This window comes from Humulus lupulus, chromosome 9 (assembly GCF_963169125.1).
Source record: "Humulus lupulus chromosome 9, drHumLupu1.1, whole genome shotgun sequence".
NCBI classification, from domain to species: Eukaryota; Viridiplantae; Streptophyta; class Magnoliopsida; order Rosales; family Cannabaceae; genus Humulus; species Humulus lupulus.
This window is the reverse complement of record NC_084801.1, coordinates 184,339,503-184,410,805: the sequence shown is the minus strand read 5'-3', so window position 1 is coordinate 184,410,805 and position 71,303 is coordinate 184,339,503. Positions and strand designations below refer to the sequence as shown.

Genomic DNA, 71,303 nt, shown 5'->3' with positions numbered 1-71,303 from the left:
AGATTTTTGTGTTTTTGGTTCAATCGTTTTTGTTTCAGGTAGAGAAACTCAAGGTTGAAGAAGAAGATGAAGAAATCTAGCTAAGTGTCGTAGATCGAAGAGGAAGAAAAAGTTTGGTTCAGACAGAAACTGAAAGGATTTCAGTCAGGTATTTGAAGGGAGTTCAAAGAGTGTGATATGTTGAAGCATGCAAGTTTATAGTTGTTCTTTTTCATTGTTTACTTGTTATTGATTCATTAAACAATATGTATAATGAAACTTTGAAAGATTGTATGTGTGTACTTCTCAATTTCTTGAAGTATTTCATATTTGTAATATCTTTCTTAGATTAAGAAATTGATGTTTCTTTGATTGTCCTTTTTATCATTTGAAATTGATTTTCTCAAATTGACAATAAATACTTTAGATTTGTCATTAAAGTAGCAAAACCATTTTCAATATATATATTAGAAAAAATTATTATTGAACTGTTGATGACACTCGGGAAAAGTCTCATTATATTAAGATATCTTAACGAGTGAATCAAAAGACTCAATAGACATTAATAAGAGTTCATGACTACTAAGGATTTAAACTGAACTACTTATGATGATCATTTTGATATGAATTATATCTATTTATAGCAAACGATAAGTTTATATAGAAATTAATCCACATCGGTCTTGTCATATATAATCTAATTATATAAAGTATTTTCACTAAAATGTCCATCTACATCAGTAATCTAGATCTAGAGATCACATGTATCTCAAAAATACTTAGCAAACCATACTAGCAATCATTCATTAAAGATCTCTTACTTTAATGTGTTGCTAACTATTTTATTAATTATCTATGAACTTAATCATCTCATACTCATATGAGATCGTACTCTCATTAATGATGAATACGGAATTTTCTAATAATTATTCATTCAATAATTCAAACATTCAAGATAAATGTATTTGTATTTAATTTTCAGAATAAATTGTTTTTACATGTATTTTAAGGGCATGAATCCAAAGAGAATTTTTACCAAGTCTTACCCCAAACCTCTTACATGCATTGTTGGTTGAACCTCTTATAATTCCCAGTATCCTTACATTCATGCGACTTACTTTAAAACTTTATTGCTTAATTTGATTTGAGAATAATCTTAAACCCTTTAAACAATTAGAATAATTACGTTTCATATTCTCTTAATCTGCGCTCTAACTCTACCCCACAAACTCAAACCTCATAGTCCAAAGCCCGAGTACTTGCAACTTTATGTGTTGTCGCCAAAATCCCCCAACAACAAAATCTACTTTCTTTTTTCTCACCAACTTCAGATCATTGGACGATGTTTTCAATCTTGAAAATTCTCACGAAACCAAAAACTCAACCAAAGGAGAAACTTTAATATACTATTTGTATTGGAGTAACTGAATCTCTTCTAACGGTTTGACTATATCACGCTTATGAAATTCCACAACCAACGACTAAAGCCATAACAATTATTTTTTTTATATAAAAAAAAAATGAAAAATAAACCAAAATGAAAAACATATAATAACAATTATAATCATCGACTTGGCCTAGCTAGAGCGAAAAAAGCATCAGGTTTTAATGACATCAACAGCTCTACGACGACAACCCCATTTGGACAAGGGATCTTGAGACTAGGTTCGATTAAGCCTGCTTAAACAACCCAAAAGAACAGTATTAAAATCATATATTTATAGATTTCATATATATATATATAAATAAAATGGGCTAAATACTTATTTGGTTTCCTTAATTTTATCAAAGACTTGGTACCCTATGTGTTTAATAATGCTCGTATGGAATCCAATAATTTGATTAATAAAGTTTATCAATATGACTAAATTGTCTTTAATTATACAGTTTAAAATTCAAATTTAATTAGTTGATGACATATAACTGAGGACAATTTAGTCATATTGATATAATTTTATTAATTAAATTTGAGTCTGGAATACCAAATATATACAAATTTCAAATTACAAAATATGAGATGAGCATCATTGATAACATAAGGTACCAAGTATGAATTTCGATGAAACAAAGTACCAAATGATTATTTACCCCATCAAAATGTCACAATTACAGAACACAATAGAACTAACTTACCTGGAGAAAGCTTTTTTCCACCATATAATTCCTTTGCTAGAGGATTTGCAGCCCACTGATTAACAGCGACGCGACTCATTGGTTGGAACCCAATTAGCTTCCCATCTAATGACAATACCACCTAAGTTTTATGCAAGAAAATACAATAACACACTTTAGCTTAGCGAATCTCTAAATCTTCAAAATATAGTTTGTCAATTTTGTGGAAGAAGATCCAAAAGAGTATAATAAATGTGATTCAAACATAAAAATTAATTACCTGATAACTGGCTATATCCTGTGCTGATGTCTTAATGTTTGTATCAATGTTTTCTATAAAGGAAGAAGTAGTTGACACGTCTTCGCTATTAGAATCATTTTCAATCGCCTTCCTCAAGAACTCCGGTAATTCGCCAGCCCAGACACCCACGTTTCTTTCTGTGATTATATCACCAGGCCAGGATAAAGCATCTTTAATCTTTTTGACGACTGATATGCAGAATGATTCCATCTATTCACATATAAACTTGAATGTTAGACTTTCTTGTGGAAGAAACAGTTATGCTTTGTTTGATCTTGAATTTTTAAAAAATTGTAAAAGAAAAGAGTAGGCTTTTTTTGAATATGTTCTCTTTTTGAATATTTAAGTTTTATTTTTAAAAAAAATAAACCTTTCTCAATCTTTTGTTTGAATCCAAACAAGAGAATAAAATCCTTTAAAAATTTTCTTTTTTTCCTCCTAAAATCCAAGATCCAAATAGAGGGTTAAGATTAGGATAAAATTGGAGTGGAAACAGAGAATAAGTAGAAGGAAATACATAACAAAAAGAGAATATATATGTGTAACTATATTGCAATATCTTGAATATAATATTATGGAAGAATTGAGGACTATCAACTAATGAAAAATTGGTATAATAAAGGTGACATAGTTAAGTATAACTATATTGAACGTGTATAACTTCATAAGTCATCCATACCTCGGCATCATCCAGAGATTGATGTAGTAGTACACTTTCAACTTTAGATGACTGAAGAAGAGACCTTCGTTCCCAGGAATATTTTCCAAACTTCAGATGGGGAAAACAAAGTTGACCAAAGGCACTAGTTGCAATTATAAAAATTCCACTTGCAATGGTGACCGATAGCATTTTTAACAGAAAAGAATTTCTCTGAAATAAAGAGAACATTTAATCCATCAACTATAGACTTAAATGAAAAACAGCATCCAAATTGAATAGAAGTATAAATAAAAGTGGAGAGGCACAGATACAAAGTAATACTAAGAAAACATAAGAAAGATAAGACAAAAGGACAGCATGGACCTCATAACAACATGCAGCACATTATGACCTGATTGAGTCCAGTAATTTCAGAATGACCCTTAACGTAAATTTTCCATGGATGTGCAACCACAGTAGCACCGAAGTTATTACATTATCCATAAGCTATTAAGGTTTCACGTATCATATCCAACAAAGGAAAAAGAATTGGCATCTCAATACCTTTTTAGTAGGCAAATTAGTGTAATTTCCAACCACACCACATGAGAGTTCTTTACTAGGCAAGGAGTAAAGATCTTCATAGTACATGTCTACTATGTCTGACAATCCAACCTGCAAAATGTGTAGACTAGGGTGTTATGATAAAAACAAAATCCATACAATAACTTAATGCTACATTATTTTTCATATTAAATGTAAATTTATGCGCCTCAAGAGTTCTAGAATTAAACTTGGACCTTATTAAGGGGTAAGAAAAATCTAATGATCAAATGAAGTTTGAAAACCAGACACATAACATCAAAAGTAAAATTAGAATCCACTCAAAGAAAGGAGTGAAGTACCATTTGGGAGTGTGTGAGAAGGACTTCCCACCTATTCTCCGAAGATTTTCTCCAGCCTTCAAATTTTACTTCTTTAAGTCGGTCAGCGTCAATTTGTATCTTGTAAGCAGGAATATACTCACTTATCCAAGCAATGAATTGAGGACCACCTATCTTTTCCAACTTAGAGTGCACTGATGGCTTCCACCAACTGTACTTCGATTTATTTCTAACAGGCTTAAATTGTCCCTTAGTTGAATTATAATTTTGCAGAAGACTCTTGGCATTTTCAACTACCTCATCTTCAAACAATTTAGTTATTGTAACCGAAGAATCTTTTGACACAACTTGTCTAGGCTTTTGAAGCCAGTGGAATAAATTACTCGAACTTCCTCCTAGATAACTATCAAGGAAATTTCTTTCAGTGCTCTGAAGAGCAGATATGCAAACAGCTTCTGCAAGCACAGAGATAACCCCTTCATCTGATGACCTAAGAGCGAAAGATGCAGCGACCTGCTAATACGAAATGCATAAGAGAACCGAACCTATCAGTATCATGTGGCACCTGCAGGAAAGAGCATTAATATAACTATTACGTTTTACAAGAACTGATGCATACATGATACATCAAGAGAAGTACACAGCAAGAAAAGATGAAAATCAACAAACCTCTCTTGGGTTTTCAAGATCATCCATATTTCTTTCAGTTCCAGGCCTGAAAATAACCAGTTCAAAGCTCCAAAGCTGTTGTAGCACTACTTGTCTAAAAGTCATGGCAAGTATATTCTTAGATGTAGCACCAGAAAAGATATCGTCATTGAAGGAGCGTCTCAGCCTACTGGCTTTTTCTATAACTTTACTCGCAGGTAGAAACTACATAAACAAATAAACTTATTAGCACATCCAAAACCGAAAGAAGGACTTCATGTTATAATGTATTAATGTCTATGGAAATATCAAACATCATCGACAATCCAGACCAGAAAAGACCTGAATTCAATGCGAAAAAAGGAGAATCTTATTCTACTGAATATGGTAAAATCAGCATAGATAAAAGAAGTGACACGAAAAAGACCAAGCTGCCAGAAAACATGATATTCTATCAAAGAAGTAAGCAATTTTTCACTATAATTCAAATTTTATTCAACTTAATCAACAATGCAACTCTCAAACAAGCTTTTCCAAACACATATACACCGTTCAATTGCACAAAACCTAAGTTTCTACAATTCCATCCATCTGTATAATGAATTTGCATTATATGAAGAAAGCTCCGCAGACATTAAAATGAGCTCACCAGCCTGGTCGAGACCGTGCTATGCTGGTCCAAAGCTCCCGGATAAAGGGTCTCCACAACCATGGCGGGCATGCCGTTATCAATATGCTCGGCGGCAGCCTGGCCTCCGTCGGCAGCGGCCGCCGTCAGAGCCTGCTCAAAGTCAACAGCTCCAACCAGAGTAAGTCGAGCCAAGTCGTTCTCGTAAGTCCTGACGCAAGGAAGAGTATTATCGTCGGAATCCACCACTGCCCGGAGGACCTCCTGCTCTGTGCCGGGGATGGCATTTGGAGAAGCATGAGCAAGGACAGGAACGGAATTTCGGACGTTCCGGAGGGGTAAAGTTGGAAATAATGAATGGGGTTTAGGGTAAAGAAGAACGCAACGAGGTCGGACGGGAAGGAGAGGGGTATGGAGGGTGATGGAGTAAAGAAATGCCATCGCCGGAGAGCTCTCTGATTTCTGAAACTCAGGTTAAGGAAGGTATTTGTTCCTCTCTTCTTTAATTTTTTGTTCTTATGGGCTGGGCTTGTGTTGGGCCTTTTAAGAGGAACACACAAATTAGAATAGTGGAAATTACAAAACATATATGGAATTTTTTTTAAAATATGGTTTTTATACCATAATGTACAAAAATATGGGAATGATATTTTTTTTATTTTGTATAGGAAAATTTATTAAAGAAAAAATTAAAGTATGGGAAACATAATTAGTAGCTAACTAAAATATAGAAGCTAAATTTAAACCAAAACATATCAGTCAACACATGGGTACTATTGTAAAATTACTTTTCACTCTTCTCTCTCTCAAACCTCAGCCACACAAACTCATTATCTCTCCAAAACCCAGCTGCACCATCCCCTCCAGCTCCGGCCAGCGCAATCCCCCTAGCTCTAGTAACCCCAATCGAACCTAACCGTTCGAGAGCCCAGCTTCGCCCAAGCCCCATCATCCGAACCCAGCTCCAACCGTCCGAGAGCCAAGCTCTGCCCGAACCCCAGCATCCGAACCCAGCTCCAAACTTTCGAGAGCCCAGCTCCGCCCGAGCCCCACCAGTCCGAGACCCCAACTTCGTTCGAAAGTCTCATCCGAGTGCGGGCCCAGGCACGACACCACCATCTCCTCGACAATCCACCTCCAGCTCTGCTCGTGGTGTTGATGTGCACCCAGATCCAAGACGACGGGGCTCGCGTGTAGGGGATAGGGGTTCTGGTGGTGGTCAGAGGTGAGGGAGAAATGTGGTTCGTGGTCGGAGGTGATGTAGGGAGGTGGCCTAGACACGAACTCAAGCGATGGAAAGGTAGGCGGCAGCTAGGGTTCTTGGTGAGGGAATGGAAGAATATGCGAATGAAGGGAAAGGGGTGGATCATATATATTTTTTCTTTCTTCAGATCTGTGGTAACTGGTTACCTTCCCGTTCTTTGTGTGTATATTTATGGGGTAACTAGTTACCTTCACGTTTTGATGTGTGTGTATTTATGGGTTCTTTATGGCAACTGGTTACCTATGTTACTAAAATCATAGTTACTTCTTCTTCCATTTTTAATGAAATATCATCACTCCTTTTCCTTTAAATTTGATGTTTCTTTTCATATTTAATATGAGTAACTCGTCACCCCTCTTATAGTAATTTGTTACCCCCCTCATGGTAGAAAATTACTTCTCTCAGGATAATTGGTTACCCCTCTTGGTACATGTTATTTAACCTAGTTCTATTATTTTTTTTTTACATAACTGTCAAAAAATCAATCAAGTAACTGGTTATCTTACTCAGGATTTGAAAAACGAAACATATAATCTAAAAAAATAAAAAATGTTTATAATAAATAAAAATATATTTTAAACACAATTCATATTGAAAAAAAAAATTGCAAAAAAACCAAAGAAAAATTTAATATAAAAAAGCAAATAAGCTAAAAAATAATAATAAAATTACAAACATACCATTCCAAATTAATAAAACTTGATTAAGAGTAAAACTATGACATAAACTAACTTTTATACAAAAATATGGGAAAAAAAACCCATAAAAGTAAAAATTCTTAAAAAAAAGTTGTAGATTAAATATTTTTTTAAAAAGCCATATTTTTTCACATTCTATTAAAAAGCACATATAAAATGTAATTTCCTCTAAAATATATGGTATTTTTTCTAAAAGTTTGATAAATATGGGATTTTCAACTTTGTGTATTTTTAATGGCTTTTTTGTTCTTTTTTTTTATATTTTATGAATTTTCTTCCATAATTCTTTTTTATGGTAACCGATTACTACCACATTAAATTTTAAAATGACTAATTCAACCCTAGTAACTAGTTACGGGTTACCAATTACTACGACTGCAAAAAAAAATGTTATGGAAAACTAAGAAAAAAAGATCTACAACTTGTATTTCTGGAAAAATTCCAAAAAAATGGTTGGAAAATATCAAAATTGAGTGTGAAGTTTGAAATTTGTAATACCAAGCTTTAACATTGTGTGTAAAACATCCAAAATTCATTATGTTTCACCCATAATGTATTGGAACTCTTAAAAACACAAAATAAACTAATTAAACATACAAATAAATAATAAAGTGCATAATGATAGAAGAATAATGAATTTAAAATAGACAAATTCGGCACTTATCATGTCATCACCCAACTGGAGGCGATTTTCACTCTTTGAAACCGCCCCAATTGTGTGTCCATTAAGATTCCCAAAACTATGCCAAAACCCATATATTGTTTTCCATAAAAATACCCAGTATTTCCCATTTTAATTATCGAAAATCGACCTATAAATACTTGTCTACCCATGTAAACGTAAGAAAATGGATTAAAAGCCATATTTCATTAGTTGCAAGTCAAGGAAAAATGAGAACACTGAAGAACAAAAAAAAGGTTTATTGAAAAACTTACGCAAATGATCGGACAACTTAGTTGTTCTTTTGACCGCTGAAACGATCAAAAAAAGTTGAGAGACGACTTATACAACAATCAGATAATGAGAGATGGCTATGGTTTTGGGAGCTTTTTGAAGGACAGAACTCTGTAACGGAAAATATGAGATTGAAAAGTGAAAGGGAAGACCTTTTGAGGGTATTTATGAGGAAAGTTGGGGAATAAATTTGGACTGTTGGATCTAGGAATTTCATATCGAAGGGTCATGGTTCAATAGAGAAATGGCGGCAAAAAGCTGAGGGGTGTCTTCTGTCAACTGTCCTCAAGAAAGGAACGACCACCAAACAAATCATGACGTATGGTAGAATACTTGAGTGGGTAGGTGGGAACGTTTTCCAAGACTGAATTTGAAAAATCTCCATTGTGTTCGCCTCTGCGTTTAGCAGGTCACCTCACATGAGCAAATGCTTGGGGGAAAATGATGTACCCTAAAATTTGAGCTAAATATGAATTAGGTCCAAGACTCGGTTGCACGTCCCATCAAAGTTTACCTAGACTAGACGCACAGAGTTTGTCTTCCTTAGCGCTTTTGTCTTCCTCAGCCAACACTTTCTTCTTCCTCGGCCTGCTTGCGCCATTTATTTTCCCCACTGCCACCTATCTCATTGTCCTCCCTAGTGTCGTTGCCTTCTAGCTCGATTTTCTAATTGCAAGTTTATTGATAAAATGATATTGTGCTTAGTTTTCTCATATTTAGATATCTTGTTACAATGTTAATTTTTTTAGTGGAAACGATAATTAAATTAAATTAAATAAATTAGGATTTTTTGAAATTTAAAGTAATTTAATTTTTAAAACTGAATTTAAAAATGTTATTTTGTTTTTTAAATATTTAAATGACTTTTTAAATAAAAAATAAAAATGATTGATGTGGATTAATCAGAGGCTATCATGAATGAACTTATCGAGTACTTAATGACTAAGTACCTACGACTATTAAAAAATTGTGGCAGAAGGTAATCTATTCATAAGAAAAAGTATTTAAGTATTATAAAATAATAAATTTATAACATAATTATTTAATGTGAATGAGAATAATTTGTGTGATAATGATTCTTATCTACACGTTTACTAAAATGAGAAATGAGAGAACTTCGAGGGACAAATGAGAAAATAATAAAAATACTACTCTACTTACTCACTTAAGGAAATGAATCCCATTAAGGATAATGACTTTTATTTCCTTTTATTTTATTTAAAAAAATTAAAAATCAAAACACAATTTTATCTTTTAAAAATATATCAAACCAAAATACTACTTTATATTTTTTAATCAATAAGAACAATTTATTCAATTTAAACATCCGAATTACATTTTCTCTCATTATATAAATAAAATAAAATAACTCTTATTCCTTTTTTAATAAATAATTATTCCTATTTTCTATATCTTATTTTCATCTAATTCCCCATTATTTTTCTTTTTCAATTCCCATTACAACCCAACAAACACAACACTAGTTATTTTCAAGCTAATTACTTACATAAATATGATTGAGTAATGATATCTGCACTCGGTAACTTAATACTATTAATAAGTTTCAATTTTGATAAACGTAATTGACCATATTAACAAAAAACTTCCAAAAATTCACATCTCGAAACTTAATCACGTGGTTAGATAATATAATGTTTATATTTAGAGAATTGCTAAGGGGAATTACTGGTGCCCAACACCACAAGTAGGTGGTATACCGTTATTGGTGCAATCCAATATCGGGTCCCAGTTATTTGAATTTAATAAGAGTTATGGGGTATCGCTAACTAATCATGAGGCGACATCTCATGTAGTGTTGGGCACCTTAAGATGCCAAATAGCAACACTCTTATATTTAAGTTGATATTTACTTGATAGAAAAATTTCTCAATAGTTACTGCCAATGCATAAATACTAACAATTATAATTTCTCAATAGTTACTGCCAATGCATAAATACTAACAATTATAATGATGTGACAACATAAAAACTTCTTCACGTGACTAGCAACATATTAGCTAACTTTAAGTTTGAGACATCTTCTTAAGTAAGTGGCTTAGCTTCTAGAAGTAGTAATCAAAATATTAAAGTGGTTTCTATTCTAACTTTCTATATAGAATTATATTTTGGGTTGTCGAGGTTAATTCTGCGAAGACTTGACTCTATCTCATCTTATTCCATTTTCCTCGACTGAACCAGGGTTCTTTTCTCTCTCGAAGCTAGGGTTTCGATATTCCAGCTCGCCGAAGTCATCGTCAAGGTTGGCTAGTTCTCAATCGATTTCCGTACAGTTATCTTTGTCTTTCTATTTCTTTTGTTTCTTCCCTCAAAATTTCCGGGAGAGGGTTTGTTCTACTTTATCCCTTGTTTGATTGCCGAGAAAGGAAGGGAAATTAGTATGTTGCTTAAGCTTCGTATCCTCTATATCGGTGGAGGAAAAGGGGATGATTGATCAATTTACGTTTACTTATTATATGCCATGAAATTGAGGAAAATGATTAGGAATCAAAATCTAAGTTTCTCGTACGTTCTTCTGAGCTATTAGGAGGCATGATTTTCACGGAAGTTTTTGGATTTTGTTTGGATAATTTAGGTTTTTTTTTTTTTTATCAAGTATAAAGTCGGCTTATTTTCTTTGATATAGATGAGAGTCTGTTTTCTCCTAATTTGAATTTCAAGATTTTGATCTGGTTGTAAATTGTGATTTTTTTATTGATTTATACCTATCTTTCAATTGAAAATAAAAAAGCAAGAAAGCTGGCACAATCAAATATGCAGTGTATAAATTACAACCCAATTTTTTTCTCGTTAAGTATTCCATTATTGTGCTTGAGTTCATGTTGTGGCTAACTTAATGTGTTGCTTTATTCAGTGAGTTGAACGATGGGTAAGAGGAAGTCCAGAGCAAAGCCGCCTCCTAAAAAGCGGAATGACAGGCTTGATACTGTTTTCAGTTGCCCCTTCTGCAATCATGGCACCAGCGTTGAATGCCGCATGTAAGGATTGATCTTGATAGGCTCTACTTGTAAACCATGTACATAGGAATAGGATCTTATGGCCAGTGACACATTGAGTAGTTTTTTTTTTTAGTTGAATAAGCTTTGAGTAGTTGTAGTTGACTACTTGTGATTATTTGATGTTCTATCCATCTTTATTCGTCTCTTTAACAAACACAAACGTATGTTTTTCTTGTCTTGAGGTGGTGAACATGCACTGGGTAAAATGTTGTTAATGACTGCATAAAACTTTTATGTTAGAAGTCATGTGTACAGATATTCTTTGAGGGAGTTTTTTTTCCTGATTCTTGGCATTTATCTGGCTGCAGTGACATGAAGAATTTGATTGGGGAAGCTGTCTGCGGGATTTGCCAAGAGAGCTTCAGTACTACTGTCACAGGTTTGCTATTCCCTATCTACTGGCTGGTTCAGGGTGTTTAGTTGCGTATGTAAAAATTTAAGTTATATATATATATACACACACGTATAAACATATAAGTTGAACACCCCCCACCACACACACACACTGTCCCATCCATTGTTGAGGTCATTCCTCATCTCAAATTGATCAACATTGAGCTGTCAAGAGGGCCTGCTCATAATGTAAACATGCTTGTTTTTATCATGGCATGCCACTATGCGATGTGCTAGAACATTAAGCATGACTCGCTAGCACTGTAGTCATGGCATGTGAAGGCATTGTACACTCGCAATTTAGGCGCTCGAATGATGTGTATAATTTTTGCTTATTGATTATCTATTAGTGCTATATTGATCCAATATAATTTTATCTAAAAGAAAATTTATATGATTTCAAGATCTTATTGATGACTGTATGTTTCTTTACGAGAAGCCTGTTAGTCGGTCGGAACAAGTTTTTATTATTTGTTATATCAACTAGAAAGTTTCAGGGCCATTGATGGTACACTAAAAAGTTCAGAGACTATTGGTAACCCAGTTTCAAGGACCATTTTTGATAGTGGGAAGAGATTTCAGGATCTCTCATGACCTTAACCCATATTTAGAACCTACCGGTTAAATGAGCCAATTTTGGCACTAATGGATTTACCCGCCTAGGCTCGACATGGCATGGTATGCAAGTACAAGGCACAACTCATACGTGCATGGGCAAACTGAGACTCTATTGGGCCATTGATTTGGGACTTCATGCTACAACTTCTTGAATCTTTTTTAGCCTCTTCTAGAATTAATATTATATATAATGTATGTCTTCTAAAAATAGCTGCGCCACATAGACTTGATTCTGAACTGTTGCTGAGGTTTCATCTTTAGTTCATTCTGCAATTAGTTTTTGCTACACTGATTATCGCTTTCTTCTGAATCAATCTTATTTTTCTGCCATTTCAGCTTTAACCGAGGCAATAGACATGTAAGTGAAATTCTCTCTCATTTTGCTACTTTCTCTCTCTCTCTCTTCACACATTTACATTATGTTATTTTGCTCCTGCAGATACAGTGAATGGATTGACGAGTGTGAACGGGTTAACAACGTTGAAGAGGATGGGGACGGCGCTTAGGAGGAAAATATTGTGGTGGAAATGGAAGTTGCGGTATTGAATAGCTAGCAATTATTCAAGCCTGTAATTATATTAGCTGTTTGTGGAAGCAATGGTGTCCTTATGTCTAGATAAAATCATCTTAAGTAGCAGTGTATAATTTCATGTAAGTGAAGGTCCATCCATGGTAGTAACTCCACACCTACCTGGAACCATGACCCAATGGGTTTTTAACTTTTTTTTACGTATTTGGAAGAACTATAGCACCTTGTGTTTTGCAATATTCCAAGCTTTATATCTCTTCTAAATAATAAGTAGGTAGATAAGAGAAATTATTGTTTTTAACTTTTTTTCGTCAACTTTAATGGAATATTTTATTACTTAACGAAATATAAATTAGTTTTAGTTTAAAATGCATAATAAAATAAAATGAATTAATGCACAAGGATAATATGTTTATGCTATTCTTTTACTTAGATAAAACTAAGTAAATTTGTAATTTGTATCTAGTAGTATATAAAAGCTTGTGCACTGTTTTACTCTCTAAATTTTCCATATTTTTTTACGGATAAGAATATATATCAACAATCTTTGGACTTTACGAATTTACACTAAATCCACTAAATTTTCATTAAATTTTTCTTTGGAAGCATCAACATCAGCAAGATATGATCTTGAAAAATTCGATTGGTCAGGGGATTTAAGGAGAAAATGATGGTTGTTCTAATCTACCAAAAGCTTGATGTTGCTTTGGAGAGGAAACATAGGTGGGGAAACAATGAAGATTGAAGAGTTAGAGGTTACAATGAAGCAAACTCAATCGGCTACCTTCCTTTTAATCTATGAAGATAATATGTTAATTATGAGAATTGACATGAATAAGATTAACAAGTTGAAGAAGGTTATAAGTGTAGAATTCTGTAAAATAAAAATGAAGTAGCAGATTGTTTTTGGGCAAAGTTAGTACTTGGAATCAGTTATTACAAAGTTTAATGTGACAGACACAAAAGATGTGAATGTGCCTTTAGGAGGTGATTTCAACTTCACCACAGTAAAAAAGTGAAGCTGAGAAGAAAAATATGTCAAAGATTCCTTATGCTAAAAGCCATTGGGAGTGCCATGTATGCTATGGTTAGGCTGATTCAATTCATGTCAAATATAGGGAAGGAACATTGGAAGGGACTCAAATGGCGGCCATCTCCAACCACAACACCATATTTGCCGTTGCACCGTCACCAAATATGATAAAATTTCAGCATCTTATTTTTTCCTATTCCAACCACAACACAAAAAGTTACACCAAAAAATATATTCTTCATTATTATATTATTATTCTATTTCATAATTGAATACTTTTTATTATTATATTATTTTACTAAAACCATCACAATTATTAAATAATATATATATAAGATTATTAAAAAAAAAAACATTTGCCTTAGCTACAGTACCCCAGTATATATGCTGGGGTACTGTAGCAATTCAGCATATATGCAATGATCTTTGCCGTGAGTTGGAGGAGTAAAAAACAGCAAATATGATCTTTGTTGTGGTATATGGCGTTGGTTGGAGATGGCCTAAGGCCATCTCCAACCCATAACGCCATATATGGTGTTGCACCAACACCAAAACTAAAGAATTTTAGTACCATATTTTTTTTCATTCCAACCACAACACCAAAAAATATATTCTTTATTATTAGATACTAATGTAAAAAGCAAAATAGTACTGCCTTTTGTTTTTGCCATTGCTACAGTACCCCACCATATTTAGTAGGGTACTGTAGCTTGACAGTATAATAGTGTGATAAATGGACTTGGGTTGGGTTGGGTTGGGTTTGATTTTATGCCTTTTTAACACTATATTTGTTGTTTTGCAGTCCGATTGGAGCTGCCCTAAGGTACGTAAAGGCTACTCTAATATATGGTCTGATTTTTCACAAAGCTAGGAAACAAAGTCACTCTTAAAGAATTTGTTGGTGCTAATTATGCATCCAACAAAGATACCAGAAAATCACTCACCTTCTAAATGATTGTTGCATCACATGGAAATCACAATTGCAACCTTGCTCTTTCAACCACAGAGGCATTTAAAGAAGTTGTTAGGCTGAAGAGTGTGCTCAGTGAAATCAGAGTTTTTGTAATATCCAACATTTTCAAAATACATTTATTTATTATAAATCAGAGTTTTAATACATAAAATGTACAAGTTTACAAATTTAAGAAATAGTAATGGAAAAATAGTGTTTAAAATATGATTTTATGTTTTTAATGAGATTAAAGAGAGAGAAACTTGAGTAGTCAAGTATTGGACCCAAATGTCATATAGTTTTAATTGGGGATTTTTATAAAATTAAGAAAGTTTTGCTAAAGGGCTTATTTGAAAAGAATTTTAGTATTTTGGGTCCAAGTGTAATTTAAATAAATAAATAAATTAAAAAAAAAAAAAGGGCTTCAGCCTTTTAACCGAGTCTTTCTCTCTCTCTCCTCAGAAAATCTTTCTCTCTCTCTCTCTCTCTCTCTCGCGTGCGTGCGTCTGCCCGACCACCAAACGTCCACCGGCGGTCACCAATTATAGCCACGCGCCGGACCGTTGGATTCAGAGGCCTCCGAACTATCGATCACGCGAGAATCTAGAGCTCACTCGCCGATTAAACACCTCAACTAGTCAATTTAAGTTCAGTCACCCCGCGACTTCAAAGTTGCGATTCGGCCACCTCAGACATCCGTTTGCCGATCCGTCACCACCATCGTGTTCCTCATGTTGTAGGCTTCAAAACCCAATAACTTGTTCCTACATCTACCATAATTGGGTGGTGGGCCCACCACGAGCCACCGCGATCCACCGTAGACCGACGGTCGAAACTTAGTGTTCGAGGTTTTGAAGTACGTTTTGAGTCTCAGAAAATCATCGTTTGACTTGTTGTGGAACCCGATCATTGTGGTATAATTTCTTTGACCTATATATTATGATTTAATTGTGATTGATTAGAGTAATTGTTATTATGTGTATTTATAGTATATAACTATATATTATTGATATATGGAATATTTTTCTGTAATTATACTGGCTGTCTGAGATTATATATATTTCTGATACAGGTTTTGATTTTTGGGTTTGTCCATTTTATAGCCGTTGTGCTGCCAATTTTCTAGAAAATATTAGATATTAAATAAATTATAAAAATACATATTTAATTGATTTTATATTAATATGGAAATTATTATGATTAATTAATTTTAATTATTATTGTTATTATTTTGTTAAGTAAATCAGGAATATAGTTTCATATATATATATATATATGAAAAGTGTGATTTATAGTAAATCTATTATTTAACAATTATTCTTATATATTAATATTTTGTTAATATTTTAATATTAAAATAATATCAAATATTAGTTTCTTATAGATATTGATATTTGTAAGACCAGTGAAAAGTATATTTATTATATCACTGGAAGTGATATTATGACTAATTAATAATAATATAAATATTTATATTTATATTATTATCATTATATTGATTATTATAATTTTATGTTAAAAATATGATTTCTTTTATAAAATGACTATTTGAATATATATACATTCATATATGTATTGTTATTGATGTATTTTGTTATTATTATTGAAATAAGTTTATTTATAGATGATAATTATTATTGTTGTTGTTGTTGTTATTATTATTATTATTATTATCATGAGAGTACATTATTAAATGAGCAATGTTTTATATGAAGAGTTATTTGTATTACGTTGATAATAATTATTATTATCATTCATATAGTTTATGGTATTGTTAATATACACTATCAATAGTGTATATTTACGATTTTGATAGAATTTATTAAATGATGTGCCTTGAATAGGATTTGATTGATTGACTCTTGCTGAGCAATTTTAAAATAAGCTAAGGACCAAAGGTAAGTAAATCTCACCTTTTGTGCTTAAGTGTAAGATGCATGACTACATTGATTGTGTACATCTGATGAGTTAAGTATTGTATGATGATGATGCATATGATAAGTATGTGAAGAATGGTTATATAAATATCATGATAGTGTTGTGTGATATGAAATTGATGAATTTCGTGATATGTGAAAGATGTCTTACTTGATTATGATTGATATGAATTATGTGCAAGTATGTGTTCTTATGTTGATGAATATGTGGATTACTTTTATGTTCATGATTTTGTTATATGTTATGATATATGAAGCGTTTAAGTTTTTAGGCTGGAAACCTTAGACCTGAGCCATAGCTCTACGTTAAGGTATAACAACGCCACCAACCCAAAGCTTCATGTATTATGACTAAAGATGTTTTGAGTTATATGAGATGTGATACAATGCCTTGATTGAATACCATCAAACATGAATCATGAACATGAACATTGGCATTTCAGCATCAGCATGTATGCATGGCATTTACAGTTATGTGATACATTATTATGTGATATAAGACCATGCATAAGAATATGAGAAAAGTTATGAAATGCCTTGAAAAGTCTTATGTAAAGCTAAACATTTTAATGACACAAGGCTTAAGCAAAGTGATAATAAGATGTTAAAAAGGGTGCCACTGTTTCGATGAAGCAATTAAGTAAGTACAATGAAGAAGACGGAGGTCTATAAGACTTATAGTGGCTGCCCACTAGTGTGGGCTAGGTCAGAGTTGACCATTCAGATATGTTTGCCATGTTTCCGTCTTTCTCCTCCATATGTGTAATAAGTATGGCAGCTATGGCAACGATGAAATGAGTGTTATGATGAGCCTAGCTGCGATGATGGCTAGCCGGAGGAGAACCCATGGGATTCTATATGATATGTGTAACAAGCCCTGCAGGCATTGGCCGAATCAAACAGTGTGCACAAGTGATATTGGGCCCATAAAAATGTGAAACTAAAAGAAAGAGCATAAAAATAAAGTTTGAAAGTGCATGAGCAATAAATGAAATGCATAAGTATATAAGTCAGCATATTAGTATGTGTGCACTACAAACTCACGACATTCATGTGTATGTGTATGCATGAGATTTGCTTACTGAGCGTTAGCTCATTATGTTATTTTCCAACATTTTTCCAGGTGTGGCTTTAGCTGTTGAGCAACTTGTGGAGCACGGACTCAGTAGCAATGCAATAATGGTTTAGAGTTTTCATATGGCTGCCTTAAATTTAAAGTATTCATACGTGTAATAATTTCTACTAATAAGTTTATATAAAAGTTTTAAATTTTTCTGTATTTCTTCGTATCATTTTATTTAATTCTTTTGGTCAAGTGCCTAACATACTCGTAAACTCTAGAATAACGAGTATGTGGCGAACGTACCCTACCTTAGGGACGTTACAGTTTTGAAGAACAAAGTTGTTGTCTTTTCGGATAGTCAATCATCCATACACTTGTGCAAAAACCCTGTGTATCAGGAAAGTTCCAAGCATATAGATGTGAGACTTTTTTGAATTAGAAACAATAGACGATGGAGTAATCGAGCTTGAAAAGGTGCCGAGTGAGGAAAATCCTATTGATGTAGGTACTAAAGTTTTAACACATTAAGTTTCAACAATGCTTGGAACTCATGAATGTTGGAGTTGGATGATTTAGGTGAGTGCCCTCCATGTTGTGTTCCTAGTTAGTTTTTTGAGAATTAAAGTGGAATATGTGGATCATAAAATTAACTCAGTCCTAAAAGTTTACATTGATTAGCTTCAATTCCTTTGCTCATTTCCTTTATGTGAGAGTTTTTAGAGAGCATTTTTGGGAAATACGGAGAATTTGTAAGGGTTGTGAGATTGAGAGATTAACTCTTGACATAGTTTTCTTGACTAGTTTTGGAGATAGTTTTGTTGCTAAGATTGTAGAGTTTCTTGGAGATACTTTTGTACATATTTTTTTAAACTTGCTACTAGTGTGTAACACATTGATTTGAGATAGTGCAACCTCATGAAGGAAGACTAGATGTAGATCAAATTTCTTTGGCCGAATCAGTATAAAAAAAATCTCTCGTGTTATTCGTTCTTTTCTCAATTTAAATATTGTTCTTGCTTCTTGTTAGTTTGCTTAGATTGGTTTCTTGTATATTTCGAGTTTGTAGTATTTGTTTACAACACCACTATACTAAAATATTATTGAACTTATATTTGAATTTTTTTTAATCATTGGCACTCAATTTATTTAAAAAAATTCTATATATAATTTTAAGTAAAATATTTTTATTATTATTATGGTGGTACCTTATATTCTTGACAATGATCATTAAGTATCCTATAATTTAAAAATTAATATAAAATGATGCAATATATTCTCGATAATAGTCATTGGATATCCCGTAATTTAAAAATTAGCATAAAATGATACATTTTATTCATGAAAATATACGCATGTGGTACCTTATCAATTTTGTGTACCATTTTATTTCAATTTTACAAATTGAGGAGATAACCATTTAGAGTGAGATGACCTTGAGATCTAAATCCTTGAAGTTTTTAATGGAAACGTTTCAATAAAAAAAAGTACATTCAATGAAAGTATGTAAGCTGTGGCTTATTTCTTCAAGCCACTTATTTTGATCCAGTAAAAAGGAAAATACAACACAAATTCTTAACCTGCTAAATAGAGTTGCTATCAAATATATATATAGATATAGATATATACCCAATAGTCACAGTTAATAATGCATATATTGTCATCCATGTACTGTAAACTGCTCATATCAAATCACTATTACAATATTTGGAGCCCCCAAATAGTCGGGAATAAATTTGTAAAAGCAATGCATTATACCTATCCTGTTATGGAATGGTGACACTTCTGGGTTGGGGTGACCACCATTTTTATGGTATTTATACCTGTGTCCCAAAAGTTAGGATATGCTTCTCATTTCCAATAACTTCCATGCGAACACTAGCTATTCACAGATATCTTTAGAGAGCAAAAAAATGAGCTTGACTTGGGTTATATTATATCAAAAAAGAAGAAAAAAACTGAAAGACTGGACTTGTTAAGAGTGATAACACGACCCCACCATTGCCTAACAACATGAAGCTCATTCCATACTCGTGCAACTTTCTTTGATTACGTCAGATAATACTCTGTCATGTTATCAACAAGATAATCATATGGTGCACCAAGCCCATAACCAAATGTCCCATTAGTTGACGGCACTCTGTTAGTCGTCGAGTAAACATTTCCAACACCAACCTTTGCAGTGAGTTTTGATCTTCCCTTGACAGATCGCTTGCTCTCGGGGGAGGGGAACTCAGCAGAAAGTCTTCCCATCTGCTTCTGCAAATCAGCAACCGAATCATTTGTTAATTTCGCTTTGGCGTTTTTTTTCCCATCAGCCAGTTTCAGTTCCAACCTATACAGTGCGCATGCGTCGCATTTGTTGATCTCGTATTCGTAAAGGTGCCACTCAATATGATTCAAGGGTTGTGGATCCATGTAGTAAGATCTCTTCAGCCCTCCAAATTCATTCATTACTTGCTTCCTCGACTCATGCCAACCACGTCCACTGTAATCCGGTAGAGATCTTTGCTTTCTGTTACCACTTTCAAACGCTCTACGAGGCTTGTCAAAGAAGAGCCATTCCCTAATTGTTTCACCTTCCAAAACCGAAAGATCAAAGAGTTCTGCAATATATGACACAATATACATGTCAAATAGATACCGAAAAACCAAATTTTATAGCATATCTACTTCAAAAATTAAAGAATTCAACTTCAACAACGTGAATGAAATCAAAATGAACCTACCAGGTGCATTCCATGGAGATTTTGCAGTTGCAGCCCCTTCACACTCTGGTATACCTACATCTTTTCCCTGTGCCTTTGCACTAAGAGCAGCGAAAAGCAGTCCATCCTTCAGCCCGATTCCTCCAGGTCGAAGAACGGGAGCCATGCCAGGTGGTCCTTCATTCAATGCCAGAGCAGCATGAAAGCTGCTGCAATAGTCCTGACACCAATCCAGCCCCTGAGCAGGCCTTGGACAATCCCAAAGAGCACATTTTGGGCCCAAGAAAGCAGAAGGTGGAGGACATATACTTGGTAGATAGCTAGAGATATGTGGCAATGCATCTTCCCCAGAAACACAGGTTCCGGTAAAATCAGTGTAGAAGTTGTGGCCAAATTCTTGATGCAACTCAAACTGATGATAATCTAAATGAGTAGCTCCTTCCAAATTGTTAACTGAAACATTGCAAACTCTTGAGGTGGAGTTTTTGCAATCAACCAAGGGGAAGCTATGTTCCTGTTGCACCTGATTCATTCCAAACCCCTGAAACATTAGTTACAGCCGCCAATAAGTGCCAATTTTAATTGCATCACTGATGATGCAACATGAAATTGCTGATACTGTAGATTGTGAACACATATAAAGCATAAAGGCATTCTTGTCCAGGATAAATAAAAGTTCCATTATAAAAACAAACAAACAAACCAAATTGAAAAATGATTCATAATATAAAGTTCCACAAGACCATTGGTACCCCTGCAAGGGGCCCCCAGTCACAAAAGGAAGATAATATCTGCATCCTCTAGTTTTTATGATGAAATCATTAAAATTTAAATCTAATATGTAGGCCATAACCCATGGTGGCAATGATTCTTTACCCTACCAAACCCAAAGTAGAAAGGATCTTTTGGGTACAAATGAGGCCAAGAAGGCTCAATTGATATTTGATTCTCGAAGATCATCAATGTAACTATTATGTTTCCATATTTCTGTAGGAATCAAATAGGCCAAAGAGCAGGGGAGTATCAACAACAAACTGTAACCTCTTCATAGAATCATATTATAATATACATTTGAATGGGATATCATGATAAAATGAAATAACATAACCAGTAACCAAAATGATGCTCCTCCTATAAACTCCAAAAACATTTAGAACCAACAAAATAAAAAGAATAAATCCACCTCATGAAAGACCACAGTCTCTCCAACTTGAAAGGTCTGATCAGTAGGCTCAGGTTTTGGGGCAGCTAATGGACTAGTGGCATCATCTTCCTCCTCACACAGCTGCAACAGCCGACAGATGTCCGAGGAGAACGAACCAGGATTACCACCCTGCAATCATCCATTCATAAATATCAAAAATCACAACCAAATACTCCACATCATAGCAAAACTCTCTTATACATATCTTAAGCACAAGTTATTAGCACATATCACATACATTGATGTACAAACTTATTTACACATGGAGTTCAAGATATGCACTCAAAATGGCAAAAAACATTTTTATATGATGCTAACTTGCTGCAAAGAAGAAGCTGGGGAGGGCTCGTTGAGCTCAGCTTTCCATTCACGGAGCATCTGATTGACCTGTTCTTCAAGGACCGCCATATCAATTGTACGGCTCTCCTTCCTCGCAAATTGCAGGTCCATGAACACAGCCTGCAAGTCATCGACCCGGTTTTTCGCTTTGTCCTTAAAAAGCTTGTGCGTTACAGACTTGCATTTGCTCTTCGAACCCTTATCCATCATAAACCTCACCCTATTATTTCAGCTCAAAACCCTACACAATTAGCAAAACCAAACCAAACCCATCTCAGATTATCGAATATACAAATACCCATTTAACTGTTTTCAAAACACAACTTAAATTTCACCCCCAAAACTCAACCAAACTTAACAATCAAGCAAAACCCAGAACTAAGTCAGAGCATCACTAAAATCACAGAAAAACTTTCAAGCCAACATAGTTATAAAAAAAAAAAAAAATTTAAAATCACAGAAATGAAAAACATCCCTGAAAATAAGAGCTCAAAACCTCAAATGACGATCTTAAACTTAAACGGCAACGTAAACAAGAAAACAAATTTATACAAAAGAAAGTGAGAAATGAGTGATTACCCAAGCCGAAATCGGGATCGAGAAATCCAAGTGTGGAAGCGATAAGAGTTGTGAAGAGAGATTTGGGCACTAAATTGAACGAAAAAGAGCAAGAAAGAAAGTAAAATATATATTCGATCGAAAAGGAGAGATGCTTACCCTCAAAAGGTATTTGTTTGATGCTCCAATTTTTCCAATTCCTAAAAAAGTGTTTTTTTTTTTTGAGGGAAATTAAGAGTGTGAATGCCACGTGGACGCGCCAAATAGATGAAGGGGAAGACCAAAAAAAAAAAAAAAAAAACAAAGCATGGTGTGGGAATTAATTTGGGTGGATTTTGTCTTTGAGAATATACTCATATTTACTATATTAGCCCTCACATTTTGAAGCCACACTACTCATGAAATTATTGTTTACTCATTTTGTTAAAGGGTACTTTGATAAATATTGCAATTCTAAACTAGTGCATGCCATGATTAATTTCAAGGGTTTTAGATAAGATTTTACAAATTCACTTGTAATGAGAGTGGGAGCATAAGCATAAGGTCTTTTTGGGTTTTTGTTGTGGCCCCGGCCGCATGTCTGGCTTTCGACATGAAAATTTATGAGGCAACCTCTTCCTCAACGATCGATTGTATTTCAATGGTGGTCTTGGCGGTTTCGACTTAGGTGTGACAAATTTAGAGATTTAAGGTACTATTATTCTTTTTTTTTTCGACAGTGATGTTAATGGTGGTGGTATTTTTGATGGGGCTTAGGGTGGGCTTCTAAACGACCCTTATAGTAGATTTCTTTTACTAGAATATTTGGAGGTTCAGATAACAATTTTTGTGATAGTGCGACGAAGACCTTGGTGGCACTCGGTTTCATTCAATGGCTACAATGGACATTTATGAGGCAACCTCCTCTTCGACGGTCAGGGCCGACCTAATTTTTTTTGGGGCCTTAAGCAAAATTTTAAAATGAGGTATTTGATGAAGAAGAAAAAAAATTATATTTTTAATATTAATATATCATCCAAATTTAAATAAAATTTTTACACCCACCTAATAAAATCAAATATTCTAAATAAAAATAATACAAATTTATTATTCAAAGTTGTAGATGAATTATCTAATAAGCAAATTTTCTTCTCAAACTTTTTTACAACGAACATTCTCTAAAAGCCATAGAACCTAACAATAATGTCAATTAGAACAAAATGATTAAAAAATAATGCATGTGAGAGAATTTCACTTTTAGAGAATAAGAGATATAAAATAGTGTATTATGAAAAAAAAAATAACTTTAGAATATATATATATATATATATTGTTATTACATTGAAAATTAAAAATAAAATAAATTAAAGTCAAAAGAAGTTAATCAATACCTATTTTTTCTCACTAAACCTTATAACTCATGACTCACCACTTTAAAGTTTAAAAAATATTTTTTTTAAAAAAAACTTTAAGAGTTAACTGTGTATAATAAATATCTTAAATTTTGAAATATATTTAATATATGTATATGATGGTATAAAAAAAATGGGTCTCCTATATTTTAGGCCTTAGGCAGCTGCCTCACTGGCCTTAAAGTGAGATCGGCTCTGTCGACGGTGATTGTATTTCAATGGTGGTCTTCGCAGTTTCGGCTTGGGTGTGACAAATTTAGAGAATTAAGGTCCTATTATTCTTTTCGTTTCGACAGTGGTGGTCTTCTTGATAGGGCTCAGGGTGGGCTTCTCATCGACCCTTACAGTATACTTTTTTACTAGAATATTTGGAGGATCAGATAACAATTTTTGCGATAGTGCGACGAAAGCCTTGGTGGCACTCGATTTCATTCAATGCCTACAATGGCGGTGTGAGTATCCCACCTTATTTTGGATGCCATTCCTACTTTTGAGTTTTGATTTGTTTTTGTTGTTTCAAGTTTATTAGTAATATTATTGTTTTGGATTGAATTTGCATTTGATAGTTTTCTATGTCAGAATTTGGTAGTAAATACTTCAAGTGTGTTTCTTTTGGAAATTTATTTGTGTTTCTCTTTGAATGAAAGTTTAGTGTTTATTCAAAAATAAATTAAAATGAGTTTAAATTTTAAATGGCATCAATTTTAATCAAATAAAAATAATGTTATATATAAAATATACAAATAAGATAGTCGAATGCATACCATTTTTTAAGAAGTTTTATATCATAATAAATTTAGATCAATGACAGAAACTAAAGTAATCATTGATATATACTTTAAAATTTTAACAAGTTTATGGCGAAGTAAAAATTTATGTCTATTGAATATGTTTTTATAAAAAAAATATTCTAGCATATAATTAAATTTTGATGTCATAATTATAAATAGATGAAAAACGTATCTAGTATCACTCTATTATCACGATTTACATTTTAGATGGCTTTCTATGATCTTGAAAAATCAAATTATTATAATTTGCTAAATTAACAAAGTGATTAGTTTTTTATTTTATTTTATTTTATTGAAAATTCGAAAACAAATTTTGGTGGTCTATAAGGAGGTCGATTTATGTGAGTTGATAGTCAACTACATTTTGTCATATTCATCGTCTTTTTTCCAAAAGGTAATCATAAATTTGATGATGAGATAGTGGAATTTTGAGTAATACTTCTTTTGATTCTTTCTTTACCTTAGAAAAATTACAAAATCAAATTGTAACGGCAGTTCTTACCGGACTGCAAAATAATAAATATAGTGTTAAAAATATACAAAATCAAATCTAACTTAATTTTATTTATCCCATCATTATGCTGTCAAGCTTTAGTACCCCACCAAATATAGTAGGGTACTGTAGCAACGACAAAAACAAAAAGTAGTACTATTTGCTTTTTATATTAGTATTTAATAAATATATATGTATATTATTTTATATATAAGATAAAATAATATAATAATAAAGAATATACTTTTTGGTGTAATTTTTAGTATTGTGGTTGGAATGGAAAAAAAAATATGGTGCTAAGATTCCTTAGTTTTAGTGTTAGTGCAACATATATGGTGTTATGGGTTGGAGATGACCTAAAAGGTGAAAACAACAGTGAACAAGATGATTGATGACTGAATATGTGAGAAGTAAATAAATTGGTATGGAAAAGTAAAAGTGGTATTTTTCTATACAAGTGAAAATTGTTGTGTAACAATTCTCATTTTGTGGAGAAATGGATAGATAGATGAGCAAGGCAAGAAAGGTATAAAGAACACTTCCCACTAACATCTACCATATTCCCCAACTTTGATGCCACTTTAAGTTGGAAGAGAATTAAAAGTGGTGGTAGTGTATGGGGTTGAAGATTAGGAGCATCTTATGACTTCAATTTTAGCTATGAAAGTGTGGTTTTAATTTGATTCTGACCAACATATCTCTTATGTTTATTATTGAAAAGTACTTAACATGCACATACTAGTGGACAATCACCACCATGGGTGTTTAGGGTTTTTTTTTTTTTTTTTAATTTCTCTTAAGCCTAATGTTTAGTTGCACTATTAAAACTGCTAGGCATCCACTTTCTATTAGCATATTGTCAAGTAAGAGTTGTTATCATTAGGGCTTATGTGTTCATTATTTTATTTTAATTGTTAAAAAAATATGCACTAAAAATATAATAGTGCCAATCAAAGTGAGAAAATAGTGTTGGATGGAGTGATTAGGCATGTATTGTATTGTTATCTTACAAAGTTTGTTGTTTTTTTTTTTATTTTGGGTTTATATCTTTTTGAACTCTGTATTTTGTTTTATTATTTATTTTTTATCATTATTAGGGTTTATATATTTTTGGACCATGTGTTTTGACAAATTACTTTTTGGACTTTGTATTTTGTAAAATGATTCAAATATACCCTTAAACCTGATTTTGATCAAAACTTTTTGAGCTAAAATCACAAATAATCCACCAAACTAACACTTTAGAACAAAAACACAATCATTCTGCTTAAAAACTGTATTGTTCTATTCAAATTTTTATTCTTCAAAATCGGTTTTATGGGTCTATTTGAATTATTTTACAAAATAAATAATCCAAATAATAATTTGTCAAAATACAGGTCCAAAAAGGTATAAACCCTTATTATTATTTGAAAAATTGTGGCGAAAATCATTAAGATGTTGTACTTAAGTTACTAAATAATTTTTTTTGCAGCGAAAATCACTTTCGTTAAATCTAACACACTACTTATTGACTTTCACCATACTAAATTGGTGTAAAATGTAACTTTTGTCACCAAAAAAACTAATTAATGACTCAAGTGCAACATTTCATACGATTTACTGACTTTGCCGCTAAAATACTTACTTAATGACTTAAGTGCAATATTTTTAGACAACTTAATTTCGCTGCAAATTTTTAGATTATTTTTATGGGTCTTTTGTCTTGCAAAATTTTAAAAACTTCCAAATTTTAAAGAATTAATGGTCAAGCAAGCTCAATACCATGCCAAAAGAAATGTCATGGCCTCAATTGGGTCCTTTCACTAAAGGGAGAGGGTAAGAGGGATTAAAAATGATACTTTACATACTTTCATATTATCTCTTATAATAACAAAGTGTTTTCTTTGAGTTCTCTGCCATTTGTTGAGTAATAGTACCACATATCACAGATGGAGACTTCACATAACATCCTTTAATTGAGTCAAAAGTCTTCCATTTTTTAAGTATATCTTACTTAGCTCGAAAGGAATGGAAGTGGAGCATCATAGCATGGTACAACAAAATTCTCTTGTTATTAAATAATAGATTATTATTTAATGAAATTATCATCCAATCAAGTAGAGAGAATCACTCCCATTTTGATTTGCCAAATCCACTCAGCAACACCACTCGACAATAATTAGAAACATAAACAACCCCACGTGGTCAGAATAGCAAGGAAACAACTTGGTTGAAAAAAATTGGGACTTTTATGCATTTAGATTAAAATCCATATCAATATGATCATTGGAAATAATCCAATTTCAAAGTCCACCAACCAAGTCTCCAAAAAGAAGCTTTTGTCACATGTAACTAACTAACACCATAGAAGAAGCCCTTGAGAAAGAGTGAAATGTGTGTGGGGGCAGAAGAGTGTTGTTTTGTTCCCAAAAAAAAGGTGTTGAATATTGAAAGTAGATTATGACTGGCTAAGGGCGACCACTACTACTTACAACACTTTTGCTAATTTTGCCTGCTTTATTTTTTATTTTCCACCTGTCCAAACAGAGCCTTAATCTTGACAATATACATTTAAATGTGAAAAGAAGCAGTAACACAGGGGACTCTGTGGTCAAAAGAATGGTGGGAAAAAATTCCCTCGCTTGGAGGAAGTTTTAAAATTGAGAAAGAACTGTGTAAAATTATCTCTAATTTGCTTCATACATGTTGTCAGTAGATCAGGCTGGTTTTGTTGAATTTCCAGCTTCTGCAGTAGCATGCTTGAAATGGAAAACACCACCGAGTCCTCGTCCTTTCGAAAGTTGTTCGAGTTCTTCAAGTTTGCGCCTAAGACTTTCCACTTCTCTTAACAAATCATCATCTCTTTGCTTCATTGCCTAAACAAAATGTACAGGCGATGCATGTCAGGCACAGCACAGAATTTTGTATTGCTCTATATGAACATGAAGCATATGCATGCTCTTACACAAAGCTTGGCTTGTGGTGCATAGTCTTATTGATCAGTGTTTTATTTGCTTTTCACGGCCTAATAATAAGTCATAATTTGCTTTTCCCACAAATTATGTAGAATAAATGAATAACATATCTTCACTTTACCAAACATGTTCAGCACAAAAAAAAAAAAGTTTTGTTTGCCCTGATCATATCTTACTGTCTTTAACAGTGAGTCAATGACTAGAACATGTCATTTTAAAAGGAGGAAAAATAGTCTTACTTCATATCTAAAACTTCCAATCTTACACCTATGCTTCTTAAAGGTAAATATACAAAATATGAAAAGTAATAAATAGCAGGGGCTCTAAGAATGAATCTGTCTTAAACACATTGTTATTTGATCATCAAATAATATTCATTCAAAACTCAGTTACCGCATTTTAGCTCTTCTTAAAGGAATACATAGGTTTAACAAGCAACACAAACTCTTATTGTTTGGCCAAATTGTAGGAAACAGCTTGAGAACAAATTAGGGAGGAAAAATAGATGCATTTCTCTGTAAATGTATTGGTACTGCTAGTTGGAAATGTATTGGCCGAATCGTCAACCTATCACTTTGTGGGATTATATGGAAGAAAAATTAGACGTTCAGCCTCATGTGACGATCCTAAAAATTTGATTGCTAGTCTCACACTTAGCATACACATTTCCGGTAAAATTTCATGCCCAAGTTGGTAACCTTCTCTTCGTCCTAAAGATTGGATATGCTCTATGTGGTTTGCCTTCTCTAGTGATTGTTGAACTAGTGTTTAGGTGATGGAATTATACATCCACAAAGATGTTTCGAAACATCATGTGTTCCCATTATTTCTTCCACAAAGAAAGCGGAACGGTTTCTATACCATACCTCTTCATTACAAAAATTCCAACTAGCCGGAGATGAGTTTTTTGAACCCAGAGAAACAGTGCATAACCCATATTATCAAATCATGATTTTAAGTTATTATTTTAATCAATAATGATATTCTATAATTATTCTTAGGTTTTATCTTATTCGTCTATTTGTAACTAGGCTTAATCATTCTCATTGTTTGTCATATTGTTTCTGAAATTATAAATCATTGAGATTTATCTCTTTGTTTTTCCTCTCTAATTCTTCATCCTTTCTGATTTTTATCTACCAATTCCTCTATTTCTATCTATATGCTTCATCTATAGGATTATCTTCTTTTTTTCTCTTCATTCTACATCACAAAGCCAATGTCTAATATAAATAAGTATAAACAGCCATATTAATATTACCTCCAATTCTTGCTTCCGTATTTCCTCCTTCCTGGCTTCTGATCTAGCACTTCTTTGCACTTCAAAGATCAGAGCAATTCCTGCCACCTACCAAGTGGAAATTTGCACATGTAAATAACAAAATAAATAAACAAACTCTAGATACTTGTACACATTTATACACAAGTATTCTGATGTGAAAACCTGTTCAGTAAGTAAAATATCAGAGTCCTGAAAGTGGAACCTATCTACATTTCAGCTTAGGAGAGTTCTATGAGTGGAATTATCTACATTTCAGCTAAGAGTCTATAACTATCCATGAGAGTTCTTCAAATAAAGTAGCTAGGAGATGAATCCTACCGTAAAAACAAAGACTTCCCCAATAAGGTCTACAGCAGCCTGTACAGCCTTCTCCTCATTCAGTGGACGAATTTCAACATCAGTTGCATGACCATAGATGCGTCTTTGCATTTGTGTGGTGATTTGATGGTTTTTCTGTTTCAAAATTCGCATTAGAAATGCCATGTTAGTGTATTTGATGACAAGAATAAACACTTACAAATAATTGGCAAACAAGTCAATGGAACAAGAAAGACAAGCATAATATAATGATTATGAACTATTAGACAGATATACATGTGTTCATTATATTGATTGAAAAACGATAACCACAAATTTAACATTAAGCTAATGCAGTCCTGTTGTAGTCTAAATTCACCATCTTATATGCTCAAAATGAAATGACATGATGTGTTTCATTTGAATGAAAAATCTTTACACTATATAGCATTGATGGGATATACATAATCACTAAAACCAATTCCAATCTATAAATGGGATTTGGGAATCGAACAAACCGATGAACCAAGCAAAACCCAGAAGAGAAAATGGGATCAGAAAAGTAAATACCGAATTACCTGAGCCATATTGATGATTAACTGACGAAAACTTGGGTGCAGACCAGCTTGCTGCTTGATCCTGCTAGCGATGGGTTTACTCACAGTCTTCAAGATCAAAGTCCCGAGCTTCACAAGCGGGAATACCATACCTGTTGTTAAAAAAATGGATCTTGGAATGGGATTTTGTGATTTTGGTTAAGAAATTTTGGAGGAACAGAAGTAAAAATTTCTTCAAAAGGTCAAAATTGTACTTGCTATGGTTGGCTTTGACTATATTATATATAAATATAATATATGTATATGTAAGTGAGAGGGAGAATGGGTCTCTTTACTTGACGAAGAAGGCAGTAACGCAGCGAAGGTCTCTGACCGTGTTTGGATTTGGGTTTTGAGATAAAATAACAAGAAGAAAGCGTGGGGAAGGCGCAAGGTTGCCCAGAGACTCCTGGACCTCGCTGCCTTGTGTTGACTCTTTTCATTTTGGAAAATTCTAAGGAGAAGAGAACACCGTTTCTCCCATTTTACTTTTCAATCTGAACCGTCCATCATGTACAAGCATGCATGCCTACGATAAGAACAATAGGCTTACTCACACTAAAGTGGGAGTCAAAAACCTATTTTTCCCTCTCCTTAGTTTATTTCTTTCTATCTATTATTTATTTAAAAATATAAATTGTTTGATTTTTAGGGTATTTGCGGCAAAAATATTCAAGTTATACAAAATAAGGATATTTGCGGCAATAATGCCTATGTAGTTCATTTTATTGCACTTAAATGCTTATGTAAAATTTTTTGCGGCAATAATGCCTACTGTTACGATTTTAGAACAGCCGTTGGTCCCTAGGCCGTTAGGGGTATATTTGATACACGTGTCACGACCCGATTGGGTTAAATTATTAAAATTTAAAACAAAAACAATTAATGGTTATGGTTTTTAATTAAAAACAAAAAAAGAAAACTAACTGTGATTAATTAATATAACCAAAAAAACGTTTGTCTAAAACCAAGTTCTAAAACTAATCTAAAACAAAAAAAACTCAAAACTCCATACCCAGAAAAACAATGAAGATGAAGCTTTCCCCCCGACCACACCCAGACAATCCACCCCCGACAGTATAGCACGTGAACCCAGTAGAAGAAAACTTGTAATTCCTTCGAATTGGGGGTTAGGGCATCTTTTGCATCGGGTTAATGGAGAACGGAAAAAATTGCCATTGTCGACCACCAAGGCCAGTGGTAGAAAGAACAGCTTGGACAAACAAAAATTCTGAGCGAAGATTCAGAACATGCAACAAGTATCGGGTAAGATCTCCATTTGTTTTTGTAATCTGATTCATTGAATAAATGGTTATGGGTGTTCACTAGAAATTTTGTATGTTTTGGTCAACTCAGATTCATGGTGGGTGTAATTTCTTTGAATGGATAGACCCTCCAATGTGCCATCGAGCAAAGGTGGTCATCCCTGGACGACTAAGAAAAATTGGTGACCTTGAAACTGAAATCACATCCCTAAGTACGACAACTGACATTGGAAGTCATCGGCAATGCAGTGGTTCTTCAAATGGATTTGAGACACAATCTCACAACCTTCAAAATGTTGGAAGAGAAAGTTGTGCTGAAAGCAGGGGTAGAGTAAATGATGGAGGTCGAATGCAGTGTTACTACTTTTTGAATACTATGTATTTTGCTGTAATTCTATTGGTTGTGGTTATTTGGGCTACAAAATCAAAGTAGAAGTTGTTGGTATTGTTAGTTTATTTTTGGGTAATCTTCATGTGCAGTATTGACAGTGACAAAGCTATTGCACCCTAGGCATTGATTTGTAATGAATTTTGTTGTAAAATGAAACCCCAAATCAATGTAATCTATCTTGGTCTATTTTGAATTCAGTGTTCTAGTTTATGTATTTTGTGAAATAAATATGATCAACAACTAGTTACATTCATTACCATAAGAGATAGGTACAAAAATATAGGCCTAAAAAGCCAAATGTATATGATCTGCACATGACCAATATCATGGCCAGCATGACCCTGTCATGACTCAAAAAATAGACACCAAAATACATGACTCTAAAATGGTCAACATAACAGACACCAAAATACAAGATTCGACCACTAGTTCAAAATAAAATCAAAAGATGAAACTCCTTCCAGTCAGACAGTATCGGGTTGAGCATTGGTTGCACCACTAGTTCCTCCTTTAACATGTTGTTTCAGTCTTCTTTCCTTCCTTAAAAGTGTGGATTCAGTTGGGTTCTGCAGTGGTGGACGACCTCGCTTTTTGACCACACGATTCTAAAATAGGTTGAACAAACAAATATTTAGCTCCAAATTCACAAAACAATGATAAAGCAACTAATCAATGATAAAAATTATCTGGACTGAGAAGAAAGCATAAAGTTTATACCTCAACCACCTTAGCAGATTTGCATGTGTTCTCTCCTGTGGCCTGTTTTCAGACAATTGCTGCATGTTTTAACTTGTCCAGTTCTTCGAGCTTTCTTTAAAGCTGGTGGAGGTTCATCTGTCTCCCTTCTCCTAGCTTTCTTAGGTCTTCCAAGCAGTTTCGTCTCAGGTGGTGGATCAATTGGGTTGAGTCATGTCTGAGGCCACATATCTGGACTAGGCATAGGATGCACACTCTGTTCATATGCTTTTTGCAATGATTCTTTTTTATAGAATCCGTGGACACAATCAAAGACATTACCTCCCATGAACTAGATAGTAGCTAGTGCATGGCCACAAGGAAGCCCAGATAGTTGAAACCTCCTACATGTACAAGTTCTGAATTCCAAATCGACAACCAAGGCACTACCATTGCTGTATTGAACCTGAAACTGAAACTTGTCAGGCCTAGTAACCAGACAATGCTTTGCAACCTCTTTTTGCTTCTCAATTATCTTCAAAATTATCTTCCCCACAGGTTGAGTCATCTTCTCCAACTCAGCTTTTTGTTATAAAACCGAGACATCATCTGACTTCAATTCGTGTAATTCCTCCTCAGAACATATACCATCTGAGTCTCCATCATCAAGATTTTGAGTACAAAAATCTGAAACTAATCGCCACCACTTCCTAGTGTCAGACTGTGTACCCATCTCTATCTCAGCTTCAATATCTTGCTCAAACTCTTCCTCCTCCAATATGAAATCTTCATCACTTTGCTTTCCTTTCCCTTTTCTGTCACGCTGAACTTTGTCTTGGCTCTTCTCAGCTGTATTTTCCCTCACATCAGCTTGAACTTTGTCTTGGCTATCCTCAGATGTATTTTCCCTCACATCAGCTTGCTTTCCTTTCCTATTTCTGTCACCTTGAACTGGGTCTTGGTTCTCCTCAACTGTATCCTCCCTCACATCACCAATATCATCCTCTGAATCTGAAAGCACAACCACCTCTGGTATTTGGTCTTCCATATCACTTTCATCATCCATGTAGTCAAACTCTTCTTCATATTCCTCTTTATCAGGTTCATCAAAGGCAGCATCATGAAATTCCTCAGAATATTGATCAGCATCAAACTCTTCTTGTTCCCCATCAATGGTTGCATCAACAGGGATACCAACAACATCTATAAGGACATCACAATCATCTGGTAATTCCTCTATAATACATCTTTTCAGAGGAGGTAAAATGTTAGCAGGGACATGTTTAACAACTTCTGAATCTTCCTTCCAATCTAAAGGTAGAACTGTTTCAGGAAAAACAAGAAATATGTTAATCTTTGTAGCCCGATTCCTCTCAATATCCTCTACAATTCTTAGGATCTCCTTATCCCCTACCACCATGAAGCCCATATTAAGCACATTTCCTATTGGTTTGTACATAAAACCCACTGGAAGTTTATGTCCTAAGTTCAAGGTCATTCCATCCAATTCTATCCTAGTGTAGTAATCAATATCCACCCAATCAACATAATCAACTTTACCTCCCTCATATCTTCTATTGCCGAATGGAGTAAACCAGCTTCCCCCATGGTGTATTGCAATAGTGAAGATGTTAGTATGACCACCTGTCAATAGAAATAAAAAATGCAATGTCAACACTTCACACACACACAAACCGAAACACAATATAGTTCACACACTTGAAGAGCAACATAGTGTACCACACGATTGAACCATGGACCACAACAACAAAGATTCCTTTCAATAAACAAAGTATATATTTCAATGGACCCCACTCTGTCAATTGTATGCACATGCTTCCCAACAACATTTTTACCAAAATTTAATAATACCACCTACCATAAATCAACAATATTCTCACCCCCAAAAAATTTTAAAATCGACACCTGTCCCCGCCCAAACTGCTCTATATAGAGCATCATTATCATTCTCCCCAAAAAATAATTGCATGAAGACTTTGAGAAATGAAACCCAATCAACAGAAAAGAATTCACCGTAGTCGGGTGGTTGTTCCCCCGGTTGTCGAATGGTCGGCATTGTATTGCAATAGTGTCGTCATCGTCTCCTCCGGTTCCGGTTGTCGTCGTCTCTTCGATCGTGGGGGGAAAGATGATTTTTCTGGGTATGGAGTTTTGAGTTTTTTTTTGTTTTAGATTTTGGGTCTCTGTTTTAGACAATCGATTTTTCTTGTTAAATTAATTAATGAAGGTTAGTTTTTTTTTTTTCCAAATTAGAAACCTGAATAATAAATAGAGTTTTGTTTTTAAATTTTAATAATTTAACCCAATCGGGTCGTGACACGTGTATCAAATATACCCCTAACGGCCCAGGGACCAACGGCTGCTCTAAAATCGTAACGGTAGACATTATTGCCGCCAAAAATTTTACATAAGCATTTAAGTGCAATAAAATGAACTACATAGGCATTATTGCCGCAAATATCCCTACAAAATATTATACTTAAGTAGCTAAATTATTTTTTTGACGGCAAAATTACTTAAGTTTAACTTTTATTTGCTTCGTTAATACATGGTGTCACCATCTAACAATAAAGTGAACGGCAGGTACTATCGATACAACTAAAAGTTGATCTTTGATATTTTTGCTATAAAAAAAACAAACTTGAGCACTTAAGTGCAAATTCAGACAACTTAGGTACTTTCACCACAATTTTTTTTTAACTTTCATTATAAGCTTATAAATTCACCGTTATGCCCGTTATGATATCAATGACAAGCACTACCTTGTGATGGTGGGCGAAGGTTGCTCATCTAGACATGGAGCCTTTCTTATTGCTCACGACCTTGCCTTGTTGACCTGCCTAGTCATAGTTTTGCATATTGTGAGCCACTACTCGGGACCTAGTGAGTCTTTTGACTCATGCACATCAAGCAGTTTTGTTGGCCTAGCACGGACTACATGTATAAGTGGCACGAGCTACGCTTGTCCTACAACCTACAAAGACTGTTGTAGAGTATCATTTGTCTACTTTTAAAAGAGTTTTTATCACTAAGAACTCCCCCATGCATAACCACCATAGCATTCTGTATGGCACTGAGCTCCTCTTGAAATTGGGCATGTCTCTTGATACATTTTGCTCTTAACCATTATTTTGTTCTTGTCCCATGGCAGAATGTCATAAAGGAAGCAATATGGGAATGATGTTCTCATTATTTATCCTCTATGTTTCTTCTTCTTGGGGCATCTTTGCAGCGAAAAATTGATTTTCTTTTAGATCTTTAGAGTGAGAGTATTGTCCTTCTAGTGCCAAAAGTTTGACTCTAAAAAATGTCAATGACTGATTTCAAAATAAACGACAATAAAAAGAAACAAAGAACACCAAAAATTTTACACGGTTCGGCCCAAAAGAATGACCTATGTTGGTGAGTCTCTTTTATTTCTATAAGGCAAACAAGAATTATTGGAACTTGAGTCTGATGAGTTTTCTCGAAAGCATTTTTTTTCTCACAATTTGCATAACAATACTCAAACCATGTTATGTTTACAACCCTAATCTCTCATTTATTTATAGAACAATAGGTCATAATCGATCTCATATTTTGATGGGATATTTTCCATTGTTACATCTTGAATAACAATTAAAATACATTCGAATGTAAAAAAAAAGGAATAATATTTTAATTCAAACAAAATGTCACATAAAACCTAGGATGACTGAGTCCTCCTCCATACAATTGAACATTTTGTTATAAATATCCTTGAAATTGATCTAGGCTCAAAGACCTAATTATTTCATATATGTAGAGCTCTTAAACGACCAAGTGTCTATGTTGTAATACGAACACAACCACATTGTAGATCCAGTTCTCACTTATGGTATATTAGACAATTTTTGTTAGTCAATAACTAATAAAACAATGACAAAATAAACTCATGTATACGTAATGATACGTGAACTTAAAATATGTACTATAATATTGCATATAGTAATGTGTGAGTTTTTTTTAACCATTTCATTATGTGTAATGTTTTGGTGCATATTTTAAGTGTACATATCATTACTCATATTATATAAATTAAAATTTTGTAACAAAAACTAATAAAAATGTCATGTCTTTAAATACAATATGCAAACAATATTTTGGAAACGCAAAAGCTTCTATTGTCTAATATTGTAAGAAATATTTCCTTTAAAAAAAGTGTAAAAAAAATAATGTTGAAATGATTTTTTAATATGATACAGCCAATTCAATAATGGTCCTTCAATTTTTTTTTTTGTATAAAATAATTCTACTAGAAGAAAATTTCATTAAAAAAAATCCAAATTCTAAATACTAAGCCTCATCTGAAAATTCGAAAATATTAAAAATCATTTTAAATATAAAAGCTATTACATCTCTATCTTTTACTATTTTTTTTCTCACTTCATAATTGTGAATTTTTTTTGAACAATTAAAAGATGATTTTACATTTATAAAAAAAATATTATGAAAAAGATTTGTTAAAATTAGGTCCAAATCTTCTTAAATAATTACCCGAAAAGACAAACATAACTTCCAATTATCCATTCAATAAAGTCTACGTAGTTAAAATCAACGGTAAATGATAAAAATGCCAAGACTCCAACGGCCACGATCACGCTCTTTACAGTTATATATTTTTTTAATGCTAAAACAAAACAAAACCAGCCCTTTTCAAAAAAAAAAAAAAAACTCACTGCCATGTCATCGATCCGCAATCCACATTAATCCAGCGAAACGAATCCCAGCCGTCAATAGCTCGAAACGAATCAACGGTTTACGATCATCTTTTTCCTCGCGCCCTTTTCAAATACCTGTATATATTTTCCTCCAAAAACCATAAGCTTCCATCTCCAACCCAAATCGTATAATCTTCTGTAACCCTAGCTTTCAGCACTACTCAAATCTCCAATGGCTCGTACCAAGCAAACCGCTCGCAAGTCCACCGGAGGCAAGGCCCCGAGAAAGCAGCTGGCGACAAAGGCGGCAAGAAAGTCTGCTCCAGCCACCGGCGGAGTGAAGAAGCCTCACAGGTTCAGGCCCGGAACCGTGGCTCTCCGTGAGATCAGAAAGTACCAGAAGAGTACCGAGCTTCTCATCAGGAAGCTCCCATTCCAGCGCCTTGTTCGTGAAATCGCTCAAGATTTCAAAACCGATCTTCGGTTTCAGAGCACCGCTGTTGCCGCACTTCAGGAAGCTGCCGAGTCTTATTTGGTTGGTCTGTTTGAGGACACTAACCTTTGCGCCATTCACGCCAAGAGAGTCACCATCATGCCTAAGGATATTCAGCTTGCTAGGCGTATCAGGGGTGAACGGGCTTAGGCATTTTGGGTTGATTTGTATACAGGCTTGGTGTTCTTGTCCATGTACGATCTGATCAAGTATTGGAATGAGAAATTTAAGCATTTGATATTAGAAAGGGTTGTTTAGAAAGTTGTTAATGGCGTTGTTTGATTGTTCTGTGATTCATCTTGGCAAATCAATTTGGCAATGCTACTTCTAATCACTTACTTTTTCAATGTCTCATTCTTTAAATTTTATGTTAATTGTCTTTGGGTTGTAAGAACAATGTTTGGGACTATTTCAATTTTGGTTGTGAGCTGAGATTTGCCTTGGACATATTGCCATGTTTTAATGAAAAAAATAGTTTATTTTAGTAAAAGGATGTTTAGTATGAAGTAAGTTTTTTTGTAAGTAATGATAATCTTTAAGATTTACATCTAGAATTACACAAAAGTAGAAATGAGATTGTTGTATGCAAAATTTATCAATTTTTCTATTAGTTCTTAAAAAAATTTAATTTTTATTAATTACTAAGAACTAATAAAAAATATATTTTAAAATTTTTATAATTAAAGGGTCACAATATTGGTAATACTTAAAAAAATAGTTTTTTATTTAATTAATTAAAAATTTAAAAATTAAACATAAAATGTGTTTGGTAACTTTATTTTTATTTATTATTTTTTTAAATTTTAATTAAAATTTATTAAAATTTGAAAATAAAATTTTTTCACTTTCAATTTTTTTTTAAACAGTTTTTAATTTTTTTTTTATTCTTTTTTTCAAATCAACATCTTATATTGTTAAACAAAAAATAAAAATAAAAGTTATCAAACGTGTTTATTATTTTTTGTTTTTAAAAACAAAAAACAAAAATAGTTATTAAACATATTTTTATTTTTTAAAAATAAAGAAACAAAAATAAAATTATATTTTTATTTTTGTGTTTAAAAAATTCAAAAACAAAAATTTTACCAAATTGGCTCATAATTGTTGACAAATTTTAGAAGTTAAAATATTAATTATTTTATGTAAATTATAATATAGGGCGTAATAGGGGAGTATCAATATTTTAAGAGTAAATTTTAAAATTTTGTATATTTTAAAGAACATAATATGATTGTGTCAAAAGTTTAGGAAAAAAAAAGTTATTATTATAGTTAATAATTACAATTAATTTTATTTTTAGAAAGTGAGATACAATATTTATATTTTTTGGAAGGGATTTGTCTAAAATGACACTGTCATAAATAAAAATATAATATTAAAGTTATTAATTTTTATGAATTAAGAGTGTAAAATAAGAGCTTTTACTTGATTTCTTATCTATCGAAAACATCAAAATGGGACAAAAACGAAGTAACATCTTCTAAATACATATTTTATTTCGACTTTTTGGAAAGGGTTGAGATAATACATCATTTTCTTTATACAAAAGAAAGTAAATTAGTGATAGGGCTTTCTACTTCTATTACGTGACTTCTACTTAATTTTCTCACAGAATTGAAGTAGAAAATTTTATTTACTTTGGTTCCTGATTTCGTTTTTTTTTGTTTGGAGTGACGTTCATTGTGAAAAATTTGATAATCGAAGTACAAAGGGGATACAAACTTAAAATTTTATTTTTTAGTTGTGCGTTATCAAGAAATATGTAAACTTACCTAATTTAAGAATAATCTAAGTTGCACTTGGAAAGTTGTTAGAAGTGATGAACATTTTTTAAATAAAAAATAAATGTTGAAAATTCTTGGGAACTAATTGAGCATCCCACATTATATATATCTAACTCCATTATCATCTTTTTACTTGAAAATTAATTACACAACTTCAACATCCTTGTCTACTTGAAAATAAAATAAAAAAAACATCAAATCAAAATTTCAATTTAAATTGAAAGAATGTGTTAAGGTTCCACTCCTCTAGTGTGAAAAAATCAATCATTTTCATTGCAAGAGATTCTAAACATTGTCCTTACCAAATAATGAGTTGTAATTGTTGTAGGTGCAAATAGAATGTGTGCCTTTAAAGCATATAATTCTATAAAACTGTGAGTGAATAACAGTGAAGGAAAAAGTAGTGTAGTATTTCTTGAATTTTAGAATGAGGTACAGGTTACATATATAGAGTCTTGGCTCAGCAATATCAAGGTGTAACGAAATTCTGTTACAAAACGTGTACAGCACCACTATAATTATAAAAAGGGAAATTCTAACTAATTATGTAATTAGAGCAAACACAAAGATTAATCACTGTTTAATATCCCCCCGCAAACGAACAGGCCGAGGGAGGACAGTGAGTTTGAAACGCAACTCCTGGAATCGAGCAGTGACAAGAGGTTTGGTGAGGCAATAGGCAATTTGTTCTGCAGTAGGAGCATAGGCCAATTGCAAAGCTTGTCGAGCAACTTTTTCACGCACAAAGTGTTGATCTATCTCAACATGTTTGGTTCGAGAGTGAAGCATAGGATTGGAAGCAAGACGCAAAGTACTAACATTATCACAGTAGAGTATAGGCGGAGCAGATAATGGAATATGCAACTCATGAAGTAGAGACTAAATCCAAGACAATTCAGCAGCACCGTTAGCCAACGCACGGTATTCAGACTCCGTGCTCGAGTGAGAGACGACCTTTTGTTTAGATGAAGACCACGAAATAAGGTTGTTGCCAAAAAACACATAATAAGCACTTGTGCTCCGTCGGTCATCCGGGCAAGACGCCCAATCGACGTCAATGTAGGAAACAAGAGAAGGAGCAGAGTGGCGATGTAAGGAGAGTCCATGATGACCAGTACCCTTTAAATAACGCAAGACACACTTTACTGCCTTAAGATGAACATCAGTAGGTGCATGCATAAACTGGCATAGTTTATTGACAGAAAAGGAGATATCGGGACGAGTTAATGTGCAGTATTGCAACGCACCAAGAATACTTTGATACTCAGTAGCTGAGGAGAGGGGGATACCATCATGTTGCAACAAGGAACCAAGAGTCAGTGGAGTAGGAAGAGGTTTTGAGTCAAGCATACCATTTTTCTGAAGAAGGTCACTGATGTACTTGGTCTGACTAAGGTGAAGGCAGTCAGAAGAAGAATGCACCTCCACTCCCAAGAAATAATGAAGGGGGCCGAGGTCCTTAACAGAAAATTGGGACTTAAAAAATGTCATTAACTGGGAGAGATGCACTGAGGAGGACCATGTAAGTATGATATCATCGACGTAGATGAGAATAACCAAAGTATGACCATGATGATGCCAAATAAACATAGAAGTGTCAGCCTTAGAAGCAAGAAAACCCCAGCTGGAAAGAGCGGCACTAAGCTTAGTGAACCAAGCCCGTGGTGATTGTTTAAGACCGTAAAGAGACTTTTGGAGCTTGCATACATGAGAGGGACGGGCAGGGTCAATGAAGCCTTGCGGCTGAGACATAAAAACATCCTCAAGAAGATCACCGTGAAGGAAGGCGTTCTGAATATCAATCTGATGAAGAGGCCAGTTAAGAGAGACATCAACACTGAGAACTAGACGAATGGTGGTAGGCTTGATTACAAGACTGAAAGTTTCATGATAATCCAAACTAGCTGTTTGATGAAAGCCCTTGGCCACAAGACGGGCCTTATATCGATCCACGGTACCATCGGGACGAAGCTTGATACGGTAAACCCACTTGCAACCAACCACAAGAGAACCGGATGGAAGTGGGACAAGGGTCCAAGTGCGTTGATCCTGCAATGCAGAGAACTGAGCTTGCATGGAGGATTTCCATTTAGGGACCTTGGTGGCCTCAGACAAGGAGGAGGGCTCACATGGTGTACCTGCAACTACACTAAAAAACACACGAGGTTTAACAATACCAGCTTTAGATCTCGTTATCATAGGATGATCATTAATCGTAGTAATGGCAGGCGTAGGTAATGGGTCAGGGATAGCCGTGGGGGAAGGAACAAGAAACGATGAAGAAGTAGAAGGAGGGTGGAGAAGATAGAGAAGAAGGGTGAGGAGTAGGGTGGAATAGGAGTGAGGTTAGGAGAAGGATGCATGGTAGGACGGGATGGAAAACAAACACCCGAAAAAGGGAGTGAGGAGATAACAGTAGGGAAAGAAGAGGAGGAACTGGAAGTGGGAGAGGAAGGTTGAGCAAAAGGAAAGTACAATTCATTGAACACAACATGCCGAGTCACATACAGGCGAGCAGTGTCAAGTTGGAGACAAAGGTACCCCTTATGATGGCTGCTATAGCCGAGGAAAACACATGGACGAGAACGAAATTCCAATTTATGAGAATTGTAGGGGCGGAGAAAGGGGAAGCACTGACACCCAAACGTTTTAAAATGAGAATAAGAGGGAACTTTGTTGTAGAGAACCTGATATGGAGAGACATTGGACAATAAGCGGGTGGGAAGTTGATTTATCAGGTAAGTGGATGTACTAAAAGCATAGGGCCAATATGAGAGAGGCATGGAGGAGTGAGCAAGAAGAGTAAGACCAGTTTCGACAACATGTCGATTTTTGCGCTCAACACGACCATTTTGTTGAGGAGTATAAGGATATGAGAGTTCGTGATGTATACCAAGGGAAGTGAAAAATCTGGAAAGAGATCGAAATTCCCCACCCCAGTCAGAACGAACATGCATAATATTTGCCTGAAATTGAGTTTGAACCATTGTGTGAAATTGAACAAATGCAGTATAAGCTTCATCTTTGGAGTTAAGTAAATAAAACCAAGAAAAACGTGAATAGTCATCAATAAGCAGAAGGAAATACTTAACACCAGTAATAGATTGCACTGGGGAAGGCCCCCATAAATCAGTGTAAATTAAAGCAAAGGGACTAGAAGCCCGAGTTACAGAAGGAGAGAAAGGCAGCCTATGGGATTTTGCCAATTGACATGAAGAGCAAAAATCCATACAGGGGTGCTTAATAGGAGAAAGATTACAAGATGAAATTAAAAAAGAAACAACAGCTTTGGAAGGGTGCCCCACGCGGTAGTGCCATAAGTTGGTAGGATTGCTGACAGTGAGATTAAGTTGAGGAACGAGAGTGGTAGGGGTGGACGATGGAGAACAGGCTCGATACTGTTATACCCAGATTTCGAGCCATGGTAAATATGACCTCGAAAGTTGGATTCGCAACAAATGGTCTCGTAAGGATTGAAGTATGCTCCAGGATTGTATATCGAGCCTGCAAAGTACGATATATGACCTCGAATATATGAGCTCGAAATGGTCTCGATCTCGAAAGGTAGCTCCGAGAACACACTCATCTTCGGGGACGACTTCGGATCGGGGGTCTCGAGCTAGATGTACGTACGATCTCGAAAGACACGTGATCTCGGGAGATGCCATTAGCTCGAACAATGACGTGAGACCTGGGATGCTAAAGCCTTAGAGATACGCGATAATCACCTTGAATATCTACAAGTATTATAAATATGAGATGTAATCCTCATTTATTAATGTAAATCCCCAAGAATCGTGGGATATTATTTGGTCAGTTATGCGTTTCCTGGTCTTCAGGGACGTTTCCTTTTATATCTGATTATAGGCATTTAAAGCCATTTATTTTATTCACAAAAGAGTAACTACCCAAAATATGTGGGATAGTATTCTGCATCCTTCTCTATAAATAGAGAAGCCATGCACCATTGTAAGGGACCGAAATTTTGATCCTTGAGAGAAAACTCTGAAGAATTCATGCTAGGGAATTTTCAGAGATAATCTTAAGATTAATAACAGAGACTCGTGGACTAGGCAGATTTAACTGCTGAACCACGTAAAAATCGCGTGTTTGATTTGTTTTATTTCATTTAGCCATTGTCATTCATTGTTTACGTGCTCTTCTTTTACTGTTTGACGAGAAACGGCGTCAACAGTTTGGTGCTTTCATTGAGAGCCTTAAGCATTCATCCCTGAGAGATTCATGGCTACAAAAAATCAGAACACCCCTGATGAAAGCTACCCAAGGCGTCCTGGAAAACAACCAATGGAAAACCCGGATGCTGAGGAGAGAAGTGGGTCCTCCGATTCCCGGGGACCACCGCCTCCACTGAGGGATGAGGATATGTACTACAATCCTGAGCGTTACGTTCCTATTGTAGAACTGGAAAACCGGCAATTGAAACAGCTGTTGGCAGAAGCCAACAAACGGAATGAGGAGTTGACTAGGATGGCCGCAGAGGCGCAGGTGGCTCAGCCCCCGCCTCCGCGCGAAAACCAAGTCCCTCCTCCAAGGGACGTGCATGTTCCTCCCCGGAGGCCCCGTGGACGTCCACGAAAAGATGCTGCCACAAGGAGGCCGACTCAACCTCCGGCACCAGCAGAGCCATCTGCTCCTCCTAGGCCCCAGAGGAGTACCCGAGCTCGGGTCCCGCCTAATTCACCTGTGGAAGTGCCTGCAGGAACTGAAAATAACCGAGCTCCTACCGAGGCTCGGACTCAGGTTCCTGGTAGTGCACCGAACGCGACTGACCCATCTCGGGCAAATTCTGGACCCTCTAGGCCGAGGCAAGGACGGTAGCCACCGTCGCCTATACGGTTCCCTCCGTCTCCCATAAGATATCCTTCACCTCCCCGCAGAAACGCTCAACCTGTTCGAGATTAGGATCAAGGGCGTACGGGGGATAGAAAAGGACACAGGGAGACTTTCCAGGAGCGGAGAGGCGCACAATCTGAGAGAAGTCAGACGTCCCGGTCTCGCACTGCGGAGACGAGGCGACATGGGAAGAACCCATCGCGAAACGACCGATCAATGAGTTTCACCAGTGACGAGTCCGGAGAGACCAGGTCCGTCAGTAAACGCGACTGAGGTCGTAAAAATACTGGAAGCCGCAAGATTCGTCCTGACCTGCGGAATCATCTGAATCAGAGCAGGGGGAAGGGAGATCAGACAAATCCGGCGTCAACAGATACAATCTGTAATATCCCAAATTTCCTAATAGGGCTTAGTGCCTGGATTAGGGGACCGGGAGGCAATAATTAAGTTATTATGTGAATTATATTATAATATAATCATGCTTGTATTTTAAAGATATTAAATATGTGTATGTGGGCCCGTTTCTTATAAGAAGGGTATATTAGTAATTTGACCCGTTTGGGGTATAAATGCGAATATGTGCTTGTGTGATTGAGACCACATTATTATGTTGATATATTTGGGTTGCTCGACGAAAGGCGATCCCGATGAGCAAGTTAGCGAAAAAGTCACAACGGGGTCTAAATACCCGGTTCGGGGTATTCTAGTAATTTAGTACATTACCGGGAAATAGTGGGTAATGGAAATTTATTGGTAACCGAGTGAGAATATTGGAAGTAGTGGGAATTATAGGATGCAAATTGTGGATGGCGGGACTTAAAGCAAAGGACAAAATTGCCCTTATGGATATTTGAGGTATAAGCTTAGGATAAGGGGTAGTTTAGTCATTCCCATTCAAAGTTAGGACTTAGTTGGCTGGGAAATTATGAGAAGGTTTGAGAAATGAAAGGAAGGAAATACAGCAGCGGCTCTCCCTTTTTCTCTCTCGTTCTCTCTTTGTGCTATGGAGGTTTGAGGATTTTTTCTTGGAAGTTGAAGAGGAAAGCTTGGGAAATCAAATCAAGGTGTTAAGCTTGGGGGAAAGCAGAGGCTAGGCTCAAGTGTTCATCATAGCTGAGGTAAGAAATCTGAACTGAGTGGAATGGTTAGTTTTGCTGAGTAATTTAGAATTATGGTGTTGATGCATGCTGATAGTTGGAAGGTTGAGTTGGTGGGTTTTGATAAGTTGTATCATGATAATTAGTTGGGTTTTATTGGTGAGAATGAACATATAGGTTGTGGGAATTATATTGGAGGAGTGGGATGAAATTGGATGAGCTTTGGTTGGGTTCGGTTGCAGAAAAACCCAGAAATTTCTGGGTTCGTGGTGATGAGCCGCGACCTGCGAAGAAGATTTTGGAGCCAGTAGGGCTCGGATGCAGGGGCACGCTGCGACGCGTGTTGGATTTTAGGGAGGCCGAGCCTCTGGAATTAGAGGCGGGCCGCGGCTCGGGTGTGAGGGGCCGCGTCTCTTAAGGGGAATTTTTTGGCTTAAATGGGATTTTTAGATTGGGAACTTAACCATTTGGGCTCGGGATCGATTCTACTTCCTTGCTAAGTGGAATTCGATGTCCTGGAGGCTAAGAGTTGGTCTGGAAGTTGTATTTACTTGTTATTGATGGGAACTCCCTTATCGCGGTTGTGACTAGGTTTTCGCTAAGGGCTTGAATCGGGGGTCGTGCTCAAAGGGTCGTTGCTAATAACCCGCATTCGGACCAAAGGTAAGAAAACTTCACCTGTTATGTGAGAGCATGATTAGAGCTTAGTTAAGGTGATGAACATGATTATAATTATGTTGCGAATGTCTGATTAAGTATGCTGTAAAGTGCATAATTATGATTATGCTTATGACTGTTGAGTGAATGTATTATAATGCATTGTGTGACTATCTGTTAAGTATGCTATATGAAACATGTGACTGTCTGTTATGATTGTGAAGCTTAGTTTATAAACTAGGGTATTATTAGGATGTTAAGTGGGGATCAACTTATTAGTTCAGAATATGATGGGCTCTGGGAGATTCTTAATAGTTGAAAATCCCAAGGCTTCAACTTATAAGTTGGAGGCACGTGGTGGCTTGACTTATAAGTCAAGGGCATAAGGAACTTAGTTTATAAGCTAAGATTGGCATAATGCACGTGGAGTGCAGGCCACCATGGCTGGGCCACCCTGGGAATGCAACATGCACTTGACTAACTCGGATGCCAATAACTCGAAAGAAAGTGCGACATGCACTTGTGTGACTCTATGGTCTCCAATTGGGTTTAATGAATGCACCGGATTCAGTTATTACTGTTTGATGGTTGTTTTATTCACTGAACTGTTGATTATGTTTTCTTGCTGAGTCTTCTGGCTCACAAGTGCTTTGTGGTGCAGGTAAAGGTAAAGAGAAGCTTAATCAGCCATTAGTCGGAGGGCATTAGCCATGGTATGTACAAATGCAATCCGCTCGACCATCACGGTCGAGATGCTCAGAGGAGCTAGGGTTAAATCCCGGTTTTTGCCGCTTAGGACGACTTAATGTGTAATATGAGTTTTGTAACAGACTTTTAAACTAATGTTTTTTGGGATCCCATGTAAAGAACTGGTTATTAACTTAATGGAAATGTTTATGAAATGATCAAAAGTTTTTAATACCCAAACCTTAGTGGCTTAATTACATGTTTAGTCCAAATGACTTGTTAGTAAGTCTAGCACTGGTTTCAAAACACACCTGGTAATGGACCCTAATTAGCAGGGCGTTACACAATCCCTTTTCAAGGCAGCCCTTGAGGAGTAGTTGACGAGTGACCTGATGTTTCACCAAGAAAAAAGAGGGATACAACTCAATGTAAGCTTGATTATCATGGCATAGTTTAGAAACGCTGAGTAGATTTTTAGTTAAGCTAGGGGAGTGATAAACATTTTTGAGTTTAAGAATAGAGTGAAAAGCAGGAAGGGAAGTGTGGCCAATGTGAGAGATAGGAGTTGCCTTACCATTACCAATGGTTACTTGATCATGCCCATGATAAGGAGATGCAGAATCAAGCATGTTAAGGTCGAGTGTAAAATGATGAGTCGCGCCGGAATCCATGTACCAGGTCGGGTCGGTGATAGTAGAAGGGGTGGCAAGGGAGTGTGGAGTGGGTAACAAAGGTGGGAGAGGAGTGTAATGCTCCAAATTTCCTAATAAGGTTTTGGACCTTGATTAGGAGGCCGGGAGGGCCATAATTGATTTATTATGCTACCCAATGATTATATGCATGTTTATGTGAATTATATTATAATATAATGTTATATACATGCATGTGGGTCCACAAGTGTTTATTAAACTGTTTTGGCAATTTGGACCGTTTAGAGCATAATTGTGAATTTGGGTGCATTTTGTGATTTGTGAATGAGATCCCATCATTATGGAGATATGTTCGAGCTTTTCGGCATGAGACGATCATGAAATGCAAGTGTTTGGTCTAGTCATAACGGGTTTAAGTTCAGGGCTCGGGGTGAGTCTCGGGGTGGTTTTAATGATTAGAGCATTACCGGGAATTAAAAGGTAATGAGATATGGATTATTGGTGTTTGAGAATATTGAGAATGGCGGGAATTGGAGAGTGTTAATTATGATTAACGAAATATGTGCGAAAGGATGGTTTTGCCGTGGTGGCTGTTAAGGTTATATTTTAGACTTAAGGGCATTTAGGTATTTTCCCCTAAAGGATTTATATAAACCATTAAGGCTGTAGAAGAGAAGCAAAAACAGAGTATCCTTCTCCTTCTCTCCCGATAGGTTTTCTCCTTCATTTCTCTTTGGATTTTCAAGCTTCTTTTGAGGAATTAAGCCAAGGAACCAAGCTTTGCCAAGCTAGGGTTATGCTCCACCATTGAAGAGGGTGTGTTGCTGAGATTGAGGTGAGTTTTTAGCCATTAGAACTATAGCTTTCACTCTATTTTCTGAGTTAAGTTCCAGCTGGTTTTTGAGTTGGAAAGTTGAGTTTCAATGGGTATTTTGGCTAGGGTCTTTGGGTTGTGATGCTTGGGGCATGTGAGGATGGTTTTTAGGTTCATTTGGGACTGAATTTGATGTTTGGAAGCTTTTGATTTGGGTTGGAAATGGTAGAATCGAAGGAGGAAATTTCTGGGTTGAAGCTGGCTGGAGGTAGCGCTACAACGCCCAGTGTAGGGCGCTATAGCATTACTTGCAGAGGAGGTTGGGCGGTTGTGGTTCTGAGTAGAGCGCTGGGGTGCTAGGAGGGCAGTGCTGTAGCGCTACCCTGTTTCTTCAGAACCCTGTTTTAAGTGTTTTTAAGGGTTTTGGCTCGGGGTTTCAATCCTTAAGACCCGGGATCGAATCTACTCACCGTGTGGGCATGTTTCGAGGTCCCGAGAGTGGGGTTTAGACCAAGACCCTATCATTGTTGATTTTCATTAATTGGAGATTATATTTGGTTATGACTAGGTGACCGCTAAAAGATTAAAGGATCGATCGTTCTCAAGGGTCGTTCTCGCACGGACCAGAGGTAAGAAAACTGCACCCCATATGTGACATGCATGGCTGTGATTGATGCATGTTGGATGTTGAATGTGAACATTGATAGCATAATGTATGCTTGGCAATTTTGCCCATTTGCATATGGTTATTATTGAGGCATGCTGGATGATTAAGTGTGATGCATGTGATGCACGAGAAACATGTGATTAGGGCATGCCATGAACGATGAATATGAGATTGGTCAGAGCTTGAGTCTCTGTGTTTGTGCATGATCATAATTATGCTAGCAACTGTTTAGTAAGCATGTTGAATGCCCTATTCTTGGATAATTGGCATATGATACACATTGATAGCATTGCTTACCTGTGCATGGTACTGACTAATTAGTCAGATTTGGCAAAGGTGCTAGTATCAACTGTGAAGCTGTGACTCATTAGTCAGGTTCGGCAGTGGTACTGGGCACTGGTCACGTTGCACTGACTCATTAGTCAGAACGGCCTTAGCGTGTATCACGCAAGCCAACAGAGATTAGATCTAATCAACTATCTGCATTGAATGACTCAAAGAGCATTAATGCCGGACCGACCTCAGGGTCGATGAACATTATAAGCGCTTGAAGGCTAGTGGCTTAACTAGCAGCCACTCTTCCATTTGATCTAATGACTCGCTTGTCGGTTACTCAGTATGGTTTACCAGAACCTATTGAAGGCTAGTGGCTTACCTAGCAGCCACTCTTCCATTTGAATTAGTGACTTTCTTGTCAATCACTCAGTATGGTTTACCAGAACCTGTTGGGGCTGGTGGCTTACCTAACAACCACTCCTCCATTTGAATTAGTGACCTGCTTGTCGGTCACTCAGCGTGGTTTATCAGAACCTCAAGTGTTGCGACACTCATCTGATTAGGATTGACTTGATAGTCCTCCAATCAGAAGGCCAGGATTTCTTATCCTGGATACCCCAGCATTGTTTGAGGTCATTTGCATGCTTGAGTAAAGCTACGTTTGCTAGGCATGCCAGATATGGTTTGATATCATGATATGACCATTTATGAGCATATGAGTTTTCTTGCTGGGCTTCGGCTCACGGGTGCTTTGTGGTGCAGGTAAAGGCAAAAGGAAGGTGGACCATCCTTGAGTTGGAGAGCTTAGGTGATGACGTGTACATATGCAGCTGCTCGACCAATACTTGGGCGAGGTTTGAAAGTGGAACTAGGGCTGAACCCTGTTTTGCCACTTAGAACGGCCTGTTGTAAACACTTTCTTGTAATAAACTCTGAAATTATATTTTTTTTGGGATCCCAATGTATACAGTAAACGTTCTAGTGAAACGTTATATCTTAACCAAAGTTTTTAACCCCTAAACCACTAATCATGCTTAGTTACACGTTTTTGGCCAAACGACTCGATTAGTGAGTTTAGCACTGTTTGTAATGTGCACTGTAGCGGTCCCTGGAGTTGGGGCGTTACAAGGAGAGGCAGTGGTGTTATAATTTATGAGAGGGGTGGAGGAGGGTGATATTGAAGGTTGTTGCGATGATAACAAACATTGGCGGTATGGTCGGGCTTGAGGCATATCTAGCAACAGGGTCGATATGATGGTCTCGAAGAGGATGGAGGGGAAGGAGAAGGCCATGATGGTTTCGGAGACTCAAAGGGAGGCCGAGGAGCTGTGTGCGGTCGAGAGTGAGATCGAGTATTAGGGTGAGGAGAGGAATGAGAGAATGGTGAGTGAAATGGTTTATGTTTTTTCTGGTGGGTTGGTAAAACGACTATATTGGCATGAAGGGAGCTCAAGGAAGCAATAGAGAGTTGTCGCTCTAGACGGGCATCACAAGTCAGGAAGAGGTGGTAGAGCTCCTCAATGGAAGGTTTGGGAACTCAGATATGAATGGAGTCAACAAAAGAGTTATATTCACAACCCAAACCCTGCAAAAAATACAGAAGTTGATCAATATGAGAAACAGGTTCACCAACTGAGGCCAAGTTATTGCAAGCTGTGTGAAAAAGTTATATATATGCCATAGCAGTGAGACCATCTTTCTTAATGGTCTGGAGCTTGGTGCGAAGCTCAGAAATGTGAGAAAAAGCAGCAGAGGAGTATATTTGTTCAAGGGCAAGCCATATTTGAGAAGCTGTGGTGTATCCCACGATTTGTCCAAGCATTGACTCATGAATAGAGGCGTAGATCCAGCTCATAACAAGTTTGTTGTATCGATGCCATTGTTGAGAATCTAGGTTTGGGTGAGTGTAGGTTGTATCAGTGAAGGGAGAAGGACAAGGGTATGAGCCATCAAGAAAAGATTCAAGGCTGTTTGCAATGAAAATATTCAAGAGTTGAGTCTTCCAGACAACAAAGTTATTCTCATCTAATTTAACACCTAAAGGTTGATTTACAAAGGGTAACGAGGGAAGAGAAGGAGTCTAAGAAGAGGGAAGAGAAAAAGGCACAGAAGTGGGGACATGTGTCTGTACGGTAGGGTTGGGAGAGGAGTCCTTTGAAGGTGGAGGTGGTGATAAGGGAGGATGGGTGGAGTCGGCAGAGTTTGTCGTAGAAGAAGCCATGTTGCTGTTAATGGCCTGATACCATGTGAGAGAATGACAGTGAAGGAAAAAGTAGTGTTGTATTTAGGGCTGCACATAAATAGTAGTGGGCCGAAAACCCAACCCAACCCACACTGAATTGGGCCGATTCTTATCAGGCCGAAGCCCAATCGGTACCTATAGGAACAGGGCGAGCATGTACGGCTTGGGCCACGGGCTTCAACCTGTTTGGGCCAACCCAGCCCAACCTAACTGTGTATCCCTAACCCTAACCCTCCTAAATTTCATTTCATTTTTCGGAGGCACACTCACTGAACAGCAGAACGGCTACTCTCCCTCTCTCTCTGTTCTTCAATCTTCAATTCATCTCTTCCATTCCAGTCAGAGGCTCTGTGTCTGCCGTCTCTCATGTTTTCTCTTGGTAAGTGTTAAGTTATATTATATATACATATATATACACATATATACATATATGTGAAACAAGCAATTTTCCTCTCCGCCTATTCGTTTTCCTCTCCTGCTTGCTATATATATAATATATATACATATACATATATAGTTGCTCAACTTGCTCTTGCTGTGCTGAAAACGTTTTCCTCTCCTGCAATATATATATACATATATATATATTAATATATATACATATACATATATAGTTGCTCAACTTGCTCTTGCTTACAACAATATATATTTATGGCCGATTCCCACAATAATTGCAAGTTGCTGTGCTGAAAACGTTTTCTTGAGGCCATTTCGCTGAAATATATATACATATATATAGATAGATCATCTTTTTATTTTTCTGCTTATAAAGTTTTTTAGTTCATTGGTTTTCTTGGTGGGTTTACCTAATGCATCTCTGTTTTAAATTGGGCAGAAAGAGGGAAATGTTGTTGTTTGCATCTCTGTTCTTGAGGCCATCTCTGTTTTTTAGTTCTTGTCTTGGAAGTGGCAGTTGATGTGTACTGAGTTTGTAAGATTCATCACATTTATCAGGTATTGTTCATTTTTTCTGTATCTATTATAGAACTTAAGACTATTTTTTATGAGAGAAAATGACAGTTACATGATACAACTTTGTTTCAATGTTTCTGGTTTTGAACTATTGTCCATCTTAGCATTTCTGCACCTTTTTTTGTGTTCGATCATTTGTCGCATTGAAAAGGGAAATGTGGTTGTTTTCAGATCTGATCTGGTGGGTTATTAAACAGAGAGCTCTCCCAACTGCATTCAAGCTCTACACAGGTATCTGTAAGTTTCCTTCCCTTTTGAGCATAATATAAAAACATATATATATATATGTTGTTTTTGTTTGATTAGAATTGCTTTAATTATGCTTGCTCAGTTTTTTTATTTATTAGAATGGGTATTAGACTATTAGTATTCTATTTTAAATCCAGAACCTTAAGTGAATGGGCTGGAAACCAGATGTAAGAGGCAGATCTATACAAGTATGCTCTAGACTTGCAACAAATAGTTGATCTGGTTTATCGGAAAGTTTTCTGTCCTTTCAGGTATAACAAAGCCACGCACAACAAAGTTGTTGACTGGTATCATAAATGTTTTGCTTAGCTGTTATTTTCTTTTTAATTAAGATTGGTTTCATTATGATATTGCTTAGTGAGTTGTTTTCATATGTTGTATGTGGTAAATTATAATTGATAATTGCTTGCATTTTTTTTACATGTATAGGAATGATGGATAAGTTTCTTACCCCAACTTCCACCCAATTAGGTGAAGTGCTTGATACCACAAATACTACCCCAAACACCACCACGAACATTACCCAAAACACCACCACAAACACAACTCCTATTGAGCTTAAGTCACCCAAAAAAGAAGGCAATGATGAGCCAACCAAATCTAGGAAAAAGCCAACTAGGAACTCTACTGTTTGGGATCACTTTACAAAAGTGAAGGATGGGAATCCCAAAGACCCTAGATGCATTTGTAATTATTGTGGGAAAGATTATGCTTGTGATAGTAGGAGAGTTGGGACAAGTAGTTTGTGGGTCAATTTAAACAACCAATGCAAGAAGTATCCATATAGGGTAGCTGATAAAAAACAAAAATTGCTTTAATTTCAAAGTGCTAATGATGGAGAGGGAATTTTGTTGGTTGTGACATTTAATAAGGAGAGATGTCGAAAAGCCTTAGCTCAGTTTGTGGTGAAGGATGAGCAAGCATTTAATGTAGTAGAAGGTAAAGGTTTTAGGGAGTTTGTTCAGGAGTTGCAACCCAAGTTTCTTGTCCCTAGTAGAATGACTGTTACTAGGGATATCTACTAGTTGTTTTGTGATGAGAGGGTTAAGTTGAAGAAGGAGTTAACCAAGGTTGGCCAAAGATTATGTTTAACAACTGATTGCTGGACATCTTCCACCCAAATGGCTTATATGTGTCTCACTACACACTATGTTGATAGTGATTGGCATTTGCAAAAAAGAATTATAAATTTTTGTCAAATTTCTAATCACAAGGGTGAAACTATTGGTAAGGTGATAGAAGCTTGTTTGCTTGGTTGGGGAGTAGAAAAGATTTTTGCTGTGACTGTTGATAATGCATCAGCTAATGATGTAGTTGTTGGTAATGTAAAGAGGAGTGTTAATGCATGGAATGGGTCTGTTCTTGATGGTGAGTTTATGCATTTGAGGTGTGGTGCTCACATAATAAATCTAATTGTGAATGATGGGTTGAAAGACATGCATGATTCAATTGCTGCCATTCGCAATTGTGTGAGATATATTCGGTCATCTCCTGCAAGATTGCATAAATTTAAAGCTTGTGTGGAAAGGGAAAGAATTGATTACAAGGGGTGGCTGGTTTTAGATGTCCCTACAAGGTGGAATTCCACTTTTATGATGTTAAATGTGGCTCTTAAATTTGAAAAAGTTTTTGCAAGGTATGAAGAGGAAGATGATAAATTTTTAAGTTTCTTCATGGAAAATGAAAATGGGAAGAAAAAGATTGGACTACCTAGTTCTAGTGATTGGGAGAGTGCTATGATTTTTGTTAAATTTCTTTCCACTTTTTATGAAGTTACTCTAAAATTTAGTGGCACCTTGCATGTAACTTCCAACAACTTCTACCATGAGATTTGTGAGATTCACACTCAATTGAGTGATTTGACTGCTAGTAGTGATCCTTTGTTATCAACCATGGCTGCTAGTATGAAAAAGAAATATGACAAATATTGGGGCAATTCAGAGAACATCAATCCTTTGTTGTTTTTGGCTGTTGTGCTTGATCCAAGGTATAAGTTGAAGTATTTGAAGTATTGTTTTGAGACTGTTTATGATGCTGAAACCGTTGCTAAGATTGTTGTCAAGGTGGAACAAATCCTTCAACGATTGTACAATTGTTATAATGTTGAGGGTGAGAGTGATGGTGATAAGGTTAGTTGCTGATTTTATTTTTATTTTCATTGATTTTAATATGTTATTGTTTGTTGAGTTGTTGTTTGTATTTCTTTTTCAGGTTAGCAAAAGTGACTTACCACCGAAGAGTGATGGCAAAGAAACTCATAGGAGGAGATTATTGGAAAATTATTTGCAACAACAATGAATGTTTGTGACTGAGAAAATGAATGATGTTGACAGATACTTGGCTGAAGAACCAGTCAATCCAATGACTTCCTCATTTGATATCTTACTTTGGTGGAAGGATAATTCTAATAGGTATAAGATTTTATCTATGATTGCTAAAGATGTTCTTGCTATCCCTGTGTCTACTGTGGCTTCTGAATCTGTGTTTAGTACTAGTGGACGTATTTTGGACTCATTTAGGAGTTCTTTGAGTCCAAAAATGATGGAGGCACTAGTATGCACTCAAAGTTGGTTGAAGGGGAGTCATGAAGGAATTCAATCAGTGGAGTATTTGGATGAAATACAATCTTATGTGTTTCTTGAAGAAGGTAAATAAACTAAATAGATTTATTTGATAATAGTGTTCTTTGTTTTATGCTTATTTATTTTTCAATAAATTATTTAACTTATGTTTTTTAATTGTAGAAGAAAACAAACCCAAGGCCAAGGCAACATCAAAGGAGAAGACCAAAACTGTCATTGTTGATTGATAGATTCAATTTTTTTTTTTATTTTGGTTGAATTTTTTTAGACTTATGTTATGGATGATTGTAATAACTTTAGGACTTGTGTTTGGATGATTGTAATGTTTTGGGTGGTTAGACTTAGATTTCAACCACCAAGACTTAATTTTCTTGTTTTCATGTTTTAATTTGATCAACTTTTTTCTAAATTCTGATAAGAAATACTTATTTTGAAAATTAAATTTCATAAGAATTTTAAATTTTTAATATTTAAAAATTATGTATAACCCAACCAACCCAACCCAACCCACAATGTAAATAGTAGGGTTGGGTTATACAATAAAAATATTTTGAATGGGTTATGATTCTCTAACCCGATGTAATTGGGTTGGCTCATTCAAATGTCCTCAACCCGGCCAACCCAACCCATGTGCAGCCCTAGTTGTATTCCTTGAATTTTAGAATGAGGTACAAGTTACATATATAGAGCCTTGGCTCAGCAATATCAAGGTGTAACAGAATTTTGTTACAAAACGTGTACAACACCACTATAATTATAAAAAGGGAAATTCTAACTAATTATGTAATTAGAGCAAAGACAAAGATTAATCACTGTTTTACAAAAACAATTATTTAAATAAATATAGTATTTTCACTCATAATTGTATTTGTTTACATACATGCCATTTATTGAAAAAGTTCCAATATTATTATTGTAATATTGAATTAAGCACATACATGTTGATGTATATACAAGAGAATTTAATTGAAAATAATCTTACAAAATTATTTGTAATCGCTAAATAAAGTGAAAGCTTTATTTAATTAATTTTATGTGCATGATCTATCTATATTTTAAAAAGACATAAGTTTATTCGATTTGTTAAGTATAATAACACAAAGAGATAGAGATGACATGAATTATATAGATTGTATAAGATATGGACACGATGAAAGAACATCTTTTTTTATATAAGATCTGTTAGATTATAGAAGTTTATCATTCATCACTCGATGGTCGTTTAAGATTAGACCTCAATCCTAAAATAAGTAATAAACTCCAACTTGTAGCCTATTGCTTTTGACTTATTGGGTAGCGTCTTGGAAACATACCATAAATGAAATTTATGATATCTTAGAGTCATAGGAATGCAAGTGGCTTGGAAAAAAATATATGGAATCTACTAATTTCTTGATTCCTAAATTTTGCCAACAATCGCTTCGCATCCATCCAACTTGTGGTATTAATTCTCATAGTAACAATCTTCCCAGTTTGTCCTTAGATTTGTTTTTACTGAGTTTTTCCTTCAGTCCTATTTTTTGTTTTTTTCTAGAGCACTTGCACGTGCTTACCTTTTTTTTTTTTTTTTTTGTAAATTGCAACCTTAAGTTATAGAAGGCTGCTTTTTGTTATTTCTTATTATTATTAGAACCAAGTGTGAGGTGTGTTTTTTTTTTTCAGAGAGAGAAACAGAGAGAAAGTAAGAGAGAGGTTTTTCTTTACTTGAGTTTTGCTTTGAGAGAAATATTCATGAAAGGGGTTCTGAGATTAAGTGTTGACAAAGACAAATTGCTTTGGCTGGGTTTGTAGTGTTCTTACAAGTTTGTAATGGATTGAAGGGGACTCGTGTATGGACGAGCTCATTGCTGGATGTAGGTTCCAATCTTGGAGCTGAACCAGGGTAAATCTTTTGTGTTGATTTAGTTTTCTGCAGTGTGATTGATTGTAATGACCCAACTACTCTAGACTTTAGACCATTAACGAAAACTATACCTAGACACTAATCCTTAATAATACTTACAAGTGAAAAGATTATAACTTTATTAAAACTTGTAAAAAGGAAATGTTAAACTTACATAAAATTGAAGTTAGGATATGGGATCCCATTGTTTTAAAACCAAAACATGACATAATGATAATTTAACAAAAGAGATTACATAATAAAATGCGGAAAAATACATATAAAAACCATAAGAACAAAAACTACATCCTCGAATCGAAACTCTCGGCTCTTTGAATCCATTCCGCCTCAATACACATTCCCCAAGCTGCCAAGAACCTTACCCGCCACTAAAACTATTTTCCTGCACATATAAACAAAAATGAGTGAGCCTAATGCCCAGCAAGGAAAATCTAACATATAGCCATATACATAAAAATTCATAATAAAAACATACCATAACACTTATGTCACATACATACTATAATGGCCATTATTACTTGGGGTCCCATAAACTAAATAAGTCATATGCCCATTAGATTAGTGGGGTCTTGCTAGCTAAGCAAGTCATATGCCCATAATCTATTTGGGGCTTGTTAGTCATATAGGTCATATGCCCAAGTCTACAATCATACTTAACATAACATATTACATAACATAAAATCATAAGATAACATATAAAAGCATATAACACATAAATCCTATCCTATTTTCCTTACCAAAACAACCGGGATATGAGAACTGATTTGGGACCTTGGAACACTCCTAAAAACCATTTATAATATGGTGAGTATATTGAAGAAAAAGGATGAAAGTGAAGAAGGAACTATGCTATCAAAATATACTTACCAAAAACCTTGTGCTTAAGAACTTGGATTTCCTAACCAAGAATAAGAATAAGGTTAGAATGAGTAGAAGACTATGAGAATTTTAAAGAACATAATACAGAAATGGACTAGAGTTTGGAAATACCTTGAAGACTTATATGACCAATCTAAACCTTGAACTGAAATGTGAATAACCTTACTTCCCCAAGTGTTTGATAAGCTAATAGTGATCAAGCTTATAATTCCCAACCCAAGTGTTTACACTCTCACACTCACCTAGCAACTTGCAGCCTCTGAACTTAGAGTAATAGATGAATAAATGGCTGGGGTACTAGGTCCTAATTATAGAGTTTAGGAATGAAAAGATCTTCATTTAACTTGAATAAAAATAATGGCTTTTTAAGTGAAAATAATTTGAATTATCGTTCAGCAGAGGTTGAAGACTCGTTCAAAAAGATGCTGGACTTATCAAGAGGTTGAAGGTTTGAATGGAGAACGTTTTTGAAAACTTTCAAAATATGCTGAGAGAGGCGATATATCGCCCCCTGTAGGTGATATATCGCCTGGGCCAGTATGCTCGAGGCAATCGTGCAACGTTTCGTGTTTTTAGTATCTTCTTGCTGCGATATATCGCCCCTATAGCTGCGATATATCGACATACGCTGAATATTTAAACACGAAATTACACATTTTTAGCTTAATTTGAATTGAGTAAACAGCCTTGACTAAGCCCTCTAACGTTTTCAAAGCTGCTGACTGACCTTAGAGTATTCAAATTTTAACCTTAATAGATTTAATCCTCAAAATACTTAATCATTAATAAACCTATACATAACATGTGCTATTATCTTATTGGTTCTTATCTAAACCTTATAGTATAATAAATATTATCCTCAATATCAGTCATATTAATCAAACCTCAGGTTAAAATTAATATTCTTAAACTATAGGTTAAACTTAGAAAATCTACAAGTACTACTATGAGTGTCCAAATAAATCCCGGTCTGAACAAAAAATCCACAGTCATAAAGATAATACTATTATTACTATAATACTACTATCTAACTAGCTAAGTAAAGTTCTTGGACTCTACATTGATCAAGTTCAAGCTTTGTTGTTGTTCAATTTTTCAACAAATCAGAGCTAGGTTCTTCAATCTAGAGGAGAAGGCTTGAATAATTTATTGATTAGAAGTTGGGTTTCTTGAAGATTCAAGAAAATGGTAGGAATGGGAACGACCAGGTACGACTTGGAAAAGTTTGACGGAAAAGGAGATTTCAGTTTATGGAAGGAGAAGCTTATGGCAGTATTGATTCATCAAAACCTAGATTCTGCACTTGAAGGTGAAGAGAAAATGGCAGAAACTCAGAAGACCCTAAAGTTAGAGGACATAAAGACAATGGTAAAGAAGGCTAGATACACCATTGTTATGCACTTGGAAAACAATGTTCTGAGGCAAGTAATTAATGAAACAACAATTTCTGGTATGTGGTCTAAACTTGAAAGTTTATACATGAAGAAATCAATTTCTAACAAGATTCATATGAAGGGAAGGTTCTATCGATTTGTTATGGACTCATCTAGGAGTCTTGAACATAATTTGGATTCGGGGTGAGCAACGGTCGGTTTGGGCGGTTTTTTCACAACAAAAAATCCAGAATTCGGTTTTCGGTTCGGATTGGTGCAATCCGAAAACCGACCGAACCAAACCAGTTTAAAAAAAAACCGACCGTTTTGGACCGCGGTTTGGTCGGTTAAACCGACCAAACCGAATTGATTTTTTTTATTTTTTTATTTTTTATTTTTTTAGTTTTAGTTAAAAAATTAAAAATTTTGGATTGTTGGAATCCATTTTTGTGCGTTTTTAAAACATAAATATATAGAACATAATTACATTTACAAATTTTAAAGTTTGAAACATAATTAAAAGTCCATAAGAGCATAACATAATCTCAAATCACAACACATCATCAAAAGTCTAATACTCCAATATCTATTAGTTCAATCCAAGACACAACCCAATTAAAATTTAAAACCAAAAGACTACAACCACAAATCTCAACACATGATTAAAGTTTAAACTTAAAGTCCATAGTCCATAGTCCATTACAACATAAATTAAGTTCAAATTTCAAAAGAATAGATAGAAAACAAAGTCCAATCCAAAATCCAGCATTCATTCATTTCATGGCCTGCATCAAGCAACCATGACCACCTGCTCATAAGACAAAAGAAAGAATAAAATTATAATGTATATATAACACATGCTACATGGTACTTTTTAGAGAAATAAAGCTACTAAACTACAATCTTAGAATTCAACTAGTTACCTTGAGATTTCAATTGTTCTTATCGGTCCCACTCCCAGACCCACTGCCAAGATTCTCAGGTACATAGGTAATACACGAGCCATCACCTGACAAATATATATATATATATAATATTTCAATTAGAATAAGCTATTAAGTAAATAAATACCTGGAAAAACTTGTTCACATGCCTCTAAACCATCAATCTCATCCATGTATTGTCGAAGCACAACAGGCTCTTCAGACTCACAAGTATACCAATTTTTAGAACAAATCAAAGCCTCCACCATCCTCGGAGATAAGGAACTCCTAAATGAATCTAAGATTCTTCCCCCAGTAGAAAAAGCTGATTCAGATGCTACTGTAGACATCTGAACAGCCAATACATCTTTTGCCATGCGCGCAACTATTGGATACTTGAATCCATTCTGTTTCCACCATCGTAGAATATCAAAGGTAGGATCAAGTTTCTCACGACGATCACTCAAGTAGTATTCAAGATCATCTTCTTCAATATCATCACTAAGTTGTAATTGCCCTTGAAGAAATGATTCTGTAGTGGAATTGATAACAGGCTGAGATGGCTGAGACTGAGATTGAGATGGTTGAGCTTGAGATGACTGAGATGGTTGTTGTTGTTTATAAAAAGCATATAGCTGTGCCAAAGTATTTGTCACCAACTTTATCATTTTTTCAGCCTCACTTGAAGTGTACACAAATTTAAAACCACGATTCACAACCTCTAATTTATACCTTGGATCAAGGATATTGGCAATAAATGTCAACATATTCAGCTTCTCAATCCTTCCCCAGTACTTGTCATACTTTCGTTTCATACTAACTGCCATAGCCCCTAACAAAGTATCAAGATTAGAAGCCATAGTAGTTAAATCAGCTTGAACCTTCAAAATATCTGGAAGGAATAGATTGGATGTGACATATAATGACCCACTAAATCGATTAGTAAGATCATAGAATCTCCTCAAAAAGTCGACAAATACAACTGCTTTTTCCCAGTCTAGGTTGGTTGGTGGGCCATCCATTCTTTCTTCATCAAAGTACTTTGTGTAGTTCGCATCTGCTTCCAAATTCTCAAAAGCCTTCTTGAATTTTATAGCAGATTCTAACATTAAGTAGGTGGAGTTCCACCTAGTAACCACATCCAAGCATAACAAGGCTTTTGATTCAATGTTTGCATCCTTGCAACTTTCTTTAAATATTTTCAGTCTAGCTGGAGATGACCGGACATATCTCACCGCATTTCGAATGCTTGAAATTGCATCATTCAACTCTTTCAACCCATCATTTACTATCAAATTCAAAATATGAGCTGAACACCTCATATGAAACATTTCGCCATTCAATGGAATGGTATTGTCTTTGTCCAACAAGTGCCCCTTCAATTTTCTAAGAGCAACGTCATTTGAGGAGGCATTGTCAACCGTCACTGCAAAAACTGAGGAGATACCCCACTCATTAAGACAATTTATCAACTCTTTCCCCACCAAGTCCCCTTTATGGCTAGGAACTTGAATAAAGTTGATAATTCTCTTCTCCATTTTCCAATTATCATCAACCCAATGTGCAGTCAAACACAAATAACTAATATTCTGGATTGATGTCCAACAATCAGTGGTCAACGACACTCTGTGCTTCACCAAAATCGACTTAAACTCTTTCTTCTGATCTAGAAACGCATTGTAAATATCTCTCGCAACAGTAAATCTTGATGGGAACTGAAATGTGGGAAAGAAATGTTTAATGAGCTTTTGAAATCCTTTTCCGTCCACGTGCCTAAAGGATAACTCATCCATAATGATATATTCGGCGATCACTTTCCTAACAACATTTTGATTAAACCTTAGCGGCAACCCACTTGAAGCAACTTCTTCTTCATTGCAGGTTGTTGTCTTTTTAGTAAATCTATCCATAGTTGATTGTTGCTTCTTACTTTGCTCAACCCAGTCACTGAAAGGACACTTCTTACATTTTCTCTCCACATGTGCCCATAGTGTGCTAGTCCCATTCAACTTTGTATCAGCCACATAATCGGTGCCACAATAATTGCAAGCAGCTCTTGGCTTCTTAGGATCACAATCAGGCAACATAGTGTAATGATCCCACACGCTCGATGTTTTCTTTCCAACCCTTTGCTTCTTTTCTGGTCGTTCAACCTCTTTCTCCTTTTCTTTTTCATTATCCTCTTTCTCGGTCTCTTTGTCTTTTTCCTTATCTTGATTTTGTTGATCATTCCTCTTCTTTCGTACGTTCTCTTTTTTCCTTTCCTTCGCTTGTTCTTCTCCATCAGAACTTGACAAATTAGTTTCAGTATACTCCAACCACTCCCCCATCATCCCTTCTAAATTTTCCTCGTTATCCATATTAACGATCTAATTACATATTTATAAACACAATTTCAGCAACAAATATAAAACATAATATGAATGTGCTCATAAAACATAATAAATATAAAACATAATAACAAGACATGATTATTATGATCATTCAAGGACAAGTCATGTATGTAAATAAAGCAGCTATAAACAGAAATTACATTTAAAAGTTATATAAAAAAATGAACAAATCATGTATAATAAAAAATACATTTTAAGAGTAAAATATTTTTTTATAAATAATGAGAAGGGCCCCATAGCTGGGTCCGTAAATGTACACATCTATATTATACTACTTGCAATTTCAGTATAGTTTAATGTTTTAATATTGTATACTGTCTTAAGATTTATTTTGAAAAAGACTAGAATATTATAGATATTTATATGTGGGAGAGAGATCATGAGAAACACTAAAAATAAGTCAAGTACAAAGTTCACAACGAAAAATAATTGAACATATATATAATAAATTATATATTGACTATTGATCCATAAATATAAGATGTCAAATACCTGAATGTTATGAAAAGTACAAAATTTACTTAGAAGTAGAAAAGAACATCATAGAGAAGCCGATGATATAAACAGTGTAATGCATCACTTGTCAAAAAACCCCAAAATATATATATGTATGTGGATTGTTATCAACTTGAAGTACAAGCCAAAAATTAAGTTTGGTTCATAGCCAAAAGTTTATACATATGTTGACATATAATTATATACGTCTCTATACTTAATTAGTAGATTAATGATCATCATACTTGGATTATGGCATATCTGGTCTATTACTTATCACATTAACATTTTTTAATTTTAAGAAGGTAAGTTGGCTAACAACCACTAGTGATTGTGAACATAATATATCAATATATATATATATGTACCCTTTATTTATATATATATTGTTATCAATTCTCCAATTAAAAAAATGTATATATGAAGAAAGTAAGCTGAAACCTCTGATTGCTAAATATATTTGTTCTAAGTTTTGGTTTTTCTACATTTATAGTTATCCTCGTGATAAAAATAGAATAAGAAAAACAATAAAAAATAATATAAAATCAATGGACCTATCCATTAGCCAACTTTAACCAGAAAAAAAATTAGATAAGCTGGGACAGCTACCTATCAGATTGGGAAGTTCAGAATCATCTTCAACACTACATGAACATAAAGGCACATTTACCTTATAGCCAACAGATACTAATATTGCTCCGTACAAAAACTCTGCCATTGCACTTATCGTTTTGATTCATTTATTTCAAACCTACTCTTAAACAAAATAACCAGTCTCATGATCCACTTCACTGATATTAAACTTCCATCAAAACCAGGAAGGATTACAAATATACCCAAAACCACCTAACCACTATCGAATAAAGAACCTACTGTTGATCCCAATCACATTAAAAAGAGAATGATGATGCATACAAAATGAGGCATACCTTCGTGAAGTGGTCGCCGGAGTGGGAAGGGAAGACTGTGTCCGCGCCGGAGTGGGCTGGGCAGTGTTGCCGCCGCTGAGACGTGCTCGGTCCGTTCCGTTCGCGAAACAGAGAGGAAGAGCAGAGGAGGCTGGGCTGGGCTGTTCCGTTCGTTTGGGCAGTCGCCGCCGGAGGGAGGAAGGATGAGTGCAGTAGGGGGCTGAGTGAGAGTCCTGTGCGCCTGCGCCGTACGTAGAGAAGGAAGAGAAGAGACTCTTCTCTGATCTCTGATGCCCTAGTAAAAATAAAAAAAACAGATTTTATTTAATTTTTAATTAATAATTATATAATATTATATATATATAATAGTAGTCGGTCGGTTTCGGTTCCGTTCGGTCGGTCCGGACAATATTTCCAAACCGACCGAACAGTGGCGGTTTGCGCCGTTGGCGGTTTTTTCGGTTTCGGTTTTTTCGGTGTTCGGATGGTCGGTTTATCCGGTTTTTTCGGTTTTTCGGATTTTATGCTCAGCCCTAATTTGGATGAGTTTAATAAACTTGTCTTGGATTTGGCTAATGCTGGGGAAAATATTTGTGAAGAAGATCAAGCCATCACTTTGTTGTACAACTTACCTAATCCATTCAAAGACCTCAAAACTGTGATACAATTTAGCAGAGACACCATAACAATGGAAGATGTTTTAGGGGTGCTGAGAACTAAAGATTTTGAGTTGGCTCTTGAAAAGGGAAAGAAAGATGAGGCTTTATTGGAAAGAGGTAGATCACAAAGGAGAGATGACAACTCTTTTGAAAGGTGGAAGTCCCCTGCTCAGTCAGTTTCAAGAGGAAGAGAGACCATAAAATGTTATTTTTGTGGTAAAAGTGGACACATTAAAAGAAATTGTTTGGCATTTAAGATGAAGCTTAAGGAGGATACTCATTCATCAAGCACAACAACTCTTGTGGACAATGAAGAAGGGTCCGATGGTGAGATGTTGTCCATTTTAATGGAAAGAAACCAAAATGAATGGATTTTGGATCCGGGGTGCACTTTCCATATGTGCCCGAAATTAAAGTGGTTCCAAGACTACCAGAAGATCAACCAAGGAAAAGTGTTGATGAGAAATGATCAGTCATGTAACATTGAAGGAATTAGGAACATTCAAATCAAACATTTTGATGGGAAGGTCAGATTGCTAGAAAATGTGAGACATATCCCTCTTCTTAAAAGAAATCTTATTTCTCTGGGAACCCTTGAGGATGAAGGCATGGAATATAAGTCAAGTGGTGGACTTCTAAGGGTCTCAAAAGGGTCACTCACTGTAATGAAAGTTGTGAAGAAACATGGCTTATATGTTCTTTGTGGAGGAACAGAAGATAGTAGAGTTGCTGGAGTTGTAAAAGAGGTTGGAGAAGAATCTGAAAAATGGCACAGAAGATTGGGTCATATCAGTGAACAAGGGCTAGTTGAATTGGGAAAGCAAGGTTTACTTGGAAGCTTGAAGCCGAAGACTTTGAGATTTTGTGAAACTTGTATTCTTGGCAAGCAACATTGACTGAAATTTTCAACTAGACATCACAAATCATCAAGGATTTTAGAGTATCTCCATGCTGATGTTTGGGGGCCAAGCAAGACACCAACACATAGAGGTAATAGATTTTTCTTATCTATTATTGATGATTTTAGTAGAAAAGTTTGGAAACATAAATTTTTCTAATGAAATTTAATTTTTAGAGGTAATAGATTTTTCTAATGAAACATAAAAGTGAATGTTTGGAAAAATTTAAACAAGGGAAAATTCTAATCGAAAACCAAACTGGTCTAAATATTAAAGTGTGAAGAACTGATAATGGTCTTGAGTTTATTAATAAGGAATTTGATGCTTTGTGTGCTAAATATGGGATTCTTTAACATAGAATTGTGGTTAGAACACCTCAGCAAAATGGGGTTGCTGAGCGTATGATAGAACTCTTTTGAATAAGGTACGTTGTATGCTTATAGGATCAGGTTTGAGTAAGAGATTTTGGGGTGAAGCTATTACTACAGCTAGTTATTTAGTTAACAGGTGTCCCAATATAATTATAGGATTAGTTACACCAGAAGAAAAATGGTCAAGAAAACCCCTTATACTTTCACACCTTAGAATATTTGGTTGTGCAACATCTGCACACCAAAAGAATGACAAAGTAGATGCAAGATCTTTGAAGTGTGTGTTTCTTGGGTATCCTAGTGTACTAAAGGGTATAAGCCGCGGTCATTAGATAAAAATGGTCCTAAAAATTGTCATAAGTCAAGATGTTCATTTTGATGAATTGAATTTTCCTCTACTAACCAAAGAAAAGAGAAATGAGCTTGTTGATGCAGGTTGTCAAGATAAAACTAACAATACTACAGGTTTTGAGGTGGACTCAAGCTTTGAAAATTCAAATAACAACCACAAAGAGTTGGAAACTCAAGAAGAACAGCCCCAAGTTGTTGTTGAAGGTGGAGAATCTCAAATGGAAGGATATCAACTTGTAAGAGATAGAGAAAGAAGAGTTATAAAGCCTCCAAGTCGATATTTTGAAGCTGATATAGCAGCCTATGCACTAGCAGAAGCCAAGCATGTTTATGAAAATGAACTAGAAACTTTTGAGGAAGCCACATCAAGGTCAGATGCACAAGAGTGGATTGAAGCTATGAAAGCTGAAATGGGATCTCTTAAGGAGAACAATACTTGGAAGTTAGTTCCAAAGCCCTAGAAGCACAAGATTGTAGATTGTAAATGAGTTTATAAGCTGAAGGAGGGAGTCAATGATTCCGAGCCACTAAAGTATAAAGCAAGGTTGGTGGCCAAAGGTTTTACCCAAGTTGAAGGTGTGGATTATATTGATATTTTTTCCCTTGTGATTAAATACAAGACAATCTGAGTAATGTTCAGTTTAGCAACTCAGTTTGATTGGGATATCGAACAGCTTGATGTCACTACTGCCTTCCTAAATGGGGAATTGGATGAGGTGATATATATGAAATAACTAGTTGGATTTGAGGTGAAGAATCCTAAGGGACAACAACTGGTATGCTTACTAAAAAGGTCATTGTATGGCCTGAAGCAATCCCTGAGACAATGGAACAAAATGTGTCAACAAAAGACAATCCTGCCGATTTGGGTACAAAGATATTGACTATTAGTAAGCTTTTACACTGCTTAAGCTTGCTGCAGATTGGAGTTGGCTAAAGGAAGCCAATATGAGTTAGGACTCCACACACTCAAAAATCAAGGTCACTTTGTTACTCATGAGAATAAATGTGGAATTTGTAGTATTAATTCTCATAATAACAATCTTCCTAGTTTGCCCTGAGTTTTTCCTTCAATCCTATTTTTTGTTTTTTTCTAAAGCACTTGCACGTGCTTACATTTTTTTTGTAAATTGCAGCCTTAAGTTATAAAAGGCTGCCTTTTGTTATTTCTTATTATTATTAGAACCAAGTGTGAGGGGTGTTTTTTCAGAGAGAGAAACAGAGAGAAAGTAAGAGAGAGGTTTTCCTTTACTTGAGTTTTGCTTTGAGAGATATATTCACGAAAGGGGTTCTAAGATTAAGTGTAGCCAAGGACAAATTGCTTTGGCTGGGTTTGTAGTATTCTTACAAGTTTGTAATGGATTGAAGTGGACTCGTGTGTGGACGAGCTCATTGCTGGATGTAGGTTCCAATCTTGGAGCTGAACCATGGTAAATCTTTTGTGTTGATTTAGTTTTCTGCAGTGTGATTGCTTAAGTTCAAGCTTTGTTGTTGTTCAATTTTTCAACACAACTTCTATTGTTTGACATGATATTTATAAAACAATTAACCAAAAAAATGCACATGTGTCATAGTCCACGTTTTCACTCAATTTCTATAAGGGGAAAAAACTTATCCCATTTAGGTTTGTTATATACATATAGTGTGATTTACGTGCAATTTTTAAATTATTTTATTTATGTAAAAATTTTGGTACTACCTCCTCATAGTTCTCATAAGTCCGCATACTAAAATTAAATTTGTCCATTTACGATAACAAGGAGATACATACCAAAATTTCTACTATCTAAAATAATAAAAAAATGATCACTATATGATAACAAATAGTATATCATATATTTGATAATAATTTTTTATTACCAAAGAAAAAAAAATACAATGAAATGTCATCTTATGATAAAAATGTCAAGACTCCAACGGCCACGATCACTCTCTTTACCGTTGTAATTTTTTTTTAAATGCTAAAACGAAAAACAAAACCATTCCATTCCAAAAAAAAAAAAAACTCACTGCCATGTCATCGATCCGCAATCCACATTAATCCAAAGAAACGAATCTCAGCCGTCAATAGCTAGAAACGAATCAACGGTTTACGATCATCTTTTTCCTCGCGCCCCTTTTCAAATACCTGTATATATTTTCCTCCAAAAACCATAAGCTTCCATCTCCAACCCAAATCGTATAATCTTCTGTAACCCTAGCTTTCAGCACTACTCAAATCTCCAATGGCTCGTACCAAGCAAACCGCTCGCAAGTCCACCGGAGGCAAGGCCCCGAGAAAGCAGCTGGCGACAAAGGCGGCAAGAAAGTCTGCTCCAGCCACCGGCGGAGTGAAGAAGCCTCACAGGTTCAGGCCCGGAACCGTGGCTCTCCGTGAGATCAGAAAGTACCAGAAGAGTACCGAGCTTCTCATCAGGAAGCTCCCATTCCAGCGCCTTGTTCGCGAAATCGCTCAAGATTTCAAAACCGATCTTCGGTTTCAGAGCACCGCTGTTGCCGCACTTCAGGAAGCTGCCGAGTCTTATTTGGTTGGTCTGTTTGAGGACACTAACCTTTGCGCCATTCACGCCAAGAGAGTGACCATTATGCCTAAGGATATTCAGCTTGCTAGGCGCATCAGGGGTGAGCGTGCTTAAGCATTTTGGATTGATTTGTGTATACAAGCTTGGTGTTCTTGGCCTTGTACGATCTAATCAATTATTGGAATGAGAAATTTAAGCATTTGATATTGGAAAGGGTTGTTTTATTGTCCTGTGATTCATTTTGGCAAATCAATTTGGCAATGCTACTTCTAATCACTTACCTTCTCAATGTCTCATTCTTTAAAGTTTAAGTTAATTGCCTTTGGATTGTTAGAACAATTTTTGGGATATTTTTTATAAGTATAACTATATATAATCGGCATTGTATTGGGCTATTACTATCGGAACGAAGATAGTGTAGTAAAAATTAGATAGCCACTTTTAGCTTAACTTTTTCTTTTTTATTTATAATTTTTAAGTTTTTAGTATAATATACTCTATTTTAATCAATATACTTATTATATTTTTATAATTTGTGAATATTATTTTTAGAAGAGAATCATGTAGACAATGGTATTTTTGAAATTGCCTGTAATAAAAATATTTAGGAGATAATTTTAATTAAGAACTCATTAAATTAGCTAATTTTCAACTTATTTCTATAATGTATTGATACATTTGTGGCCTATGCACACGCTCTTAATATTTTTAAACTAGTTTATTGGGCTTAGACAACTAATCTTCTTATTGGGTATCTAGGTTCAATAAGCCCATTATAGTTTATAAAAATATTTATACTATTTTATTAAGGGAATTTTTTTCATAAATAAGACTTTTTAGCCATTAATATACAAAAATGTGGTAATTAAACTTTTTCTTAATTTGTATGGACAAATTTAATTAAAAAAAATCAGATTATGGGAAAAAAATATGGCATAATAATGATTTTTTTACAAAAATATGGGAAAAAAATTGCATAAAAGATAATACAAATTCTAAAAAGCCATAAAATAATACTTGTTAAACAAAAACCATATTTTTTAAAACCTTATTAAAATACCCATATAAAATGTAATTTTCATTTGATTAACTGTGTGTAAACAATGAGTGTTTTAGAGGAAAAATGAGAAAGAGAGTAGTGTTCATCTACACCCGAAGTACTTTTTTGATCTTTGATGTGCAAGTGACTGAATTGTGATGAGTATAATTATGGAGAATGATGGTTCATAGACTTGATTACAGAGTTACATAAAACTTTATTTTATTTATATTATGTTTGATGCCTTAAATAAGATGATTTCATTGTGCAATGTTAGTAATGAATATGTTCGATCAATCCTTGATTATTGTTTGATGCTCAATCAATTTAAACAATTTCAACATTGGTTGTGAGCATAGAGGTGCCTAGACATATTGCCATGGTTGGATGTGTAACTTATCCTTGATTTTCTTTGTTAATTAACATTGTTAGGTTCGAATTGGTATAAATTATTGTGAAAAAATCCTTCATTTCTCCACCCTTCTCCTAAAACAAATAATTTTAAATTTGTTATACCAAATGTTATCTAAAATATTTTTAGAGTAAACTATTATTATACAAATTGGACTCGAAAGAGGTGTAATTTTACCATTCACTCATATATATATATATGTACTATAAATATATATATATATATATAACATTTGATATAATAAATAAATAAATAAAATTAAAAATTTTAAATTAAGATTTTCCTAATTTTATTTATGGAATTTATTAATCATTTTTATTAAATTTGTTTCATTTTTATTTAAAATTTAAATAAATAAAAAATATTATACATAAAAAATAATTTAAACATATTAAATGAAAAATTAAAACAAAACATTATTTATAATTTTTTTAATTATATTTATATAATATGAAAACCTTTATAAACATATAATTTTTTGAATAAAAATTAAGATTATGTTATATATATTATTATAATGATATTTTATAATATTTAAATTTAAATTAATATAAGTATTAAATATCTAGTTTTGTTTTATATTATTTGAATTCATATTAATATATTCATTAAAAAATTAGAATTATAAATTTAAATTTAAATTAATAGAAGTGTTATCCCCATTTCCTGCATAGGCCTGGGACATTCGTCCGGGCCCATGGTCAGGGGCTGTTCGGCATGCGGTCCCAGCCCAAGGCCTCTTGGTACGGGAGTGTCCACGAGAGAGAGGGGGGGGGGGGGGGGGGGGGGTACGGGCCCGGGGTGCATTTCTGGGCCCATTGGGGGGGGGGGGGGTGGGGGTCTGGCATGGTCATCCG

General features: G+C 35.1%; 7 protein-coding genes across 10 annotated transcripts; 4 read left to right on the top strand and 3 right to left on the bottom strand.

The window, feature by feature from the left end:
• Window positions 1-1,359: 1,359 nt before the first annotated feature.
• LOC133801575 (uncharacterized) lies at window positions 1,360-5,678 on the bottom strand. 2 transcript variants are annotated; one of them, XM_062239818.1, is made up of 8 exons: window positions 5,214-5,678; window positions 4,586-4,789; window positions 3,938-4,429; window positions 3,597-3,707; window positions 3,072-3,263; window positions 2,372-2,602; window positions 2,113-2,233; window positions 1,360-1,659 (listed from the first exon to the last, which is right to left on the bottom strand). In XM_062239818.1, the coding sequence occupies exons 1-8, from the start codon at window positions 5,631-5,633 to the stop codon at window positions 1,544-1,546; spliced, it is 1,887 nt and encodes a 628-aa protein (XP_062095802.1). In that variant the 5' UTR covers window positions 5,634-5,678; the 3' UTR covers window positions 1,360-1,543. The 2 variants fall into 2 exon arrangements, with proteins under 2 accessions (XP_062095802.1, XP_062095803.1); XM_062239819.1 differs by having other exon boundaries at window positions 1,360-1,656; window positions 5,214-5,677.
• A 4,528-nt stretch (window positions 5,679-10,206) lies between these two features.
• On the top strand, window positions 10,207-12,905 carry LOC133801574 (transcription elongation factor 1 homolog). Its single transcript, XM_062239817.1, has 5 exons — window positions 10,207-10,369; window positions 10,982-11,105; window positions 11,435-11,505; window positions 12,474-12,495; window positions 12,577-12,905. Exons 2-5 carry the CDS (start codon window positions 10,993-10,995, stop codon window positions 12,641-12,643), a joined length of 273 nt encoding a protein of 90 aa, XP_062095801.1. The 5' UTR covers window positions 10,207-10,369; window positions 10,982-10,992; the 3' UTR covers window positions 12,644-12,905.
• Window positions 12,906-19,281: 6,376 nt separating this feature from the next.
• On the bottom strand, window positions 19,282-22,641 carry LOC133801573 (transcription factor VOZ1). Of its 3 annotated transcripts, none has more exons than XM_062239814.1 (5): window positions 22,617-22,641; window positions 21,879-22,140; window positions 21,540-21,689; window positions 20,378-20,897; window positions 19,282-20,254 (listed from the first exon to the last, which is right to left on the bottom strand). In XM_062239814.1, the coding sequence occupies exons 2-5, from the start codon at window positions 22,107-22,109 to the stop codon at window positions 19,698-19,700; spliced, it is 1,458 nt and encodes a 485-aa protein (XP_062095798.1). In that variant the 5' UTR covers window positions 22,110-22,140; window positions 22,617-22,641; the 3' UTR covers window positions 19,282-19,697. The 3 variants fall into 3 exon arrangements, with proteins under 3 accessions (XP_062095798.1, XP_062095800.1, XP_062095799.1); XM_062239816.1 differs by having other exon boundaries at window positions 20,378-20,879; XM_062239815.1 differs by having other exon boundaries at window positions 22,479-22,618.
• A 4,703-nt stretch (window positions 22,642-27,344) lies between these two features.
• Window positions 27,345-30,689, bottom strand: LOC133801572 (OPA3-like protein). The gene is made up of 4 exons (XM_062239813.1): window positions 30,247-30,689; window positions 29,690-29,824; window positions 29,351-29,437; window positions 27,345-27,990 (listed from the first exon to the last, which is right to left on the bottom strand). The coding sequence occupies exons 1-4, from the start codon at window positions 30,373-30,375 to the stop codon at window positions 27,832-27,834; spliced, it is 510 nt and encodes a 169-aa protein (XP_062095797.1). The 5' UTR covers window positions 30,376-30,689; the 3' UTR covers window positions 27,345-27,831.
• Window positions 30,690-31,419: 730 nt separating this feature from the next.
• Window positions 31,420-32,015, top strand: LOC133800424 (uncharacterized). The gene is made up of 3 exons (XM_062238383.1): window positions 31,420-31,530; window positions 31,621-31,917; window positions 32,010-32,015. The coding sequence occupies exons 1-3, from the start codon at window positions 31,420-31,422 to the stop codon at window positions 32,013-32,015; spliced, it is 414 nt and encodes a 137-aa protein (XP_062094367.1).
• Window positions 32,016-37,453: 5,438 nt separating this feature from the next.
• Window positions 37,454-38,135, top strand: LOC133801570 (histone H3.2-like). Its single transcript, XM_062239811.1, has one exon. The coding sequence runs from the start codon at window positions 37,528-37,530 to the stop codon at window positions 37,936-37,938; it is 411 nt and encodes a 136-aa protein (XP_062095795.1). The 5' UTR covers window positions 37,454-37,527; the 3' UTR covers window positions 37,939-38,135.
• Window positions 38,136-68,625: 30,490 nt separating this feature from the next.
• LOC133801571 (histone H3.2-like) lies at window positions 68,626-69,284 on the top strand. The gene has a single exon (XM_062239812.1). The coding sequence runs from the start codon at window positions 68,699-68,701 to the stop codon at window positions 69,107-69,109; it is 411 nt and encodes a 136-aa protein (XP_062095796.1). The 5' UTR covers window positions 68,626-68,698; the 3' UTR covers window positions 69,110-69,284.
• The last annotated feature ends 2,019 nt before the right edge of the window (window positions 69,285-71,303 follow it).

Bases quoted from the DNA above. Each gene is read 5' to 3' on its own strand.
- LOC133801575 (XM_062239818.1), bottom strand. From the start codon at position 5,633: ATGGCATTTCTTTACTCCATCACCCTCCATACCCCTCTCCTTCCCGTC. The intron at 2,234-2,371 runs GTAATTAATTTT...CATAAAACTTAG, and splicing joins AGGATATAGCCAGTTATCAG to GTGGTATTGTCATTAGATGG. The intron at 1,660-2,112 runs GTAAGTTAGTTC...GGGTTGTTTAAG, and splicing joins TGGAAAAAAGCTTTCTCCAG to CAGGCTTAATCGAACCTAGT.
- LOC133801574 (XM_062239817.1), top strand. From the start codon at position 10,993: ATGGGTAAGAGGAAGTCCAGAGCAAAGCCGCCTCCTAAAAAGCGGAAT. The intron at 11,106-11,434 runs GTAAGGATTGAT...ATCTGGCTGCAG, and splicing joins ACCAGCGTTGAATGCCGCAT to TGACATGAAGAATTTGATTG. The intron at 11,506-12,473 runs GTTTGCTATTCC...CTGCCATTTCAG, and splicing joins CTTCAGTACTACTGTCACAG to CTTTAACCGAGGCAATAGAC.
- LOC133801573 (XM_062239814.1), bottom strand. From the start codon at position 22,109: ATGATGGATAAGGGTTCGAAGAGCAAATGCAAGTCTGTAACGCACAAG. The intron at 20,898-21,539 runs GTGGATTTATTC...CTAATGTTTCAG, and splicing joins AGACTGTGGTCTTTCATGAG to GGGTTTGGAATGAATCAGGT. The intron at 20,255-20,377 runs GTAGGTTCATTT...CATATATTGCAG, and splicing joins ATCTCCATGGAATGCACCTG to AACTCTTTGATCTTTCGGTT.
- LOC133801572 (XM_062239813.1), bottom strand. From the start codon at position 30,375: ATGGTATTCCCGCTTGTGAAGCTCGGGACTTTGATCTTGAAGACTGTG. The intron at 29,438-29,689 runs GTAGGATTCATC...TCCACTTGGTAG, and splicing joins GGGAAGTCTTTGTTTTTACG to GTGGCAGGAATTGCTCTGAT. The intron at 27,991-29,350 runs GTAATATTAATA...CATTTTGTTTAG, and splicing joins TACGGAAGCAAGAATTGGAG to GCAATGAAGCAAAGAGATGA.
- LOC133800424 (XM_062238383.1), top strand. From the start codon at position 31,420: ATGGAGAACGGAAAAAATTGCCATTGTCGACCACCAAGGCCAGTGGTA. The intron at 31,531-31,620 runs GTAAGATCTCCA...TGGTCAACTCAG, and splicing joins GAACATGCAACAAGTATCGG to ATTCATGGTGGGTGTAATTT.
- LOC133801570 (XM_062239811.1), top strand. From the start codon at position 37,528: ATGGCTCGTACCAAGCAAACCGCTCGCAAGTCCACCGGAGGCAAGGCC.
- LOC133801571 (XM_062239812.1), top strand. From the start codon at position 68,699: ATGGCTCGTACCAAGCAAACCGCTCGCAAGTCCACCGGAGGCAAGGCC.